This window comes from Bacillus rossius (assembly GCF_032445375.1).
Source record: "Bacillus rossius redtenbacheri isolate Brsri chromosome 4 unlocalized genomic scaffold, Brsri_v3 Brsri_v3_scf4_2, whole genome shotgun sequence".
Classification (NCBI taxonomy): Eukaryota; Metazoa; Arthropoda; class Insecta; order Phasmatodea; family Bacillidae; genus Bacillus; species Bacillus rossius.
In genome coordinates, this window is record NW_026962011.1 from 8,195,976 (window position 1) to 8,259,479 (window position 63,504).

The 63,504-nt window shown below is 36.0% G+C and overlaps 2 protein-coding genes across 2 annotated transcripts; both read right to left on the reverse strand.

Annotated features, from left to right (window-relative positions):
- Positions 1-6,625: 6,625 nt before the first annotated feature.
- Positions 6,626-42,683, reverse strand: LOC134542293 (prostatic acid phosphatase-like). The gene is made up of 9 exons (XM_063386442.1): positions 42,440-42,683; positions 41,012-41,058; positions 24,990-25,091; positions 21,602-21,841; positions 12,825-12,998; positions 11,460-11,586; positions 9,950-10,158; positions 6,901-7,084; positions 6,626-6,723 (listed from the first exon to the last, which is right to left on the reverse strand). The coding sequence occupies exons 1-9, from the start codon at positions 42,681-42,683 to the stop codon at positions 6,632-6,634; spliced, it is 1,419 nt and encodes a 472-aa protein (XP_063242512.1). The 3' UTR covers positions 6,626-6,631.
- Positions 42,684-43,208: 525 nt separating this feature from the next.
- On the reverse strand, positions 43,209-51,442 carry LOC134542305 (prostatic acid phosphatase-like). Its single transcript, XM_063386451.1, has 8 exons — positions 51,289-51,442; positions 49,200-49,301; positions 48,837-49,076; positions 45,384-45,557; positions 44,765-44,891; positions 43,837-44,045; positions 43,535-43,718; positions 43,209-43,376 (listed from the first exon to the last, which is right to left on the reverse strand). Exons 1-8 carry the CDS (start codon positions 51,376-51,378, stop codon positions 43,285-43,287), a joined length of 1,218 nt encoding a protein of 405 aa, XP_063242521.1. The 5' UTR covers positions 51,379-51,442; the 3' UTR covers positions 43,209-43,284.
- Between the last annotated feature and the right edge of the window lie 12,062 nt (positions 51,443-63,504).

A 63,504-nucleotide genomic window follows, 5' to 3' on the forward strand; every position in this document is an offset into this window, starting at 1 on the left:
AAAAGCGATTTTAAACTTCTAATGAAGCGTTCAACGACCGAGGCCTTCAGCTCGCTGTTGGTTGAATAATGGTTAATTCCGTTATCTTTCATCAATGTCTGAAATCTACTGTTATAAAATTCGGTACCGCAGTCTGAGTGCACGTGAGTGAAACCTCCAGAGTCATTTAGAATATGTTTCATAGCTAAAGCCACAAGTTCCGCAGCTTTTTTCAGTACCGGAACCGCATAAGCCCGCTTGGAGTAAACATCAATCGCAACCGATATATATCTGAATCCTTTATTCGCACAGTGATAAGGTTGCATTTCCACAAAATCAATTTGTAAAAGATCGCCGAGACCATGAGTGATTACACGTCTTCGAGGAAAGACTTTGCGTGCGCTTTTGTGAAGTTCAAGCGCAATACCTCGTCGGGCAGTCATTTTTTTAAAAAATTTTTACTAACGCAGGACAAAGAACCTTAATGAGCCTTGACTTTTCATGATAGGTGTTTTTATAATGTTTGGATGACACATCATTTCTTTTAAAACACGCGCAAGTAGACCGCAGCAAGCATGTATTTTGACGAAATGCAGCTTCTGAATACACCTTAGGTTCTTTCAAAAACAATAGCTCATATAATCCAGGCGAAGGTTGTATTAGTTCATCATCTATGCGCTGTAAATTATTAGGTAGGAAAATAACTTCCTTATTTCCCAAGAACCAGCGATTGTTATATTTGTAAATTCCGTAGGTCGTAACATTTATCTTAGAATCGAATCCGGTTAGGTAGGACCGGGCCTCCTCACCCAATGACTCACGTGACACAGTCGAGCGTTTAACGGAATGAGCAATCAGTGGTACATCATCTTCGTCTTCACCTTCACTAGAGAAAGCCTTAATCTAAGGTTTAGCGATAGGCGTAGCGGATTCTTTTTTTCACCTCAACCGATGAATTATCTGTGGCAGCAGAAGAACTCTCGAGACGCGATGTGATCGGTTTGAATACCTGTTCATTAACTGCATCCCGCGCCAAGCGCGCGCATTTGGCTAGGAAATATTTTTCACGAATGTTTTGTATGACATGATGGAGCTTTCTAGCTTCTGAAGCCATGACTGACTCATGCGAGCGTAAATAGAGGCTTTTATACATTAAGACTACCTTTTAAACGCAGTAGTGGTAGTGGGTATAACGGGAAGCTGCACCGGTACGGTAATGCTCGGAAGCAGAGTTGAAGATGGCCTTACACCAGACAAATTCACAGACGGACCTCTTAAAACTGGAAGCGATACAGATGGTGACCATGCTGGCGAGTTCTCAGGTCTGGCCGCTAGCTTCATTCCCAATAGGTTATACAATAGGTCTAGACGATTTCTCATTGCATTCAAGCTTTGATTAACGATATGTGGAAACTGAGAACATGAAGTAGCTCCACTAATGAGACTATCAACTTTATCCTGAATACTCTATAGAGACTCCTTAGTAAATTTAGCATTATCTTCATGTAGAGAACTCATCAAAGTATTAAATTGAAATTCCATACCGGACACTATTTCCTTACTTACAAGCTTCGGTTGCTCGCCCTCGAGTGTTAAAAGCTCTGTAAATGTCGCGCGATCTGTGGCATCAACCTGCTTTAGGTATGCAGTCGTATCAGAATGTTTTTCGTTTGTGGAGACCAAAGCATTTTTGATTGCTTCAAAGTGTTGTTTGTGTATATATAAAGCCTCATTGTGTTTAGTCAGAAAAATATTCTTTAGCTCGCTAAAGTTCCTATTGCAACCGCCAGTTGATAGAGCCTTCAATAGCTCTAGAATCTTGGCAAATGACTCGCGTGTATCACTATCCATCTGACGCAAGTAAGTTCCCAATCCCCGTTTCAAGTCACGTGACGAGCTAACGAGATCCTTCACATCCGTATAAATCACTTTCAGCTCATCACTACTGACAGATACCAGAATTTTCAACTCATGTAAAACTTCCTTCTCGGGTAAATTTTCCCGAATTTTATCGAAAACATCTGTACTCTTCTTTTCAAACTGATGTAGATATGTTACCACATTGTTATTAAGATCATGTGCGTAGGAGAAACTGTTTTTTAGTAGACCCAAGTCTTTTTCTAAATTATTCGCCATTGTACTAATTGCATGTGCGGTGGCACCGGAAGCTACATCTACGCAATTCTTTGTGGCAGCAACATTACGTAAACGAGACTATCGCAAAAGAATATTATAAGTTACTTTTACCTGGTAACAATAATCAAATGGCATGTACAGGTAACTAACACACCAGGTACACGTAATATTTTTAAGTGTGGGGAAATATAAATTTTAACTTTGGAAGAAATTACATTTGTATACTCTGCGAGTGCTTTACACCACACCGCGTCCCTACGCCGCGTGAGGCCGTGTCTGGGTTATTATTAAATAACAAGGGTTGGGGGAACGCGCAGTCGCTGATACCGTCTGCGAGGCTTTCGCTACTCCAGCACTTGGCCATATTGAAATTTTTTTTTTATAATATAATGACTATAAGAGAGAAAACTATCTTTATATGCACAATTTATTCTTTTAAATGACAAGTGTATGTGAAGTAATAAGAATACTTCTAATAAAATGGTGTTTGAAATCGCCGAATAGTACTAAATATATGTAAAGCATATTTTTATTAACACATAAATATTCATATAAGCATAGCTAATGCCTATAGCTTTTTTTCATTATAGTGGTATCCAATATGACAGACATGCTACACAACAAATTAAGCATAGTATGACTATACTGGTCTAGTACTATAATAAAAAATAAACATGGTTACCCTTCAGTGTGTGTGTTGAATTTGTTCCTAGTACTACTACTATAGTCATAAAGTAGTGGCTGCCGAAATAATAATTTTATTTAAAAATTCAAACTTGAGAAAAAAACAATGGGAAAAAAGATGGCTGCCTAGTATACTGTGTTACAAGATGGTGCTCTGGTATGCTGTGCTACAAGATGGCGGCATGGTATGCTGTGCTACAAGATGGCGGCATGGTATGCTGTGCTACAAGATGGCGGCTTACAGCAATCGATTGTCATATATAATATAATTTTATTTTTAAAGTTGGCTGTTCTGGATACTTCCTAGCAGCCGAAATTATTTTTATTTTCCAATGTTAACATAAAAATAAACATGGCGGCCGCAAAGCAGCCGATGCGGCTCGTTTAAATTTACCGCCTACCACTATAAAAATATAAACATGGCGGCCGCATAGCAGCTTGTTTAAATTTCCCCCCTAGAACTATAAAAAAATTAACTTGGTGGCCGACTAGCAGCTAACAATATAATTTAAATTTCCCGCCTACCACTATAAAGAATATAAACATGGCGTACAACATCCCTTTTCTTAAAAATTACACAACACAAAATTTTATAAGCATATATACAACATCTGAAATTATTTTTCCAAGATGGTCTCGTGGTCATGTGTTTAGCGTCGCGGACTACCGTTCTAGAAATGACGGTTCGAATCCCTGCCATCTGCGATCCCATTTTTGTACTTGTAAAAATATTTCCATCGCGTGCAACACCAACGATCCCTAGCTTCCTCAATTAGAATCATCCACACAGCCTCCACGTGATGTCAACAACCACCTGCGGATTCCCTCCACATGGCTCCCGGCAACGCCCACCCGGCCACATGTTGTCACGCCCACCTCCTGCCACGCCTACCCAAGGACACGCGCACAGACAACTACCTGTTTGATTGTTTACAGTGTCCTGGAACCGCCCCACTCTTACTACTTGAGCAGTTCTGTCCCAGACGTTCTCATTGCAAATCGTTTTATTGTAAAAGTCCAGCATGTATCAATAAAATTTTGACGTTTTGTTCATAAAATGGTGTATAATATATATATATAAACTCTTAAGTAGGTTTTTTATACGAATGTGATCTGATTTACTTTATTTATGGAATGGATACAATGATTTATTTTATGTTAATTATTAGTTTATTTAATTATATTCTATAGCGAGGTTTAATATTAAGTGTTAACCTGATATTTTACTTATTGTAATATGTAAAAAAAATTGTAAACCATCCTAGTGCCGAATTTTGTACGTATATAAAAAATATAAACATTGATTTATTAATTTTCTAACTTGTTAAAAAGTACACAATCTTCATAACTGAAAAGAATATTTAGATATAAAAACAACTCCGAAAAATCCTTTTTTTTAAAAACGAAATTGACCTAAAAACACAGAACTCAGTCAGGCTGGATAGAACTCAGTCTGTCTGGGTATAAATCGGTCTGCTTGGGAGGATGAGTACAGTTGTAACGAGTTTGTGCCAGTCGCCATCAGTCGTCATGAAGTCGTAAGTCACTCGTCCCTCTCAGGTGTGTTTCTCCTGTGAGGAAGTTTCTGTCTAGGAACACATCTTAATTGTAAGTTACTAAAATAATTTACTAAAATATTCTTGCAAAAACATGATACCTAACACTCCCTCGATTGGCTTCAGTAAGTTAGTTTTAATTTATGAGATTTGAGTTACGATCTATAATTGCTTTCATCTTAGAAACGGAAAGACTGCATTCTTTAGATTCAACTATTATATTATTTTAGCGATAAATTTTTTTATGTCTGTAGGTTTTAGCGTTAATTAATTTTTAGTCATTTACTTCATTTGGTTAATTAGTCTCTCATCAGAAACATCCTGGAAAGGATAATAATTAGTCAATCCCCAAGATGATAATTTGTTTATTGAATAATAATTTTTAATCCTCTCGCTAGTGTGTAGAGTGCTCGAACGATAAACTTGTGTCGAATTTTTTGTGAAGTAACTCGTATTTTTCATACATAAGTTAAAAGTTGAGTTGTTAACTGGTAAATTCCAAAGACAAACGTTTACACATTCAAAGTTTTAGTTTTTTATTTTTCTTTCACGAAATTTATGAATTTAAGTTGGACAATGATAATTTTTGTAACCAGCATTGTCAACAACTGTCAATTAATTGTTCTTTTTTCGTAAGCAGTGATGCCAGAATTACATGTGACGGTCTGATTGTTACGGTACGAAAAATTTCATGGGTAATAGATGTTCTACCTATGCAGCATTCTATGCCAACAAAATATATTTTTCATTAGATCCTTATTAAAGTGGTAGGATGTTGAGATGATCGTTCAATCAATACTTATGAGCACTTGCCGATATAGGATAGGTTAAATAGCATTCAATTATCTTAAATAAGTCCTAGTATTTGGAAATGATGCATAAATAAATGCTATAACTCTCACTAATACAAATTAACATAAATACAATAGATTAATTATAAATATTATATTTTTCAAAAGTAAATTATCATCTAAATTATATAAAAATTGTTTATTTTACTCTCCTGAAGACATTTGAGTTAGATGCTAGGTAAACGCAGTAAAGTCTATCTTTATTAAAATGTAACTACATACAGATATGATTTAGTTAGACTATGATTTAGTTCCTTACCTATAGTTTAATGTTACTAGGTTTTAAAAGTATTTTTATTCCTAAGGATTCGCGATAATCGAAATCACTAAATTCCTTATCAATTAATTTTTTTATTGATCCATCTGAACGTTAATGTACTTATTTTAAATTTAATTTTAATAGAGGTCTTATTTTAGATTTAATTATAATAGATGTCTTATTTTAGAATTAATTATAATTGATTTATTATTTTAGAATTAATTATAATGTATGTCTTCAGCAGAGGAAAATAAAATATTTTTATATAACTATAATTGATATATATAATTTTCAGATAAAGATATACTACGGTGGACTGTTTATTTAAAATTATTCCTGATAAATGTTGATGCTATATTCAATATAAATTACGTCATATTAAACGAAATCAGATATGTTGTTTGGGAGGGAATAAAGCAAATACTTTTATAGCCACCATAACAGATGCCCTTCATGCTGCCCACTTCCTTCCACCTTAACACCGCAGATCTGTATGAATGACTTTGATCGCTCAGGTAATTAAAGATGCAGAGGTCTTGGGCCGCATTCCAGCTAATCCGTAAAAAATTGTGAGTTTAATGTTAACATTAGGTAATGAGAGTACTTTAACCACACATGAAAGTCTTTCTAAATTAATCGGTGGCAATAAATAAAACCTTAATTACTTTTACATATGAAACAATTTATATTGTTCAATAAATATTAAAAGACAAGGTATGCTAATTTTTTTATGATGTGAAGAAGGGGTCAGTATTTTAAGTGTATTTTCATTAAAAACAAACGATTATAAAAACAAAGTCTATTATTTTATAATGAAAATGGATATTTTTAGTTTTTAATTTAAATTCTACTATTAAATCATTTTTAAAATAATGTTGGTCAGGAATTCATTACGCAATCTACTGGGATAATATGTAAGTTCTAAACTTATGTTATTACAGTCGACATTAATTGGACTCACAACGAATTTTATTCGATACGATTAAACACATTTCTTTTCGCCATTCAATTTTCAAGAAGTATTCCGGTTTATATGATCATGGTTACTAATATAAAAAAAATTGAATTATATTGCAAAAAGAAATACCACTTATAACTTTTATAATACTTTATTCAGAGAGCAGACATTCTCAACTATATTAGTTTTGTGATTGGCTGGTCGTCGTCTACTTGCTGGAAGTTTTGACCGACAGGAAGTGGAACAGGCCGTCGTCGGACTTGGGCTTCTGGAAGCAGTGCTCCCACTCCGGCAGGATAGCTGCAACAGAATCAACATGGCTCAATGGAGGTTTTTGAAGTGTAATCCAGGAAAAGCTGACATAGTGTAACAATTATAACATTAATGCTTGGCATGACCTTGATAGCAACTTGATAAAGCAGTCCTAGAGAGGTCGCGGCACACGCCCAGTGTATCTGGACACGCGGACATTCTTACCGGCGGCGGGGACCTGGAAGAGGTACTCCGTTCCTGCCGTCACTTCCTCGGCGCACTCGGTGTCCAGGTCGTCGGGGATGACCTCCTTGGTCAGCTCCACGAACTGGTCCAGAGGGCACAGGGAGTCGCATCCCGGCAGCTGCAGGAGGTACGGCTCCGTCTCCGTGCTGTTCTTGTACGACACCTGCCGAAAGAAACACCAAGCTAAGTTTTAATTAATGCAGGAGGTACTTTGGCAATTCCAATTTGTTTATGATTAGTTACAACTGTGCCGCCAATTAGCATATTTTTGGCACAATTCAAAATTTGAATTTTTAAATATAATTTTGCCAGTCTTTTTTTTTTTTTGCTGCTAATACCTAAAATTTTCCCGCCTCCTGTATACTCCCATTTAATCTTTGTCAGGCCAGTATCCCCAATGATGTTCCCAGAGGTAGATCTGATTTTTATGGAGCTAGTGCGATTCAGACTATGCGCTCATTTTATCCCCACCTTGACGCACGGCCATCGCTTGTAATTCTCCTCCGAGCCATGACACGAAGTACTATGTCGTGCAAGCTATTAGAGCAGCTAGGTTCTGAGAGCCAGCCTTAAGCGAGCGATTTCAGACACGATCAAGAGTCGTTTTTCTCAAGCCCTCGGCACATCGCAGGCCTCTGCCGAGAGATTTTCCCACTGCCCTAGCTCAATTTCCACCACCCCTCTCTACTGCCTTTCCAGGAAACCATTTCTAGTTCACTGACCGGCCAAAACCCCAGTCCGCCTCAAGGTCTCAACACTAGTCTGCGAATGTACCGCCTCTGCCCTCTAGCGGCGGATTTGTGAGTTATTTCCCTTGGGTGTATGAACGCCTGCTTAACGCCTGCCCCCTGGCGCCTCACGCAATAAGCAGTGCCCCGTAGTTCATTTTCAAGCCACCAGAGCGCTGCACTAATCCCCTCCATAAGCTCCATACTTTAGCAGCCGCCTCATGCGAGTGATGCACGAGTCGATCATTTCCTGTTTCGGACACCCCTCAGTAGGTCGCGCTGACATCGGCCAGTACCACCAACTTCGAGGTATTGAAGTCAGTATTTCTCGAACAACCCCCTCGGAAATCTTCGGTACTTTTCGGTCCGGAAGACGAAGTCTCTCCCCTTTCTTTCGAAAGCCATCGGCTTTTTTTATTATGAGTCGCTACTGCCACAAAAGACTTCGCGCCGCGAGAGCAGACTGACAACATCGTATCCTCGGCGAGACGCTCAACAAGGCTTCAGTCCGGCTGTCGTTAAAATATGTAGTCAGCTAGGCAAGGGACGTTATCCCTATATCTCATTTCTTAATTTGTAATTAGTCGGTCTGCGTGCCTAGTAGAAATAGTAATTATTCGATAATAATACTTCATAATATTTTACTAATCATTTTAAATTATGGAAACTTCCGCGACAGCCAAGTGTTCGCGAGGTTCGTATCATGGCAGGCTACTTTGCTGACCCTAGAAGCCACCTCCTTGTCCGACAGGGTCCAAGGGCCGGATGTGGACTTAACTACACTACCCTTGACTCCTTCCTCCAGCAAACAGGACAACTAAGGCGCCCTGACACCATGTTAACAGCTCACCTTCGGCCAGCGAAAGTCAAATCTCCAGCCCTCCAGATTTTTTTTATTATTTCTTCAGCGTAACCATTAGATCACTACGTTGAAAAAAATTGAAATATCTGAAATTTTTCTTCATGGGACTTTAATCACTCTAAGCGCTAACTCTGGGGTTGGTTATGTTAACCTTTTTATTGTTTTTGATTTTGTTTATCTATGCCAAATGAAACTTAAGAGTTATAGTCTAATTAGGGCCGGCCTATACTTTAAATTATGTAATTTTAATATATTTTAAAAAAATTTAATAATTTTAATATTGTTTTAATATTGTTATTTCCAGCCCTTCCAGTAATAATATGGGATAAAAAATTTACTATAGACAAAAGTTTTAAACAACATTTTAAAGGTAAACAAAAATTAACATTAATTCGATAGAGTACATGGTAGGGGAGTTTTTATTACTTTCTTATTTCAAACCCAGGTTTTATCAACCCCTTGCGACAATGGTTTGTATTATCAAAAATTGTTTCAGACAAAAGTTTTGGATAAAAAATATAAGATTAACACACAATGTGTACGTATTCGATTTTGTACCTACCAAAAAGTAATAATTTTCTTTTTGTAATCCAGCCCTTTTTTTATCAACCCCTTGTAGTTATGGTTAGTTGTAACAACAACTTATCCAGACAAACGATTTTGGTATTACTTCTACGAGTTATAATACTTTAAAACGGATGGGATATTTTCATATTATGGGAGTTACAGCTATTTTTCTGTTTTTCGTAAAACCTACCCCATTTCTACCCCTTTGGTCGGATTGCCCATTAATGAACTCAACCGAGATTTTCCACAACTTGATATTATGTATCAGTTTCGAAGTGATTTGTAATAAAATTGCGGTAGTTAATTTGTCCACAATATTGTTATATATATAAACTTTTGATATGACCTAACATGAAGTAAAACGATCTACTGGGTTGAAGGATGGACTACTGGCAAGTGGTAGGATTGAAAGCGCACTCTGTGGAAATGGTTGTAATTACTGTCCATCCAACGATTGTTTAAAACACTGTGGCATGGTATAATAACTTCCATTATATATGTTTAATATTTTTAAAAATAATAGGTTTAAGACTGTTTTTAAAAATTAATTAAAATCTCTATCGTTTATTTTAAATATTTAACTATTTCTAATGAAATTTGGAATTTAAAATCTTCTAATTGACCAGTTCTAAATTAAGTTAGAGTTACTTAATTTTTTGAATAGTTGACATTATAAATAAATTTTTGAGGAAGGTTCTTAAAAATCACTACCATAAGATATAGAGTAATCAAATCACAGAAGGTAACAAAGTTCCAGAATTGAAATTTATTTTTTTCCTTCTCCAGGAATCCTTGCAGGATTAATTATATTTTCTTGTTTGATTCATTATCATTCTCTGATCAAGGATGCGTATCTAAAAACCCTACTTACAGTGACGTAATAGCTGTTGTTCAGCGCTCTGAGTTCAGTGAGCACCGCAGATGCGAACGGAACCAATATGCCGTTGAATACTTTCAGGGCCATCAGAGTGTTGACCACGTTGTCGTCGTGGGTCGAGTACACGTACAGACTTCGGTCAGGGTTGAGCGTGCCGTTGATCTTGCGCTGCATGTTCTCGATGATCTCTTTCAGCATGGGACCTAGTTGAGAACACAGTGTCTGCCACGCCGTGATAACTACACCCCTGGCCACGCTGCAGTAACTATCCCGTAGAGATGACTGCGCCGGTACACCCCTGGCCATGATCGTTGTCATTTGAAGGTGAGAATTAACAAAACTTAAGTAACGCTAACAAATCCAAACATATTTAGTAAAAATATGTATATTTATTTATATTTAAACACACTTATACATTTAAACATGTTTTAAGTTTGTCTTGCCTTATTTTAAAATATTGGTCCCCAGAATGGCTTAACTCACCCCTCTTCACCTCATATAGTTATTTTTATTTTATTTTCGCATAAAACAGTGTTCATTCGACAACTTCTATAATATGCTGAACATAGAATATTTTCATTCAATTGTCTTTACTTTTCTTTCTATTTCTAATTTATTAAACTTGAAAAAAATAAACTAATAATTCTATGATTTTTTTTTCAACCAACAGCGCCATAAATTATATTTTCTCATGTTCCAGTACATACCTTATTAACCAATTAAATTTTCATCATTCACCTGTAAATATATTTTAAAAGCATGAATACTTTTTTTTTTTCTGAAATACCAGCGGTCACAGTGTCACTTTCGTAAAGAGAGACACTCCTCAATACTTCTTATCTTAAGCTACGATCGAATTCACTTTAAGTGACTTTAGCTTAGTTGCTTTGAAAAAGTACGTAATGGTTGTGACGTTACATATTTTTTTCTTGTAAGGAACGATGCTCCATACAATTTCTCTCTCGGCTAAAAATTGTGAGCTATTTCTGATCATTTCCTATGTCACTTTTTGATGTTCGTTTTTTCTATGGTTACTAAAGAGTTTTTATTATAAAATTAAACATGGCTAAAACGAGTGGAGATGGATACAAATGTCAGTATGTAAGAGTATATAAAACATAATTTCAATATTTATGGGTTTTTTTTTGTTAAATATGTTTGTTAGCCTTAACATTGATTTATAAATAATAGAACAAACGAAGGCCATTTTGCATTTCAAAATACCATTTCTATTCCATAGGGCAAAATGGGTAATAAGTAATATATCACGAGCGAGATAAAGTGAACAAGGGAACGGAAAATTTACGCCTTCTAACCCAATATGCCGGCCTATTTTAGTTTAGGATATGTCATCGTGAAAGTAAAGTACAGCTCTTGTTAGTCCGCTAAAGAACCAGACTAAAGTTAATCGTCATACTTTTCAGTTAGCCATACGAATTTCACATATTTTTCAAAGCCATTTTAGTATAAAGTGCCTAACCAACATTGCCTGATTAGGCCTCACCTGCAGACAGTCTCTGTAGTTCGGTTGTTGATCCCCAAGTGATGAATCCGTCGAACAAGTACAGGCTCTTCAAAGGGTTTGGGTAGTATGACCACACCCAGCTAGGCAGAGTCAAGTTGTACAGCTCCTGTGAACCGCCGAAAGTTTAATATGTGGTTTGTGTTTTATTTGTAGAGACCGGAAAAATTCGCGTATTCATTTCGCGGTAGGCTCGAATCCAAACTCGTTCACATTGCCGCTGCATGAGTGATTACACCACAATTTCCCCGAAGTTCTCTGAGCCAATGGAAAACCCTTAACAAAAAAATGTTCAAATAACAAGCATCCTGGTTATCAAGTGTAATGAGTAAGTAGCCAATGAACAGTTGGAATGTTCAGAAGTACTTATAGGATTGTGCAGTCTATCCTAGAGATCATTGAAAACGAGAATTTTTCCGTTCTCTATTTATTTGCGACGGTATTAGACAGCTTTGCCGTCCACGCGGAATTCGTGCATAATCACAGTACTGCAATTTTTTCCCACAACATTTTTAAAGACTGAAATTCTTGCAGTTTCGGTGTCAAATTTTCGATAAACTTAAACAATTGTAACTATGAATACCGTTATCTATATTGGTGTTCCTAATCTTCTTTGGAGCCAAATTCATCACCTAATCACAGAATTTAAAGAGTGGATAGGTCAAGAGTTTTCCCAAAAGTACAGAAAATGTAAAATGTTGGGATGAGTTACACAGAAAAAAATTTTATGTACTTTTACACAAGATTCATTTGGAGACAAATTGCAAAGAAATGGTATGTAAAACTACAAGAAAGATATTGTAACTTTGAGCAACACATGGCTGTGATTATTTTTGCATAAATGAAATACGTTTTTAGAAATATTACTGAGTAGGCATTTCTTACGACATTGGTGCATAATTTTATATTTCAGTTAAGGTCTTATTTAAGCATTATTTTTTTTCATAATTTTTTTCATTGAAAAAATAAACGAATGTTCAACAATTATACTTTTTTGTATCATGCTTATTATGTGCGCAGTTAATACTGGAAATATATTCAAGGGACGGTTTACAAATGTAACTTTAAATATTAAAGGTACTGGAACAACACAAAGAACCCAGTATTACTGCTAACACTATTTTGTATTAATACAGTTTTAATATAAATCTACAAATTACAAAAATTTACATTAATATTTCTGTTCTATCTACAAAAAAAACTTTACAGTGAATCAAATTTAACAGAATGGCAAAGTTTTACAGGAAAACTTTGCTCGTTGATTTTACTGTTGTAGGAACATGTAATATGAACACTCAGTGCAGGTTAATGATCCCACTGGTTGCACGTGCATAGATTTAAGCTCACCTCGATAAAAAGGATGTCGTAGATATCTGAAGTATATGTCGAATACCCAGCAAAAGCTGCCACCTCCTTCTGAAGCTGTGCCGTCAGGTTCATGACGCACTGGTACTCTTTGGAACTCTCCACGTATGACAGGACTTTGAGGTACTTGGGACAATAGTCCGCCGGTTTCAGAAGCTGAAAAAATAATGCAATAAAATGAGTTAGTTCGCTGTTCCTCAGTGGATACTTTTCTCCCCATTCTTACATAATTATCGTAGTGAGCTGTGTTGGACACTGTTTTCATCACTGATACACCGTTCTTCTAGATTAAAGATTATCTGATTTTATTTATAAAGGGACTTAAAAAGAAATTGATTAATTTTATTTTTAAAGGGGGAAACAAAACGAAAAATAAATCAAGTATTAATAAGAACTAACGTATATTTAATAGAACAGTATTTCTATATATACCAGGAGTAGTACTCGCGCTTTGAGAGTTCTACGTCAGAACTCTTAATTTATACGCTATTTTATATCAAAATATAATTTTATTTCAATAAAAACATTTACTTCATATGACATTAGTTTAATAAATTTCTATTTAATCATAGTTTTTCAAACAGCAAACATCGTACGCGGTCTTAAAACGTTCATTATTATTGATATTCTATGTAGTTATAGTTTATTATTTGCAGTAGACGGTTCCGCACTGGTAAATAGAAATATTAACCAGGCTAAATATTCTTTTAAGAGTCAAAATTTAAAAACTGATATCTAAGTTATTGTCATGTTCCAACTGATCTTTTTGTACTTGATCTTCAAATTCAAATTTATTTAACCCATATGTTTATATGGTTGCAGTTAGAAATATTCTCATATCTTAGGGAAGCATATTTATATATTAACTAGGAGATTGTAAAGCGCCTAAGGTTACCGTTGAAAAATTATGAATATAACAAAACATTTTAATTGGCATACACAAAATTTATATCAAAAATTCAATATTTCTTTTAATATTGTGCAAATGAATATTATGTGTGTGAAATAATAAAAAAACATTTTACAAAAAATTATATATATATATATATATATATAAAGTTCATATGTGCTCTTTACCAATTATTTTAGCAACAAGAAATTAATAAAACACGAAATTATATAAAAATTTAAATGGCGTAAATATAAAACAGCAAAACTGCTAAACAAACTTTCGTTTATGCATATATCAAGTGTGTGTGTGTGTATATATATATATATATATATATATATATATATATATATATATATATACAAGCTGCAGTACCCGGCGTTGCCCGGGCTGAAAACAGGGTGAAGGGGACCTTTTTCGAAATCAGATGTAGTTAGTAATTGTATTCTTCATTTGAATGTCAAGTGTGCCAAACAATTTATATCACTTTCAGAACCCAACAGGCGTTATTCTGCCAGTGTATAGTTATTTACCTATATATATCGAAAAATTGTTGGTCTGTATGAATCTAGACTTTATAAAGCACTATAGTAAAAAGCTAAAAAATAAGAGATTACTAATATTGAAATGATTCCATTATCTAGCTAATGCTCAGCATGCATTGCAATGCCTCATTCAGTTTTGTTTTGTAATATGTTTAAAGTAGTTACACATATACAAATCATCCATCCAAATCTCTAAATATATATTTATCTCTATTTACATCTATATATATATGTATCTTTCTATCTCTATTTATCTCTTTATATCTACATATATACATATATACCTCCCACTATCTCTATCTCTTCTTTATATAAATCTCTATATAGCGCTATACATCTATATATCTCTTAATCTAACCCATTTCATTCTCTATACCTCGCCCTATATCAGCTTATCTCTCTGTCTCTCTCAAGCTCACTCTGTATATATATATATATATATATATATATATATATCACTCTATCTCTGTCTCTCTTTTATATTTAAATAAATTGTCTCATGCGTGCGCACTTAGACAACAAAAACAGACGAAGTGCCGCTATATAATATGAAATAAACACTTTTTTTTGAAACGATTCGTGCTCAAACTATTGCAAAATAATTATAACGTCTCAGAAACCTTCACGGGCATCCGCATAACAACTCACCAAAATTTAATCGCAATCGGATGAATGGTATAGGAACGCATAGGTACGGCACAAACAAGCGAAAATTAAAGACATGACAAACGCATCGAACGAAGGTGCGTTTAAAATTCAAGGCAACTCTATCTATTGACGAAGTTAAGAACCAAACTGTTATTAGCACCTTTATTTTGCTAGCCGCTTCGAGTACCACTAAGCGGGCTGGCCTCACCAAGAAGAAAAATATGAATTTGCAAGACCTTACTGTATGTATGATCGTGTGGCAGACATAGAGAAATGACACTCACTCATTATTTGTATTTCGATGACCTATGTTTTTTTCTGTTATAAAATTAAATTTTCACTTTTTCACTCCCTTAAGGATGGAATTTCATATTAATATGTAGCCTATATGTTATTCTGATGTAGGCCTAAAAGGTATATTATTGTAAAGTTTCAATAAAATCCATTCAGTTGTTTTTACGTGAAATAGTAACAAACATCCATACTTACAAACTTTCGAATTTAAAATATTAGTAGGATATATCATATATACACTTGTATATATTATATACAAGTGTACATATGAGATTTCCACCTATGTACTGACTAATTACGATATCTCTGGAACCATAAGGCCTAGAGACTTAAAATTTGATAGGAATAGGGTAAATCCAGGAGAGATGCCGCGGCAGGAAATTGCCACACCCGTCGTAGTTACTACACTTCCACACAGATCGCAGCATGGGTCGAGCAGAACGTGAGTTTTGTATCCACGAAGCGAAGCCATGTTAGTACTCCGGGATAGCTGCTACATTACGCATGTAACAGTCGATTTTTTTTATGTAAAGCAAGGGGTTTTGACTCGAAAAACTTTAATGAAGGTATGTGAAAAGCTATGTTACTACTTGTGTTTATAAGTTTATTTCTTAATATAGTTTTATTAACTTCTCTATTGTGTTTTGAATTTTGTGATGTACAAGCATGGTAAAAAACCCGTTTCCTTAATGCAGTTCGTGAGTGTGACATCTTTCCTTGAACATTTGAAAAGATGCCACGCATAAATAAAGGAGAGATGCCGCAGTGTAAAAAGTATATTTCTTAAGTCTATTTACTCACCAATAGCTACAGAATGATTTATTTAATGTGTTTTTATATATATTTGCCGTGGTTTAATAAATTTGAAAACTGTATAATTTTTTGGATTTATAATTACAAAAACTTCACACAAGATACTAATTTTATTTCATAATAAGTAGATCAAAATAAACGAATTTTATATGCTATAAAATTAAATAGACCAAATTACATTATCACTTATGTATTTAATTTTATTTCAGATAAGGATATAACTTATACTATCCTAATAAATATTTTGTATTTGTTTCAGGAAAATGCCTAATTGCTACCGAAGGAAGTCAGAACGAACAAGTTGGTTAGAAGAAACTTTGAAAGAAGCCGTTTCCAGAGTTAAGGCAGGAGACATAGGCAAGAGAGAGGCAGAGCGTTATTATGGCATTCCAGCCCGGACCATATCTCGGAGGATTGAGAGGAACGACTGCACAAAGAAAGGTCTTGGACCAGAAGGTACATTGGGTACAGAAAATGAGAAAAGACTTGTTAGTCACATCCTAAATCTTTGCAAAGTTGGATTTGCTCCTGACAGACAAACCGTCCGTGTTTTAGCCTACATGTTCGCCGAAAAATTGAACATTAAACATAAATTTTCTAGGGAATCTCAAATGGCAGGGTATGCTTGGTTGAACTCCTTTCTCAAGAGAAATCCGAAACCAACAATAAGACAAGCCGAAGGTCTTTCTATTGCAAGAGGTGTAGGGATGAATCGTGACGAGACATGCCATTTTTTCAGAATGCTACAGTCAGTGTTAGAGGAGTATAATCTGATGGACAAACCAGGGCACATTTTTAACGTTGACGAATTGGGATTCCCTCTCATTAACAAACCAGGGAAAGTGTTAGCAAGTAAAGGTTCCAGAAATGTCCACACATTGACACATAAAGAAAGGGGAGAAAACATCACTTTGATAGGATGTTTTAATGTAGAAGGAAGGTACTTACCACCTGTCCTTATAATGAAAGGTATAAACAAAAAACAGGAGTTCTGTGATGGGCTACCTGCTGGTTCAGATGTGTACATGAATCCAAAATCCTCCTACATAAGTGATGAATTATTTCTTCGGTGGTTTGTAGAACATTTTGTACCAAGAAAACCAACAGGAAAAACAGTGCTTATTCTCGATGAACATGCTTCCCACGTACGTGCCCTAGATCTTTTGAAAATCGCTGAAAAGGAAGACGTTGTTATCATTTGTTTGCCCAGCCATACAACTCAAGCACTCCAACCACTAGATAGCTCGTTTTTTGGGCCTTTGAAAGGAATGTACAGCAAAGAGGCTAGCATGTGGATGCGAGAGCACCCAAGACGGAATATAACCAGATACCAAGCTGGGAAGCTCGTTGGTAATGCATGGAGAAAAGCGGCCAGTGTTGGTAATGCTCTTTCAGGATTTGAGGCGACTGGGATCTTTCCTTTTAATCCTGATGCGATTCCTGAACATTTCTTCTCAATTTCTGATGCATCTTCGGCTTATGTGAAAACGGGATATAGTCATGCTTCTCCTGAGAATTTCGAGTACTTGTGGGAGATAGGCCTACTAATGCTCATATGTACCAAAATAAGGGTATTCAGTCACAGGAGTCATCTACAGTTCCGATTGAAATCTCATTCCAGAGTACAAATCAAAGTAAAACAGATCCTACACCATCCACATCTAAAGAAAATCCAACAAAGCATCTCCATGATATAAGTCCACTCCCACAACTACCTCCTCTTCAGAAAAGAAGATTCAAACAATGTGCACAAATTCTTACCACAAGAGAAAATTTAGAAAGATTGAAAGAGAAAAAGAAAAACAAACCCATGCCAGCATCACTCGAGATAACCCAAACTGTGACTTCAGCTAAAGGAGTGAAGAGAAAGAAAACATCTCGTAAAGAATTTAACAAGAAAAATGAAAGTGTTTCTGTTACTCAAACTGGTAATGTCATTGATAATATTTGTTGTGAATGTTGGGAGAACTATTACAAAACAACTTCCAAGGTGGACTGGATTCAGTGCAGCATGTGTGCAAAGTGGCTTCATGAGACGTGTACTTTGTACAACACATTATGTAATGAATGCGGAAGAGAAGAAAAGAGAAAGCTAACTTAAAACAAAAAAATATACAGTGCGGCATCTATCCTCATCGGTGCAGCATCTCTCCTGTAGGAAATGTTATGCTGAGAAAAAACAAGCCCCAGAAAACATTCACTTATTTCAAGACATGTTGTAATTACTATAACTATATGTTTTTTTTCTTCTGATAAAGCACAAAATGTAGTCTATGTAACATTGTGTATGTAACATTTTATTCAATATATTTTTTTCTATATATTTTTTCAAAATGTGCGGCATCTCTCCTGGAATTACCCTATTCCTTTCGCCGAGTAGTCAGCTAAGAACGGATTTTACGAAATTCCACCCGCATGGGGGGTTGTGGGGGCGTTAATTAAAAAAAATCAAATTTTAAACTATAGCTCTTATAGGTATAAAACTTGGCCAGATTTTTCTTTTTGGCATGTTAAAATTTACCAAGAACGAATTTTGTGAAATTCCACTCACAAAGGGTAGTGCGGGGGCGTTCAAAAAAATAACTTTTAATCCTTAGCTCCTACAGATTTTAAATTTGGCGAATTATTATTTTTGTCATATTCAGTTAAACGGAGAACGAATTTTACGAAATTCTACCCACGAAGGGGATTGCTGGAGCGTTATAATAAAAGTAAAAAAAAAACATATTAATTACAGTTGGGGCGATAATGAATAATAAAATTAATATGTAGGATTCTATACGGGTTCAAAATTAAGATTGCTTATGTTGACAGAAATATTATTTTGTTATAGAAATTGAATAGTTCTTGTAAAAAACATAACCATAATTATTTGTTTGTCAATAAACTCATCAGCATTTGATTTCAATCAGTGTCTTAAGTATTTGAAAAAAATTAAGGTGATTTTAGCTAACAAGTATTAATTTTTTTAAATTTCACTACATTATAAATGAAAAGTTATATCTTATCTAATATTGTTTTCCTTATTTATAGGTTTTCATTGCTCAGAATACAATAATTGAACTTGGAGTTCAGTTTTCGGACATAGATGACGATGCTATTTATTTTCTCTCTTTTTAAATCATCGATTTTCGATTTATTACGTTCTATGACTATTATTTAACCTCTGAGTTTGCAAATCGCCAGTTTGAAAGATTACAATCAAAAGAAGAAGAAGAATACATTTTCCCAATTCAAAGGAATTAATTTAATAAATTTTATTTCATTTAATTTATGACAGTCATAATGTATTGTCTTCATTTATTACTAATTGTTCTAAATTCAAATTATTTAAATCAATTTTTTTTATAAAATATTGGCCATTTTTTTAATTACTTAGTTTATAATTGGTTATTTAATTTAACTTCAAATTTTATTTTTATTTAAATTAGTTAATTTTGTAATTTGTAATTATATTAATTTTTATTTTAGTTATTAATATGAAATAGGTTATTTATTTGTAAATAATTTAAATAAGATTTTATTGTAAACTGTAAATATAAGAGTAGTTATTGTATAACTGGATTATGTTTATAGAATTGAAGTTATCTTAAAAACAAATGACACTTATTTTGATACTTTTTTGTTGTGTCAAAATAAAAATATAACCAGACAGCTGTCAAGATAAAATTTTCAAAAAACTGATCACATTGATTTAATTAAATCAAGTAGACCGAATTTAAGTGAGCTTAATTAAGTGAGATTAATTATTAATCTATAATTATTGTTCTTATTATTTTCTTCGTTTTTTGTGATTTTTTTATTTGAGTAGAATGTTAGTTAATGTGTAGTTGATGATGATAATTTAGTTAATTGTTACTCAATTAAGAAGTGATTTTATTGATATTTAAAGTGAGTGAAATCAAACTTAGTGAACTCAATCAATAAGAAGTTTTTCTTTATATTCTTGAAGTTTTAGTGAGTTTTTATTTAATTGGTTTTTCCGTTTAAACGTTTATAATTCTAATATACTCCACTATTATCTCCATGTAATTTATCACCATAGTTTTAAATAATTCAACTTATGAAGTAATAATTGAAATATTAATTACATCTCCATTTAATAGTAATTACTAGATTCTTAGATGAATTTAAAAACATCCGTTCATTATTTTCTAAAGTTTATTAAACATATTATTTTAAATTTTGATTTGTTAAGTTATTGATAATCAATACATTTAATGAAATATATTATGGTTATAATGATAATTTAATTTTGAAACAATTTTTTTTTCAATTAAATTTTATTACAATACTTACTCAAGCTCAAATTTTTTTTCATATACGTTTTTGTACCTATATCAAGATGGCTGTCTCAGGGCTACGTTTGGCGAAGCATTAGATGGAATTAAAAGATTCATGTTTACTGGAAACTACAACAATGGTCATTATTATGCTTTAGTTCCATTAATAAAACCCATAAATAGTGATATTACTAAAAAATCAAACAATCTTGATAACAATCTTGAATCGGAGACCGATGGTGTAATAAATTTGCCTCCCCCTCAGATTGTATTATATGCCTCGCGAAGCAGGCGGGGGACATCTAATATATATATATATATATATATATATAATACTTATATTAAAAAAACTACCAAAGTTTTTAAATAAATTATAAATTTAAAAATATAAGCATATTTAAAAAATAAAAACCCAGATTTTTGAAAGGGCGTAAATAAATAAATTCATAATATCATCAAAGGATTTCCAATGACGCAAACTTAGATTTACAAAAGGGAAACATGTTCGCAGTTTTATGTTTAGAGTTAAACTTTCTGAGATATGACTTTTTTGAGATTATAAGCATAGTTATACATAAGGTGCCTAAGGCACCCATTTAAAAATGATGGATATAACTAACACTTTAATTATAATCTAAGGCGGGTTTCACTCATGTAGCTGTATTTCAAATGTTACTTTAATATTATACTTTTAAACACATCTCTATGGAGTAGGCTAATATTTTTGCATTTTGATACGCTTGTCTCCAAGGTATACATATCTCTTTGGCGTTACAGAGTCAGTGAGTAAGTGATGAGCGCAACCATACGTAGGATAAAACTTAGCGCATGTCCATCTGAAATACTTTAGCTTCACAACAGTGAAAACGTTATGAAATCGGTGAGGTTGTTTTCGAGTTTTCTTCTAATGAAACGAACTCACACTCTTCTTTATAATATTAGCATAAATAAAAAAAAGATGAAGTCAAATTCTAACTATAAAAAGCTGTACTCCACATGTACCTAACAGCAAAAATTCGTAACAGATTTTACTTACAAGCAGTTATCCTAAGGAAAAAAAATGTATTTTTATGGTGCAGGTGGCTGTTAAACATTGACATTAAAATGTGTGACAAAACCTTTAAACCTGATCTCAAAACATTTTGTACAGTAAACATAACCCTGCACGAGATAATTGAAACATCGTGGTGGCAATTAATGTGAAGGAAGCCATTTCACCTGGCTGTACCCTGCTATTCTACTGCCAAACCCGGGTTCTCCCTGTCCCCGCCAATGCGGGAGACTCACGTGGTCGTGGTCCTGGGTCTCGGTGTGCACCGGGATGGCCTGGAAGGCGACGTGGGGCCAGACGCGCGACGTGTTGGACGCCGGGTACAGCCCCGCCAGGTTGCAGAGGGCGCTCGCCAGCGTGCGGTCCACGTCCGTGCTCCTGATGTGGGTGTCGTTGTAGTTGTACATCAGAGGCAGCAGGTCAAAGTATCTCTGTCTGAGGTACGAGCCCAGCCTGTAGTGCTGCTCCTCACCGATCTGTACAGTCATTCGGAGTTCAACCTCTACAATACTAGTGCCTTACAACAATAGACAGTAACAAAAGAACATCACAAATTAAAAAAATTAACAACAATTTGTGAGATTTAGGTAGAAATATTCTAACTACGGCTCCAGTTCCTCTGGTAGTAACTTTCTTTCAGAAAGTTGAAATATCAACAACCAACCGTTTTTTTTTAAATATTTTTTTTTTTTGATTATACAGAATGTCCGCATAGACCCTCTGTAATTTTAAACTTTTCGCGTGGTAAGTTGTTGATGTTAACTTAGCTGTGGGAATTTGAAATAACGCGTGAATAGGAAGGTGTGAGTATTTTTTTTTTGTGGCAGATATTGAAACTTCTAATCATGTTGTGAAAGTGCGAACAGTGTGGTACGCAGAATTGTGACTTAATAATAGCTGTTCAAATACGTTTTCGTACGGTGTATCAGACACGTTGTATCAGGTTTTGCGAGGACTATTAAGGCAGGGAAAGCTGTGGTTTTTTTTTTACAGACGGGCGAGATCAGTTTCCAAGAGGCACTTTGGTGGCTGATCACGAACATCGGAAGAAAATTCAACGTCGACACTTTCGCCTGCACTTCCAGCAGGACGAAACATCTTCCACACTTGAGTTTGGAAGTCCCAAAACTGATTGAATGTAGAACTCCCAGAAAGATGGATTGAATAGGCGGCACTGTTCCCTGGCCTCCCCTATATTTCTTCCCTCTTCCCGTCGTGTGGAAAATTGTGTTTCGGCTTCGTGGAAGGACCAGGTGCTCTTGCGACGGTAACCCCACGCGCTGCTGAAAGCAACCCTGTGGGGAGCGGACAATCGGCTCCAGAACCTCAGAGCGACTCGTGGCGCTCACATTGAAGTGGTCTGAACGCGCAACCAGAAAGGTTCGTGACACTGTGTGTTCGATGTTGTGATGATTTTGTGCATTTATTACATACTAGCTGCAGTACCCGGCGTTTCCCGTGCTGAAAACAGGGTGAAGGAGACCTTTTTCGAAATCAGATCTAGTTAGCAATTGTATTATTAATTGGAATGTCAAGTGTGGAAAATAATTTATATCACTTTCAGATCCCGACAGACTTTGTTCTGCCAGTGTATAGTTATTTACCTATATATAAGGAAAAATTGGTGGTCGTCGGCCTATGTAATCTAGACTTTATAAAGCACTATAGAAAAAAGCTAAAAAATAAGAGATTACTAATATTGAAATGATTCCATTATCTAGCTAATGCTCAGCATGCATTGCAATGCCTCATTCAGTTTTGTTTTGTAATATGTTTAAAGTAGTTACACATATACAAATCATCCATCCATATCTCAAAATATATATTTATCTCTATTTACATCTATATATATGTGTATCTCTCTATCTCTATTAATCTCTTTATATCTACATGTATACATATAAACCTCCCACTATCTCTATCTCTTCTATATATAAATTTCTATATAGCGCTATACATCTATATATCACTTAATCTAACCCATTTCATTCTCTATACCTCGCTCTATCTCAGCTTATCTCTCTCTCTCTCTCTCTCTCTCTCTCTCAATCTCACTCTGTATATATATCACACTATCTCAGTCTCTCTTTTATATTTAAATAAATTGTCTCATGCTTGCGCACTTAAACAACAAAAACAGACGAAGTGCCGATATATTATATGAAATAAACACATTTTTTTTTTTTAAAACGATTCGTGCTCCAACTATTGCAAAATAGTTATACCGTTTCAGAAACCTTCACGGGCATCCGCATAACAACTCACCAAAATTTAATCGCAATCGGATAGATGGTATAGGAACGCATACTGCACAAAAAAAAAAAAAATTTAAGACATAACAAACGCATCGAACGAAGGTGCGTTTAAAATTCAAGGCAACTCTATCTATTGACGAAGTTAAGAACCAAACTGTTATTAGCACTTTTATTTTGCTAGCCGCTGCTAGCTCCACTAAGCGGGCTGGTCTCACCAAGGAGAAAAATATGAATTTGCAAGACCTTACTGTGTGTATGATCGTGTGGCAGACATAGAGAAATGACACTCACTTATTATTTGTATGTCTATGACCTATGATTTTTTGTGTTATAAAATGAAATTTTCACTTTTTCACTCCCTCAAGGATGGAATTTCATATTAATATGTAGCCTATATGTTATTCTGATGTATAAGCTATATTATTGTAAAGTTTCATTAAAATACATTCAGTAGTTTTTATGTGAAAGAGTAACAAACATATATACTTACAAACTTTCGCGTTTATAATATTAGTACGATTTGCGGTATGGCAGTTTACAGACAGAACTTCTCTCGGGTCCACCCTGCCACAACTCGAATTGTTCGTTCGGGGGGGGGGGGGGGAGGGGTATAAAACAATGCAACAAGCGTTGTCATGTATACGAAAAAAAGCATAAGAAATGGAATAACGAAATTTCATCAAGAAGTATCGAAATTCTACTTCAACACGTGGTTTTTATCGAAATCACATGTAGTCGTTGACCTTTCTCGTGTTTCGAAGGTCAAGTGTGTAAAATTTCACCGAGATCGGAGTAAAAACGTAGATTTGTATAAGAAAAAAAAACTAACGGAGACTATAAATATAATTTATATACATAAAAAAAGATATGGAAGATGTATGTAGGCCTATATATATTTTTTGATTATGGAAAGGGGGGAAGCTGCTCCCTTCCCAACTTCCCCCATCTCAGGAATGCGCTTTTCTTGGTTGTGCATTCTGCACACACTGTGGGAAGGTTTCTCAAAGGACATGAGTCGAAGGCTGGAAAGCATTTACTGCACTATACATGGGTAAGCACACGATAACTGTCCTATTAAGTTCTTCCCGACTGATTCTTGAAATACAAAGATGGAAAGGTCCCAGTGGATTTGGCCAAAATTGGATAAAATGTGTAGAAATGATGATTTTTTTTTAAACTAAAGAAATCTTTATATCTCCCATAATATAAAAAAACATCCGTTTGAAAATGTTATACATCCTAATAGTAGTGGCAAAATATAATGTTCCAAAGGTTTTATTGATTACTGCAAGAACTAAAAAAAAACGCAACTCCCTTAGTGAGCACAGTATCAAATCCGTTCGAAATCATTGCACGAACTTCGCCTCACCTCTGACAGCTGACCGTATCCTCTGGGCCAGTAGCGCGCCACATCGTTGTACGGGTCGTTGGGGTAGGAGCTTAATGGAGCACGGTCGCCGTGGCGGTACAGCTGGAACAAGAGATATGACACACTGCTTCATAGCCCGTCACGACATTCCGTTACATACATTACAGTTGTGCCTATTTTTTTATGTTCATTGTCAGTTCACGGTGTTACCAGTATTTAGCTGTGAGTTTATTACACAGTCTTTTACTTTGCCTATAAAAGAGATCTCCTAATAATTGTAGCTACAAATTATGTATTTATATATATATATAACTTGTACTTCAAATCATAAACATAAATATTATTTTTCGATGCTGTTAGATTACCTACTTTTCAAAAATATATCAATATTTTTAAACATGTAACTTATTTTAATTAAATATATTTAAAAGCTCCTAATGAAATAAAGTCTGTCATTTAATGATCTTAAACTTTAAAATCCTAACACTTTTATTCAGACACAATTACAATCAATACTTAAGTTGGTTTGTTATCAAAACCAAACAATTTGATTCGACGAAAAATGTTTATACTTGCTATGCCTTATAAGATTGAATCTAAATGGTCGTGAGAGAATTAAACTATTTTAAATCTTTCCAAGCAAACACCTTTTTGATTGACTTCAATAAATACTTTAAAATAAAATATTAATAATGCGACTGTTAAAATAGTCACCAAAATTTCGCGAATATTGGTTAAAAACACACAAACACATTATTTATGATATAAAACTAAATCATATGCAACAACTCAAAATATTTTGGTCTTTGAAAAATTATTACTTATAACTTAGTAAAATGTATATGAGATTTAAAACATATTATCGGTTTTGACAAAATATATATCGTAACTATGTTATATTTGATAAAGTCAGTAAAAGCCATTTTGTCACAAAGTTAACCATCTCTAGCATTCCTTTTGGACCATAAAATACGTAACATCCAATAACTATACAAAACTGTAAAAAAAAAAAAAAACACACACACAAATTTATACAAAATGTTTCTATATTCTTACCGACAAGAATAATGCAAAACTTTGATCAAGTATTAGACTATTAACCATGTTTTGAAGTAATATTTCATAACAGCCCTGTGTAGTAAAGTAAATTATAAGGTATTATAAGGTATTTAACCATTGAATATTACTTTCGCCCTGTATGGAAAAGTCCGTACTGGTAACACTTATTCACTTATAAGTCAATCAATCGTACAGCAAAATAATGTTTCTGTGTTATTGAAGATTAAACCATGTTTCATATTTGGATTTACAAAAAAAAAAAAAAAAAAATCGACTTTACCGATACGAATTAAAATTTGGTATTTTGACAAATTAAATTTCTTACTCGTAAAAAATTTCATTGAATATCAAATACGGTAATGAGTGGTTTAATTATTTGTAGGGCTGAACCCGTATTTTTAATGAATGGGGAACATGAGGAGTTGCCATGATTTTGTGGGCTTTATCGGGGTTTTGTTTCTTACGCGTGAGATTTACAACAGATAATCTCTAGGGGAAGAGTGTTTTATTCTCGGTTGATTATAATCAAAGACACTAGGATCAATACAGAAAACAGGTTCAAGATACGTATTTGACGTTGTCACACCAGTCCATTAAAGACAACATGCATATAAGTGTAGTATTAACATTGTCTCTATTTAACATCTATGATATAAATTATTTAAGTATAAAGAGCTTATTTTTCTTAGCAAGAATTTTTTATCTTCATACAATAAACAATATAAATTGTAATAATAAACATTCAATGCTTCAAATTTCTTAATATAAGTAATAAATATTAATCGTCAGAACACAAAATCTATTATTTAAATTTTAACTGATCCAAACATTATTGGAGTGTTACTCCAAATACACTAGGGACACATATCGGATAGCTGCATGATTTCTGTGTGAAAACCTGGCGTTGTAATCACGTTTGTCCGATAGAAAACAGACGGTATGCTCAGTACGAACTATGTATCTGTTGAATACATATGGTACTAATATTACGAGGAAAATTAATCTATGTTTTCTTAGAATTTTTTTTATCGTTTTACATATTTATGGAGTTAATAAGCCGCCAATGCTTCAATTTTCTTAAAAAGACATTAATCATGTTCGATACGAGATTATATAATATGCAATATAATAATTTATCTATAAATTATTTTGGTAGTCACACCTCTTGACATTAGATTATTTTTCAAGCTCTCGGAGGTTTAAGTCCCTAGTGTAATTAGTTACTCTATCTCACTAGGTTATCCCATGATTTCCTGTGTTGATAATTTATAACTGTCCAGCATTGGTTTCTAGTGTTGTGTTATAATTCTGACTCGAAGCTTCCCATGTAATTCCGCAGGAGACAAAACAATTCTGCTTACCACACTGGAGAATATGATGGTTCCTAAGTTTTCTTCTGAAGCCAGGACTTGGTTCAGAATCAAAACGATTAATAAACTCGTCAAGTATGTCATTTTCATACAACCGTCGTCTTGAGAAATTGACCCGTGTGGTTCTCCAAGGACGCTACAGTGGGCGCGAAAGTCATTTATATACCGGTACGATAGGATTATCATAAAGTTAGTTTGAACGTACCTCGATAGCATGAACAATCTGCGTGACAACAATAATGCAAATCTTCAAGATTGCGAACAATATCAAGCCGACACACGTTGACGTGGAAGATATCCGATTAGACTGCTTCAAAAATCACATTTGATATCTAGATAATTATTTTCGTTTTAATGATAAAAGCGGAATCAAAGTTTCAAAGTTTATATTATTTTGGGTGTTTGCTGTTTTACTGCGATGAATATATCGTCAAGCAGAAACTTGACTGATATGCCAGTGCAGTAGCATTACAAGTCAAGATATATGATCTTGTAGCCATTACCGTGGTGCGACTTCCAAAAAAATTTAACATAGTCTTTTTGTTTCATGGTCCCTAGACTCCAAAACAATCGTCAATTCAAAATTTTGTACAGGATTTACTATATGCAATACCCGGCGTTTACCTAGCTTAACACAGAGTGAAGGGAACTATTTTCGAAGTTGATGTAGACAGTAATTGTCGTCTTAATTTGAATGTGAAGTGTGCAAAATAATTTCTATCACTGGCAGAACCTGGCAGAAGTTGTTTTAATAGTGTACATTTATTCACCTTCATATATCCAGAAAAGGACGGTCTGTATGTAATATAAACTCTATAAAGCACTATAGAAATAAGTGGAAAAATAAAACGTTACTGACATTTAAAAGATTCTATTATATAGCTAATGCTCGGCATGCGTTGCAATGACTCAATCAATTTTGGATTTGTAATTTATTAAAAGTAGGTACAAACATACAAAGCATCTCTCTATTTCTCTATCTCTCTCTATATATATATATATGTATATATATATACATATATCTAAATCTATATATCTCTTTCTGTCTATCATATAAATCTATGAATCTCTTTATCTCTATTTACACATATATATATCTAAATTTATTTATCTCTATCTACATATAAATAATTCTACTAGATAATGCCCGGCATGCGTTGCAATGCCTCAATCAATTTTTTTTTTGTAATTTTTTAAACGTATACTAAGCATCTCTCTTTATCTCTCTAATTCTCTATCTCTCTATGTATATCTCTATAACTCTCTCTATCTTTCTATTTATATCTATATCTCTCCATATATATTTCTACATATATCACTGCACGTGTTTTTAAACAAAAATTAAAATCTTTGATGAATTTGATTACACATCACTCGGTATTTGGTGAAACACATTGTTGGCTTTACTCTGTTGAATGGCAAAAACGAGGTTTACTTCATGCGCATATTTTGATTTGGTTGGTGGATAAAGTACGCCGAGAAGAAATCGACAAAATTATTTCAGCCGAAATTCCAGATCCGAATGTTGATCAAGAATTGTTTGACATTGTAACTACTAATATGATCCATGGTCCATGTGGTACTCTAAACATGATGTCACCATGTATGGACAATGGAAAATGTACGAAACGTTTTCCAAAACCATGCCAGTCTGATACTATCACCAATATTGACGGTTATCCATCTTACCGGCGTAGAGACGTAGACAATGGCGGTCAATCATATGAATTGCGTCTATCAAACGGTGTGATAGTAGATATTGATAATCGCTGGGTAGTTCCATATTCACCATTGCTGTGCAAAACCTATAAAGCGCACATAAACGTTGAACTATGCAGTTAAGTGAAATCTATAAAATACATTTGTAAGTATGTTCACAAGGGCAGTGATAAAGCTGTATTCGCTGTTCAAAATGTAAATGACAATGACGAAATTACACGTTATCAAATGGGTCGATACATAAGCAGTAACGAAGCTATTTGGCGCATTTTTACGTTTCCTATACATGAAAGGGATCCTGCTGTTATACATTTGGCTGTGCATCTTGAAAACGGACAGCGTGTTTACTTTACAGAACAGACTGCACTACAACAAGCTTTAACGGCTCCAAAAACAACTCTTACTGAATTTTTCAACCTTTGTTGCCGACAAGATGTTGTTGGTCAATTCGCAAGGACATTAATGTATACTGATGTTCCTAAATTTTTTGCGTGGAATAAACAATCAAAAAATTGGGAACCACGGAAACGAGGCATTCCAGTCCCAGGATTCACCGACATATTTATGACAAATACTTTAGGTCGAATATATACAGTTCATCCTAAGCAACGCGAATGTTTTTTTTTTTTTTGCGTTTGTTATTGGTTAACGTTCCTGGACCAACATCTTTCCGATATTTGCGAAAAGTCAATGGTACTTTATACGACACTTTCTTTGATGCGTGTCGTGAGTTACATTTATTGGAGGATGATAACCATTGGGATCTCACACTTGCAGATGCAGCACTGAGCTCATCTCCACAACAAATTCGTCAATTATTTTCAATAAGATTGACAATGTGTTTTCCGTCTGAAGCATCTGCTTTGTGGGACAAATATAAAGACTCAATGAGTGAGGATATTTTACATCGGATTAGAATTACTAATCAAAATCAAAATATCGAATTCTCCGCAGAAATATATAATGAGTCATTAATAATTATTGAGCATATTTGTATTCTTATTTCGAATATGCCGCTCATCCATTTCAGCATGCCAGCGCCGAACCGCCCAGCAGTAGATACCATCAACAGCGATGTTCAACGGGAACACCACTTCGAAAGAACTTCTTTGCCTACTTTTGTTGCCAATAATGAACAATTGCTCACTGCTGAGCAACGAAATGTATATGATCAAATTAATGTATCAATTGCAGCGCAACAAGGTGGATTCTTTTTTTTGGATGCATCAGGTGGTACTGGTAAAACATTCCTCATTTCATTGATACTTGCACGCATCCGATCACACAATAATATTGCATTAGCTATTGCTTCATCAGGAATCGCAGCAACGTTACTTGATGGTGGATGGACGGCGCATTCAGCGCTTAAATTACCTTTGAATGTTCACACAAATCCCGAAGCAATGTGTAACATAAAGAAGCATTCAGGCATGGCTCAAGTTTTGAGAAAATGCAAAATTATTATCTGGGATAAATGTACCATGGCCCACAAGCATTCGCATGAAGCTCTCGACAGGTCCCTGAAAGATATCAAGGATAATACTAGGCTTTTCGGTGGTGCTCTATTGTTGCTGTCTGGTGATTTCAGACAAACATTACCAGTCATTCCACGCGCGACATATGCAGACGAAATAAACGCATGTTTAAAAGAATCTTATCTATGGCGAAGTGTCAGGAAATTATGCCTTACTATTAATATGCGCGTTCAACTTCAAAATGATCCATTAGCGTCAAGATTCTCTGAACAATTGTTGGATATTGGCAATGGTAAAATGGAATTGTATGAAGATACACAATATATTCGACTTCCAGAGAAATTTTGCAACATGGTGGCTACCAAAGATTAGTTAATAAACAGTATCTTTCCAGATTTGAGAAATAATTGTACTAATCATGGATGGCTACGAGAGCGAGCAATTTTAGCTGCGAAAAATTTAGATGTTGATGCCATCAATTTCAAAATACAGCAATTACTGCCTGGTAATGAAACTACATTTAAATCGATCGACACTGTTGTTGATCCTGATGAAGTTGTTAACTATCCTGTAGAATTTTTAAATTCATTAGATTTACTTAGAATGCCACCACATAATTTGCGACTGAAGGTTGGTTTACCTATAATTTTGCTTCGAAATTTGAATGCTCCGAAATTATTTAATGGGACGCGATTAGTTATAAAAAAAATCATGGGCAACATTCTTGAAGCTACTATTTTGAGTGGAAAATTTCAAGGTGAGTTTGTACTTCTACCACGGATCCCAATGATTCCTTCAGATTCGCTTATACCATTCAAACGTTTACAATTTCCAATCCGCTTGGCATATGATATGACTATAAATAAGTCACAAGGCCAAACCATGACAATTTGTGGCTTAGATTTAGAAAAACCGTGTTTTTCTCACGGTCAATTATATGTTGCGTGTTCCAGAGTTGGAAAACCATCGAATTTGTTTGTTTATACACCTCAAGGATTAACTAAAAATATTGTACATCCAATAGCATTAAGATAAATTAAGTTTTTGTAAATTAATAAATAAATGTTATAAAAGTTTCATTATAAGATTGTTTATCTTTACTTAAAACAAGTTAAAGTTTGTATTTACGATGCTGTTATTGCCACACTCCACGGATAATATCCCAACCTGTAATCAGTCATTTCATTCACTTAAAATTTTCGGTGACGCCTAGAAATATCCGTGTCAATAATCATAGACAGTGGCTGCTATTATCCAGTCTACAAATTTCATCCGTTGAGTGTGGTAATAGATGCATCTTTTTAGTTAACACAGCTTCTACATTTCACTTCACTCATACTGTATATGCATACTTACACACACAGTATATACTCACATGCTACCGATCGGTCGAATTTGAATAAGTGTACATGTAATGAAGTTAGATATTAAAATAACTCTTGAATAATAATTTTCATCAAAACAGTCCAGATTGTTACAGCTTATTGAAGAATGTTTGAAATTTTCGAATTAACAACGTGTGTACAGGACAACGTCTGTCGGGTTTGCTAGTATCTCTATATATCTTTCTAGCGGACCCGACAGACATTGTCCTGCCCAAATGTACTTTTTGTGAGATATGGATATGGCGGTAAGTATTTCTACGCTGGACATTTTGTATCTTCTCATTATACATACCCCTCCTCTTGGGCACGCCACTGCCGTTACCAAAAACCTTTCCCATGGTTACGCAGAAGGCAACAACAATGCAAAGCCCGTTGCCATGGAGGCTAATTATCAACAATGCTTAGTTTTTTGCTTTTAAAGTGTGTTTTTTTAGTTTTTTCTTAACTCAGAATCGAGATAAAATATCAAATTGTGAATCTAAACCATCCTCGAATCCCCGTGAACTCACACAAAAAATTTCATCAAAATAGGTCCAGCCGTCTAGGAGGAGTTCAGTGACATACACACGCACACAAGAAATATATATATATATAAAGATTTATCTATAACTCTATGTATATACACATCTATATCACCAACTATATCTATCTCTCTCTTCTATATACTAATCTCTATACCTCTCTATATATGCCCATATATAGCTCTATATATTTATATATATCTTTATCTAACTCCATTTCATTATCTTTACCTCGCTCTATCTCACTCTATACCTATCTATCACTCTGTCTCTCTCTGACTCTAATATTTAATTCAATTTTATTGTGTCATGCGTGCGAACTCTTACAACGAAAACAGACGAACTTCTGCTATGCAATTTGGAATAAGCACATTTTTTGAAACTAGTCTCGGAAACTGCCTCTAAACTATATTATATACACACATTTGTTAAAACGATTGTGTGCCACCTATTGTAAAATAGTTGTACTAACTCGGATACTTTCGCGGGAACGCGTACAAAAACTCACCAAAATGTCATCGCAATCGGATGAATGATATACGAACGCATACAGAACAATCGAACGAAAATTAAAGGCGTGACGGACGCCCCAAACGATAGCGCGTTTAAAATTCAAGGCCACTCCATCTATTTAGGAAGTTCATAACTGAACTGTTAATAGCGTCATTATTTCGCTAGCTGCTGCGAGCTCTAAGCGGACGGGTCTCACCGAGGAGAAGGATAGGAAGTTGCTAGACTATATTATGTGTATGACCGTGTGGCGGACATAGAGAAATGACACACACTTACATAAGTAGTATATATTGGTTCCTCCTGGCACAGGCGCAGGCGCGAGGAGCGAGGAGACAGTCCACCATCTTGGATTCTGACTTCACGGCGGCCTTCTTGGATGATCTTGACCTTTAACTTTGACTTTGACCATCAAAATATGCCCAAAATTCCTCAAAATTCGCCATAATTTCCATTTCTTTTGGAAAAAAATCCCGCCAAAAATTCTCAAAAAATTCTACAATTAAAAAATTAGGTTTTTAAAAAACCTCTAAAGTCATTTTGCCTTAGAAATAACACAAAGTCCATATATAGGCTTAGGCATCCTTGTCTACAGCCTCCGATAAGCCTCTGACGTCATCATGGATTATGATGTCGCCGTTGCTAATTCCGTTACGACCGCCATCTTGAAAATCTATATTTATTATCGGATTTTAATGAAAATAATTTCAAAAATCGTAAAAAAAATTAATCAAACGAATTGAATAAAAAGATTAATAAAAAACAATAAATTAAATGTACACTCACGCCATGGAGCTCGGAGTCCTCGGTTAGAACCTGGCGAGGTCAAAAATAAAAAAATGGCGACAGGTTCTTCCTCCACGGAAGCTATCGCCAGACTGACCTCCCACCACTTATGTCAAGGTATGCATATCACCAGCGAGTATGACATTAAATCCGCCATCTTGGAAATGTTTATTTATAATCCGATTTTAATGAAAAAACTTGTTTTTATAAAAAATAATTATTTTTAGTAAAAAAACTTTAAAAAAACACTGTTGCACATAAAGTTACGACCACCATTATGATTTCTAGAAATTTGGCATTTTTCGTAATGCCCACCATCTTGAATGACTATAACATCATCGCTATACTTTACGTTACATCCGACATATTGGATTCTAAAATGTTGCACTTTTTGTTACGGCCACCATCTTGAAAAACTGAAATTTTTATGCTAGAAATTAGTAAAAATTTCAAAAATTATAATCAATACTTTTAATCAAATTTTAATATAATAATTTTTAAAAATGCACTAATGCCTTGCAGCCTTTGGTTCGGACATGATAAGACCAAAAATAAAAAGAAAATTGTCGACAGATACTTCCTCCATGGTAGACGTAGGCAGACTTAATCTCCCACCACCAATACCAATGTATATATCGTCAGCTGGTATGATGTCATATCCGCCATCTTGTCTATGTCTGCTGGAAGCCAACATCTTGTTTTCATCTGCTAGAGTGTGCTGACGCCATGTTAGTTTAATTCTTACCCGCTAGAGTGCAGTAATCATTAATTATTACTGTGACACCCACCATTTTGTCATTTAGGCGCTATCTTGGTAATTCGTAATTATTTAGCTAGAAATTCGGGAAAAATTCCAAAACTCATTAAATCGATTAACAATCAATATAATGATTGATCCAATCATTTCCTGTCCTTGGTTCGATACTTGATCGAAGCAATATATTTTTATTTTATGTAAAAATATAATTTCAATAAATCATGTTAAAAAAAATTAAAGAGGCTTAAAATCCTCTACTACCATCATCATATAAGCCATCAAGACAACCATCTCGGAAATTCGTAATAATTAACCTAGAAATTCAGAATTTTTTTTTTAAATATTCACTAAATAAATTTGCAATCAATATACTGAATAATTAGATCGGTTTTGGTCCTTGGTACGATTCTGGATAATGCCAAAAAAATAAATATAACATCAACTTAACATAATAGTGACAGGTTCGAGAAATAAAACACTACAAGTTCGTTTACAAAATAAATTTTATTACTTAATTTCTATTATACTACAGGATCACCTGCGAAGGTTAGAAATTTTACAAGCATTTAGGTACACATAGGCGTGAAATGACTAATTCTTAGCTTCAATCTGTATATATTATACAGAGACCAGCCAGAACCTTTACTGACATAGTCCTCCTCTTCTTGATAGAGTTTCTGGACACTGTGTTTAACAGTTTGCTTCACATCATCAGAACTGTAAATTACTGCAGCCGATGACTTGAATGCACACTTCTTCACTTTGTCATGTAATGGATATATGGCTTTCCATATACACAGTCCAACCACAAGTTATATTTTAATGGACCGTTTGTTGCTACATCATCAGTAAGCTGATTGATTATTTCCTGTCTGATATCAAGAAAAGTACAAATGTCCTTCGACTCACTTTACGTATTTAGATAATAGTAGTCTTTCAATGTTCAACGAGATGCAGACTGTGCCAAGTAGAAGCCATTATTATTCACCTGTAATGCACCGAACACAGACTTGGGTTTAGTTTCATGTCCAGACATCATAGCAATCGGTTGCTGCACATCTGTTTTTTTGCTTGTACGCTCACTAGTCTCCAATATAAACCGAGGAGTTGAACTTTCTACAGATAGTTCAACAGTAGGCACACGGTCTTCACCTTCACAGTTTTTCGCATTTCGACGCAAATTATCAATTCGAGTAAACCATTTATGGCACTCATCACAGCGAAACTTCATGCGAGAAGGATTCTTCGTACATTTACTCCTCTCATGTCTCCGTACATCATGTGCAAATGCAAACGTCATATTGCAGTAGCCACAAGAATGCCTCGTTGAAGACGATGTAACTGCGGCATACTCTTATGCACATCAATCATTCGCTTTTGCACCGAAACCTTTACTTTCTGCCGCACTGCAGGACCTTTGCAAGTCTCTAAGTGATGTTTCAAATTAGAATTTCTTGTAAATTGCTTGCGACACTTTTTAGAGCCAAACATTTTACGATAATGTTCTTAGAACATTCTCTCTTCTCATGTCGTCGAGCATTGCTGATGTTTGAGAAAATCTTGTCGCAGTAACGACCACGATGTTCGTTAGTTTTTGACGATTCGCCAACCATTGAATTCGCCATCGAGGGCGAAACAGCGTTCGTCGAGGTTCTCTGTACAGCCAGCACTACCGGCATTAAAGTCTCTTCTGCTGGTGGTACCACGATTGTTGAAGTCTCCTCCAGTGTTGACGTTGTCGTTGCCAACGGGATCTGCTCCATCATCGTCGTCGCTGATGTCAGGGTTTCCGTAGTCGATGGTATACAACCTCCATCGAGTTCAACGTTAAAGACGGTAAATATGCCATCGAGTTCTCAAGAACAGGTAATTACGTGACTTATGCACCAGATGAAACAAACTAGGTGATCCTTACACCGTCGACAGCAGTAACAAACTGAGCGACCTGCTGTCTATGACTCGTTTATATACATGCACCCAATGGAATAATATTATAGTTAAATCAAGATCCTTTAACTATAATACATGAGTCAAAACAACATTAAAAATAGAAGCCCATATGATCGAAAAAATTCGATGCGGTGTGATAATTTCTCGTCTCAGTAATTCGATCTCACCAATGTACGCTAGGCTCCAAAAGCTCCAATTCGCGCCATCTGGTCCATCTACATTTGGCTCCAATGCTCCATTTGCCCATCAGCTTGAAGTGCTCCAAAAGCTTCCAAACTCCATTCTCTCCAATACGACAATGTTCTCGCAATTGACACGCAATGTACGCGCAATACACGCAATGTACGCGCAATACACGCAATGTACACACAGGAAACGGAATTAACACACACAACACACAGGAAACGGTGGACCGTTTTTTCAGCATTTAGCTGGGCGTACACACGTTTTTGCTTAACTTTGTGTGTGTATGTATATTATTTTTTTGTTTCGGCAAACTGAACGCTGGTTTATTTTTTATATTTTCTTTTATAGAGGTCATTTATTTATAATTTTTGTCTTTAAGTGAAGGTATGTTTTGTTTAAAACAATTTGTATTGTAATTTATTATCACATAATTATTATCTTATTTAAGTGCATCAAGAATCAAAGAAAAGAGCTCAAAACAACTTTTATTATTTTAAAGTTTAATTAATTATTATATTTTGGTCAAGGCAGTGTGCTATTCTGTTTTCGGAACTATTCTTTAAATTGCGCATTTGTAGCAATGTTTTGTTAACTGTGTAATGCCATCTGTGGTGACTTCCTTCGTTTTGGCGACCATCATGTTGTCACGGCCTCGTCTCTGGTGAAGATGTGGAGACCGGGTGGACGTCGCTCGGTCGTCGTGTTGTTTGCCCGGCGCCAGCTCTTGGGTAGAGCAGCCTCACACTCGGAGGCGGGAGTGGACCGTTCGGCCCAGTGCAGCTGACCGAGGACGTGCTGACAAGGAAGGTGCCCGCGGTCTCGCAAGGAGTCGCTAGCGGGAAGTCTGGGAGTAGGAGAGAGGAATGCCCGCGGTCTCACGAAGAGTCGCTAGCAGATGGGTAAATGAGAGAGGGACAGGGCCGGCGCGTCCATATAGGCGAACTAGGCAACCGCCTAGGGCGCCAAGTAGCTGGGGGCGGCGCAGCACGACACATAACAGCTGATATAATATGTTTAACGATTATTGAAACTAGATGAAGATGGATTTTTGTAACAGTTTGGAATGTTTATATTGATATAAGTAATTCTTTAAAGTCCACTGTGACCTGTTTATGATTTGTAATAAGTAAAACAGTAAAAAAAAACAAAAGCCTGCTTACATTTGATTGTTGACAAAATCTTAGGCTTACGTGATGTATTTTGAGGCAAGGAAAACTTTTTTTGGGGTGGAAGGCCCGGGAGGGGGGGGGGGAGCAATTATGGATTTTTTGCCTAGGGCGCCAATTTACCTTGCACCGGCCCTGGAGAGGGAGAATGAGAGAGAGACAGGTAAGCCAATAATACCACTGTTTGCTGTGTTGGTATTTATTCTCCCAGATTGGCTGGGAGAGAAGAGAGCTGCCTAGTCTTGTTAGCCCGCACGATATATACATTTTCCTTCTACAATCGTTCGTGGTAAATTTTACATATTGCTATCACTTTAGCTGATTTGCATTTACAATGTTATTCACAAAAATACGAAACATACACTACACACTTAATAATATTCATAAATATTTACAATCATAACATGTCTTAACATAACATAACTTGTCTTAATATAACCTTGTCTTTTCATATGTACAACTGCCATCTGGTGACGAGTGGTGGCACTACGATGGCCATTGCCGAAATGTTGTGCCACGGACAGGACTGTGACCCGGGTTTTAGTTAAATAAAGAGGAGGTACGACGTCAATGTGAATAACAGTGTTATTATTTTCTCTAATTTATCTACCGCATCCATGCGGTAATTTAAAGTTTGGTTAGCCGCCAATTGGGTGAGTTTTCGCAGATTTCTCTGGAAATCATGCTGAACTTTTATTCTTAAATCTTTCATCATGTAATTAGTCTTTGAACTGTTTTTATAGCGGCCCACGAGTCATGGAACAGGAGTGATTTTCCTATTCTGGCCATGCTATGAACAGCTTTTAAACCCTTGTTCGGAGTGGAGGATGTTCTCCTCTACATTTTCTGGGGGCTACAGGATGCACTCACTCATGAGTTCAGAAAAGTGATTCTTCGTTTTCCATACTTCGCATGAAGTATGTTGTTTTCGGCTGAACATGTGGACAACCTATCAAAATTAATTTTATAAAATTTTCATCATTTGTTTTTATTATTTTTTTGCTAACATATAAATTTATGAATTAAAGTACCGTTTATTAATTTTAATGTTTTAGGGCCCCACCTTTTCAAATTTAAGGTAACAAATGTAACAAGTAACTCAAGATACTCTATTTATTTAATAAATATGGAGATTTATAAATAATTATGTAATACTGTAATACTCACAAATTTTGTTTTTCATATCAAATATAGTCCCAAATGGTGGTCAAGAAATGCGTTAGTTTCTATTTTTCCTATACTTAAATATTACCCCCTAGTTAACCTTAAAATTTATTTATTTTGTTTAATTTTGTGAGCTGGGTGTTCAGTCGGCCTGCCTATGTACCTAACTACTTTTCCACCTAAAGGTAGGACACCATTGAGCCTAAGGTTCAGGGCAACTTCCACTGCAGGCCTTTCTCGGAATGGTTGATCCGAACCAGGCTGGGAAAGGTTGGTAGAAAGGAACGTACACTGTTATCGCTGAACTTGAATGATATTGATTGAAGTTTCCTCTGAATTAATTAAATATGTTATTAGGCTTAATTAATTGATCTTATCCGGTCGTTGGGGTTTATTAAATTATTTACAGTACGGGAAAATAAAACAATATACTTTGTTTGATAAGTTTTGAAGTAATATCTACGGTAAACCACAGGTACACCTATGAAGGTAATTACGTGTTCATTACCTAAGTCTCTCAAGCTCGCTTCGTAAACATCTTTGCGGACATGAGTGCATGCTTCTACGCTGTAGTGGAATAGCTTGGTGGAACCGAAATTCCACAGAACATAACATAGTCAAGTAAGACTGGAGGTCACGTAGCAAGACTCCATTCATGCGCAGCATGTCGGGCTGCTTGCAGTTAGAGTTAAAACAATCTTATTTGGTTGCATTTGTACCGTAACGAGCACCACCTGAAGATTACCAATATATTTTATTTTCTTACGGAGCATGATTGCGCAAGCTAACAGGAAAGGTAGCACAGTCTATGATATCACTCGCGAAATAAAATATAAAACTATATGCATTATCCTCCCCATTTTTCCTTTTCAGTTGAAAATAATTGGGTAATACTGATATGTATAACACGTTGACATAGCCTAATCGAGAATGCTCAATTTTGCTGCAAAATACTTTCCTCTACCTAAATTCGTTATCGATTCTATTGTTACTGCGGTACACCACGAGGTCACGATGTTTGAATTATCCCTCATTAGCGAGCTTATCAAAAAAATTTCCCAATTATTATGGAATGCCAACTTATGTATGCTATATTAGGTAGGTTTCGAAATATTATAAATCGAGGAAAGGACCTATACACTTAAGCATTAGCACATATACCCTCGGCATAATCACAAGGAGCTATACCAGCAATCATCACATATACTCTCGACACAATCACCATGTGGGGAAACAATAGAGTAAACTCTGAAGAAGCTGCTCGTCGGGACGCCGAGGAAAGAAGTCGCAAGGAGCAGGAGCGCGCGAAAGATGAAGAGCAGCGGCGACTGGACGAGCGCGTGAGGCAGTATGTAGAAGCTTTGCGCGAGCAGGTATCGTGGCGCGGAACATTCAACCGGCCAAAGTAATGCATCCTACTCGTATATATGATAACGTGTGAAAGTATTCGTTCTCAGAAATAAAATAAAAACTTGTTCCTCATACATATTTATTTCATTTCAATTGTTCATGTTAGCTTAGAAACGAATGCCAAGCTTGCGTGTACCTCCTCACAAATGTCACGACACACGGGTTTCCTTTATGATACTAGATATTCAGGTAGTTAGATTAATAATGTTAATAATATATTGAACTAGTTCTATCCACTAAGAGGTTGTACAATCTGCATCCTATGCATAGATAACCGTAGTCACTACACTTTCTAATAAGATTGTAGGAGCACCGTGACATGCTATGCAGCGATAAGTAGGTACGGTGCACGTTACATAGAGTTTCTAGGTAAGGTATCTGTCATACTATAGCCCTAACATTACAGGATAAATAAAAAGTACACAATTTAAAATAATGTTTTATTACATTATTATAGTCTAACTAAACCTATAAGCTATACAATTACAAATCTTAAATATAAGCCCACTATAGCCAATATTCTGCAGTCGCCATCTGGCCGATTAAATAATAAAAGCTTGTTACTGGCCCGTGCACTTTGCTCACGCGGTGCTCGTAGTGGTTCGGAGATTCTTTCAACAGAATCACACGTTCCAGTAGGCCGGTCAAAATAGACATTCACACTTGCATAAATTTCCAAGAAGCTGAAAATTTGCATGAACGTTAGGGATACCATTATAATGAAATTGTGAAAAGTTCCCATCGATCCCTTTTGGGCAAAACATTTTATGCAAGGTCAAGGTTCGCAAAACTGTTTTTTTTTTGTTTTTTTTTAGCGAAACGGTTAGTTTTATGATAAAAATAGCTCAGACAAAAATTGTATATCATTTAATTCTCTAAAAAAATGGCCCTTACACATCTAGGAGGCTCTGGTACATATCATAAAATAAATATAGCATCGGTTTTCCTTAAACATTTGAAGATAGTGCCAACTGACCGCGGGTTATCGTAAATTCGCTGAGCGCCACTTACATTCGTACAGCAGCCAATATTACAATTTTGATAACGATCCCGTAGTCATCACATATTACCTATTTTCTGAGTAATGACACATGGTTTGTTTTATATTCAAACGATAGCTCGCACGTGGTGCTACGTATTATCGGGCAATCAATGGTCATATGGAGTAACACATATAACGCTAATTGCCGCCGGTCTTTGCCGTAATACTGTTTGCGGCTTAACCGCAAATGTTACCCATGGATCAAGTTAAGAAAAACGTTATTTAGACGTCTTATATTACTGTATGGTCTGCTCCGTACTTAAACGTCGCAGGTACATGTACTCAGTAAGCGAATGCACACTAAGGCCTTGCCCAAGCCTAATTCTAAGCATAGTTTGTGAAAGCGGAGCTTTGCATCCCATGTGCACATAACTCTAATCATCACGCCTTGCAACTCAACTGTAAGTGATAGTAGTGTTGCGTGCTATGCTGCCCCTAGTAGCACATTGCCTAGCCGTTACCTCTAGTGCCGTCCAATATTAACTTGATTTAATCTAACACAGAGTATTCATAAGCGTAACTAAATTTAAACTTGAAGCAAAGTAAGAGGGAATGGTCTCAGCACCTTACATGCACAACTCTCCGTCATCCTAAACTAATAGGGATAAAAGAAATAAGAGTAAACATATTAAACACAACTATTTATTTCAATCTACGGAACTTTACGTGCGGCACTATTTAACACTATTAATACTATTTTGATTCAGCTGCACCACAGCCGGAACCACTAATGCTGCGAGCCGAGTCAAGCAGCACTTGTGTGTCCGTACGCTCACCCGTGGAATAATATTCCAAGATGTCTGGATCGTCTCGATGCACTTTTGCGATGATCGCACTGAACACCTCTATAGATTCTTTAAGAAGAATCGCCAGTGCCAAATAATTGGTCAACCACGCAGAGACATGCGCCGTACAGAAATGATGCCAGTGGAGTTCCTTCTTGCACTCACGTCCAGGAGATACCACTTCATTTGGCTTCTTGCCACAGGAGCAGGTGTCGCCGGCGACAGCCTTGCACTTCTGAAAACGAAGATTTTTCTCGACGAACTCTTCTATAGTAGACAGTCTCACAAAATCTCTTTCACCTGGCGGCGGCCCCCAAAATAGGGGCATGAGCCAGTCCCAAATTATCACCAAGCGATCTTCTTCCGGCCTCTTTGCATCGAAGCATCGAAGCTGTAGCTGACGGGGCATGCTTTCCCGTTAAGAAAAGTCAAGTCCAGGTTCTTTAACCACCCAAGAGAGACTTTCTAAATTAATCGGTGACAATAAATAAAACCTAACTTAATTTTACAAATGACACTATTTATATTGTTCATTAAATATGTTAGACAAGCTATGCCAATATTTTTATGATGTTAAAATGTGGTCAGAATTTTAAAAGCATTTTCATTATAAACAGACGAATATACATACAAAGTCTATTATTTTATAGTGAAAATGGATTTTTTAAGTTTTTTTTAAAATGTACGATTAAATCTATATTAAAAATAATGTTGTTCAGGAATTCATTACGTAATCTACTAGGATAGATACTATGTAAGTTCTAAACTTATGTCATCACAATCGACATTAATTGGTCTCACAAAAAATTTAATTCGATGCGATTAAACACCTTTCTTTTCACCATTCCATTTTCAAGAAGTATTCTGGTTTATATGATCATAGTTACTACTTTAAACAAAACAAATTGAATTATAATGCAAAAAGAAATACCACTTTTAACTTTCACAATGCTTTATTCAGAGAGCAGACATTCTCAACAATATTAGTTTTGTGATTGGCTGGTCGTCGTCTACTTGCTGGAAGTTTTGACAGACAGGAAGTGGAACAGGCCGTCGTCGGACTTGGGCTTCTGGAAGCAGTGCTCCCACTCCGGCAGGATGGCTGCAACAGAATCAACACGGCTCAGTGGAGGGTTCCAAAGAGACAACCAGAAAAAGCTGACATTAATGCTTAGCATGACCTTGATGGAAACTTGATAAAGCAGTCCTAGAGAGGTCGCGGCACACGCCCAGTGTATCTGGACTCGCGGACATTCTTACCGGCGGCGGGGACCTGGAAGAGGTACTCCGTCCCTGCCGTCACTTCCTCGGCGCACTCGGTGTCCAGGTCGTCGGGGATGACCTCCTTGGTCAGCTCCACGAACTGGTCCAGAGGGCACAGGGAGTCGCATCCCGGCAGCTGCAGGAGGTACGGCTCCGTCTCCGTGCTGTTCTTGAAAGACACCTGCCGAAAGAAATACCAAGATGCTCTATCATCTACAATATTTTTTTAATTCCCATTATTCTTTACCAGTAAGTATTACGGAGAGATTCATAGAACCGTCGTCTAAATTACTACTTACCGTCACGTAGTAACTGCTGTTCAACTCCCTGAGTTCTATGAGCACTGAACTTGCGTAAGGGACCAGGATGCCATTGAAGACTTTCAAGGCTTGCAGAGTGTTGACAACGTTTGAGTCGTGGGCCGAGTAGACGTAGAGGCTGCGGTCTGGACTGAGCGTGGCATTCACCTTTGCCTGCATGTTCTCGATGATCTCCTTAAGCATCGGACCTACGGAACAAAGAAGGTTTCCAGAACGATTTAAAAATTTCAAAAACAATTTTTGTATAAGACTCTTTTAATTTGTGGTAACAGTGACATTCACCATTTTATAACAAATACATTTTCTAATATGGTTTTTATGAGCTCTCTGCAACATTTTTGGTACAAAGCTCAATATTGTTATACGTAAATTTCGATATTATACTGTCTTATATTTGGCTAATGCAAATATTCAGATAATTTAAACTTTACAGATGGGTTTAAATTGAAGACAGAACAAAGTGTGCCAATATTCTCAAGCAAAAGATCTAAATTTTATAACGATTATAAATCCTTTATTAAATTCAGGCGGTGATTTAAATTTACTTGTAGTTTTGTTTTTAAACATCTTCGTCTCTTTTATATCATGACATTGTTATCTTCTCAGAAATAATACATCACACTTTACAAAATAAAATGTCAGAACACTTGTAAAGTTGTTTTCCTACATTTTGAGACTGGTTGAATGATACTACTTTTCGATAGCCATAACTTAAGCAATTTTCTGTGTAATAGAAGTGGATGTTGCTGAAGTTGAAGTTTATTTGTAAATACTCAAATAAACCTATTTTTCCTGTTTAGTAGTTTCTTCTGTAGTAACTAGAGTTATTCTTGACATTTCGGGTCGAAATGTGCTGTTATTTGAAAGTAAAGCAATCACACAACAAGACACGCCAAGGCAAGCTCACCTGCAGACAACCTCTGAAGATCGGTGGTTCCTGCTTCGGCGATGAAGATTTCCAGCAAGTACAGGTTCTTCAAAGGGTTTGGGTAGTAGGGCCACACCCAGTCAGGCAGAGTCAAGTTGTACAACTCCTGTGAACCACAAGGATTCTCTCAGTCTCGTTCACCCGCATTTAGCACTACGTTACTGGCGTTAAATTGTCCCATTGCATGCAAGTGTTGAAACGATTAGGTAGCATGTTTCATACAGTTTTCTTGTTTTATTTCCAATGAAGTGATATTTTTTTTGCGTTAGTTTATACAATCCTATCGCAAGCCGATGTTCAGCAAACTTCTGAAAACATCTCTTCCTTAATTATTACATACTAATTTTAAATAGAATATTATCCACATTTAGTTTTTTTGCCAAATATATCTAACACTTCTAATGAGGGGAAAATGCGATTACTGTTTATTTTTATGGTTACGATTACTTTAAAAGTTACTTTTGTACATTTAAACGATTTTTACAATCTTAGTTTCCAGCTTCTAGACAGTTGTAGGAACAACTTCAGTTTACAACAAAGGTGTTGCAGTGCTGTTGCTAAGACTACAATTTCTTTGTATAATTTTATTAGAACTTGCCTCTATGAAAAGTATGTCGTAGATTCCAGAACTGAAGGAGGAATACCCAGCAAAGGCTGCAACTTCCTCTTGAACCTGAGCTGTCTCGTTCATGACGCACTGGTATTCGTAGGATTCTTCCAAGTATGAGAGGATGGTCGTGTACTTGGCACAGGAGTACATCGGCAGCAGAAGCTGTAAACAAATTGTGGTATATGGAATGTGTCAAAAGTCGGCCGTCAATAATCGAAGGCAGGTGCATCACGTAAAAATAAAATGGCAACGTCTTTAAAGTTGCCGGCGAACAACATATTTTTTGCCAATAATAAAAAATGTATTTCCAATTGATCAATTTGATTGAAAACACTTCTACATCGACCACGAAACTTATAGTTGATATAACATTATTTTATTATTTTCCATGCATTTTTATGGCCAATACCTTACTTAGATAGAGGTACCACCAAAAACGTATATTCAATAAAGGATTGGAACTGTTGTTTCAAAAAATACTTTTTAATAGTATATTTATACATTTTTTTTTTTTCATTTTTGTATGCAATATACATATTGTAAAGACGAAATGTCACTGGATTTCTCGTAAATTTTCCAAGTAAACGTTAGGTAGGAACACACCACTGACAGCTTATCAACACAGAGATATAACTAAGTAATTAAATTAAAATTTTAGCATTACTTTCTATTCTGAAAAAAATAAATCATTGAATGCAGATCTCTTTAATTATTTCTAATCATTTTTTCTTCATCCCTTCCCCTCCATCTAAAACTCTCTCTCACATTCTGCGTCATTTCATCATCCCTCCTCCCGTGGATATCTCGGGTACCCGCCAGTAGGCCTAAAATAATTTGGCCAAAAATTAGGCTAAATATTTTTAGGCAATGTGACTTTATGCCAAACAATATTAGGTCATTGACTTTAGGTCAAATATCTTTATGCCAAACGACTTTAGGCGAAATAATTTTAGGTCAAATGACTTTAGGCCAAACAAATTTATGTCAAATGGCTTTAGGCCAAATCTGTTAAGGCCAAACGTCTTTAGGCCAAATAATTTTAGGTCAAATAAGTTTCCGAAAATTATTTTAGGTCAAATGATTTTAGACCAAACAATTTTTGGTCATTTGGTAGAAAGTAACTTTATTTCTGGCAATAGGAAGTGCTTGCACATTTAGCTCTCTCTATCTCTATCTATCTACCACACTCTTCGAACATTCAACATGGCTAGAAAACTTAAAATAAGTTTAGCGGATTAAACACTGATGAACTTTTCTGTTCGCAAGTTTTTTGTTTGCTTGTTATTTACATATTGCTTCTCTGGCGGTTATTTTAATAAGCGAAATTAGTGAATGATTATTTTATTTTTTGGTTAATTCGTTTAATAAATACCCCGTCCCTGGTAAAGTCCAATAATGTGCACTACATGTTTTATGTGAGTGTCTTGTCATACTGTCCTTATCACAATTGTGTGGTTCGAATTGAGTGAACCAGAATAAATTAATAAATAACATGAGTAAGACTTGTTTAACTATAGTTTACTTAGGTGATAGGTAAATTTTCCTAATAAAGAACTAACAGTATCAGTATCAGTATCCAGTATCTGACTGAATACATAAAACCAACTGTAAACATAACATCAATAAACAACACGGAAACTATCTTTGGTCTTCCATCTGGCAATCTCGGGTTCGGTCCAGCGGGTGATCATGTCAAGTTTAGTAGCGTATCAACTAGATGGCGCTGCAGCGCATCAACTTCAATCTTACACTGGCAGAACCATATATACCGGGTTCTGCTAATTAGCTATAAAATGCTCCAATCAGGCTTTAAAGCAGAAAAATATGATTGCCACAAAAAAAATTAAGATATCAAAAACATTTTCCAATACAAGGTCAGTAATTTTAGCCAACTTTTTTCCAAGTGAGATGCGCCAAATTTAAAAAAAACTTTCACTATCCAGTATTTTTTTGTGTATTTAAATTTTTCGTCATACTGAGTGCATGCACTATTTGCTTAACTCGACAAATTATTTAACACATAAATGGGAACCAGCTGTGACATGGAGAACAAACTGGCACTACTTTCTAAGCGACACATAGGTTTCATCAGTAGCGATTGTTAAAATGCATGTTGCCATTATCAACTATAGGGCACAGAAAATATATCTTGTTACTTTATGTCGGTAATCCAAATGTTCTGTTGTGCACACACTGTAACAGCGATAATTGGAAGAATAAAAGACAACAGATAAGCGTAATAACAGTCTCATCTAAATGACAGTACAATAATTAACTGCAAACATTACCAGCTATAATTTAACCCAAAGCATATCGAAAATAATTTCTTTTAGATTTATTGGAAATGTATTTTATGCACGCACTAGTAATATCACATTAATTTGTGTTTTCTTGTAACCAAAACAATAATAATCTATATAAACACAGTTTAAGATAGTACTTAAAAATAACAAAGAATCTGTGCAAAAAAATGGCCTTCCAAAAACTGACTCAACAGTTTGCTAAATAAATTGCTTTTTGTTTAGTTTATTGTTTAGTATAATTATAGCAGTTTACATATATTCTTTAATTCAAAACATAATGCTATGAGTTTGATTTATAAATGCTATTTTCCATTATCTTTACCAATATGCTATCACTTACATTGTTTTTTTTTACAAACGCAAAACAAAATTTATATTAGTGAGCAAATTTGCAATTTACAGCTATAATAATCTTGTAAACTGCAAATCTGTGTGCATTTTAGAAATTTTTGTATTTCTAAATAGAGGGTTGTAAATTTTTGCTCTATAAGCGCTACATCTCAGCATATAGCATAGCTGGAAGTAACTAAAACATTCTACTATTTGCTAGAAGTAACTGTTAAAAGATCAGAGTTAATTATTCTAAAAACAGTTTTAGGCCAAATACCTTCAAGCTAAATCATTTATGCCAAACGACTTTAGAGGAAATAATTTAAGGTCAAATGGCTTTAGGCCAAATACGTTAAGGTCAAATGATGTTAGGCCAAATACGTTTAGGCCAAACGTATTTAGGCCAAATAATTTTAGCTCAATTAAGTGTCACAAAATTATTTTAGGCCAAGTGACTTTATGTCAAACAATTTTAGGTCAAATGACTTTAGGCCAAATAACTTTATGCCAAACGAATTTAGGTAAAACTATTTTAGGTCAAATGACTTTAGGTCAAACAAATTTATGTCAAATGGTTTTAGGCTAAATATGTTTAGGCCAAACATCTTTAGGCCGAATAATTTTAGACCTAATGACTTTAGGTAAAAAAGTTTAGGCCAAGTGAATGTTCTGAAACAGTTTTAGGCCAAATATTTTCGGCCAAACGACGCGCTCCCGATATCTCTACTCAGGCGAAAATTGAACTGACCCGTTTTGTTTCAGAATTGTACAAATCTTTGAGGTGAGGTGGTGATATCTGCGCACTCACGTCGTCATTGCTCTGAGTCTCGGTGTGGATGGGGATGGCCTGGAACTTGATGCTCGGCTGGCTCAAGGTCCTCTCTGTCGGCGGGTACAGTCCCGCCAGGTTACAGCGGGCGCTCACAAGAGTACGGTCCACATCCGTGCTCCTGATGTAGGTGTCATTGGTGTTGTACGTCAGAGGCAGCAGGTCAGAGTATCTCTGTCTGAGGTACGAGCCCAGCCTGTAGTGCTGCTCCTCACCGATCTGCAACATAAAACAAAACCGATCACTCAAGAGCTGCAGTGGTGGAATCAAAGAGAAAATTAAGACATTTGACTAATAAATAACAAATATATATTGTATTATTGACTAGATATTAAATCTCACCTCTGACAGCTGACCGTATCCTCTGGGCCAGTAGCGCGCAACGTCGTTGTATGGGTCATTCGGGTATGAGCTGGTTGGAGCACGGTCCCCGTGGCGGTAGAGCTGAAAAACGAGTCATAATCAGCTTCTTTGACTGCACATAGAGAGACATTGCTACAGAAGACACCACTTTCGGTAACAGTGCCAAGCACCCTGTATCGAACAGCGATGCCATCCTAGCAGTTCAGATTTTCATTTGGCATCACTGCCAGCCCGACTAGCATGAGGAGCTGCGCCGCTTTGTTCTTGTAAGGATTCTTTGCACGTGGGAAGAATAAACTGTACAACATAAACGAAAACGTTAAGCCTACAATGGCTAGGAAATACTACATTTAAGTATACCCTCACTTAACCTCGGGCTTATATTATAAACAGTTAGTAAAGAAAATACTTCATTTTTGCTTCGTTTATGTTAACTTTTGGTGTAACTGTAGATAAAACCATTTGAATTAATACCTATATGGTATGAACATTTTCCATTTATGAGACATTGGGATTCACCCAATGAGCGAGGTGAAAATCCTTCTAACGCTGCAGATGATCAGAATATTGCGATTAAGTCCCACATCAAAGCGAGACTTTCAATTTTCGGAATGCACTAGTAGTCTCCAGCCTCACTCTAAGAGTCTCTCCAGGAACGCTCGAAATTTTCGCCACTCACATCAACCCACCATAGAGAAGAACCTGCTACAGCACCACCGAGTTAAGACTTATCAGGAGATGGCATAAAGTGCAACACCATCGTCATATTGTAACAACCAAAACAAATTATAAATAGTGTTAGACTACGCCTGATAATAAGGTAATAAGTATGAATTAGAATTCGTGCCGTCAAACAAGGTCACTTCCAAAAAATACAGACTTTTGAAAACTGTTTCCATGATACAAACCCTGCACTTCAACTAATTTTGTGAATGTCCTGCAAATATGTACCGTTTGGGTAAAAAGAAGCTTCATGCAGTACCCGTGTAGTAACGCGAGCATGGTCACTCCCTGTTCAGCACTCGAGGCAATTGCATCCTCCACAAGTCTTTTCTCCGTCACCATCCTGAACTTACGAAGGGAACCTCAGACCTCACGCCTCGGATAAACCCATGCCACTACTACTATATCTCGGCTCATGTGGGCTCCCCCAGCCTAATTCCACTGGAACTGCCAGCTACGCGTCGAGCCTAAACTCGGGTGGTATATCCTCGAAAGTAAATAGGATGTCTTTAAGGATTAAAGTTCCCTAGTGCCAAACATTTTTGCTATAACTGTTAAAAATCTGTTCCCAATAACGCTTTGGAGCTGCAAGCCACCAGCTAGGTCTTGTCATTCCGTAGTTCGTAGGGCAGAAAAGTATATGTAAACACACTTTTTGGCAGAATGATGTTAAACTATGGGGTGTTCTCTCAAGATGTGATGCTAAGCAATGGGATATTCTCTCAAGGTTTAATGTTAAGCTATGGGATGTTCTCTCTAGGTGTGTTCAGCTATGGAGTGTTCTCCCAAGGTGTGGTGTTAAGCTATAGAGTTTTCTCTCAAGGTGTGATGTTAAGCCATGGAGCGTTCTCTCAAGGTGTGATGTTAAGCTATTGGCTGTTCTCTCAAGGTGTGGTGTTAAGCTATGGAGTGTTCTCTCGAGGTATAGTGTTAGCCATATGGTGTTCTCTCAAGGTGTGGTGTTAAGCTATGGAGTGTTCTCTCAAGGTATGGTGTTAAGCCATATGGTGTTCTCTCAAGGTGTGGTGTTAAGGTACAGGATGTTCTCTCAAGTGTGGTGTTAAGGTATGGAATGTTCTCTCAAGGTGTGATGTTAAGCTATGAAGTGTTCTTTCGAGGTGTGGTGTTAAGGTATGGAGTGTTCTCTCAAGGTGTGATGTTAAGCTATGAAGTGTTTTTTTTAGGTGTGGTGTTAAGGTATAGAGTGTTCTCTTGTGTGGTGTTAAGCTATGGGGTGTTCTCTCAAGGTTTGGTGTTAAGCTATTGAATGTTCTCTCGAGGTGTGGTGTTAAGCTATGGGGTGTTCTCTCGAGGTGTGCGAGTCAAGGATTCGCCTCTCGCTTACCACGCTGGCGAAAACGATGTTTCCCAGGTCCTCGCCTGCCACGGCTCCCAGGCTCGCAGCCAGAGCGAACAGCAGAGCCACGAAGCGCATTGTGGTATCTTCGAGAGCAGATGCCGTCGGGCGGGTCAGGTGAAGGATCTCGCGATTCCCCAAAGACGCCGACGACCGGCGAGAAGGCTCCTTATATACAGCCGAAACTCAAACCATGCCCCCGCACACTTTTTTTTTTGCAGCATAACGCTTAATCCCACCCAAAACGGGGGAAGGTTGATCTCGTCAAGGCCTTGACACACGATAGTGGCAGCACCCGTCGGGGGGCTTCGTGGCGTTCAAAGTCCGCCTCAAGGAAGTACGTGCAAACAGGTAGAACACATCTGTGAGTTTGTACTCATCGTCTGCTAAGTATCGACATTTTTGGAATTAAGTGGCGCGACTGTTCATGACGTGTGCCGTGTTCAGACAAGCTCAAAATTTTCTTTGCCGAGTATTTTCAAAGCGGTTTTTTTTAAAGAAATTTAAAGTACTTTCCTTAAGAGATTGTTATATATTCTTAAGTTAAACACCGTATTATTTTAGTAATTTAGTAGTAAATTAGATATATCTGTGGGTACTGCAGTTTATATCGACTCTCCTGTACTGAAAAAATATACAAGTATACTTTACGTATATAACTAAGCTTATTATTGGCCGATTTTCCACGCACCACTTCAGAGCATCGTATTACGCTTAAAAAAAAAATTACTTGTGCTCATCGTAACAATCACCGGATCATTAAAGTATAGCCAACTGGAACCGATAAATAAAACCGGTAATCCAGCATTCATAACGCAGGTGAGAATAACAAAAAAAAAAACACGTTTATTTGAGCCAACAAAACACTACTCACGTATCACGAAAATGTGTGTACATACATTCATATTAGTCTATAGAGGCACACTGAGTAAGGATATATGTGTGTGTGTGTGTGTGTGTGTATATATATATATATATATATATATATAGAGAGAGAGAGAGAGAGAGAGAGAGAGAGAGAGAGAGAGAGTGTGTGTGTGTGTGTGTTTTTGTGTGTTCTTTTGATGCTGAAAATGTCTTAAAGCGAAAGAAAACAGTCATCTCTGATTTTCCTTTTTTGTTTGTGTATACTGACAATTGAAATCTATTATAGAATTACGGTTTGATATTATGATAACAAAAAGGCAATATTCCTAACGACAATATGGCCTCAGGCTCAATTATTATTACTAGAGGTCATCCAGTGGTTTAAATTAGACCAGAAATTTATTTTGACAACAAATGTATACAGAACAGAGTGGTCAATATTTCACTGACATAAAAAGCAAAAAAAAAAAAAAGGAAGTAAACAACAGTGCGACTGTCATGCAATGTAAACAATGAAATTCCAAATATAAATATATAAACGAGACGAACTCTAATATGTGAAAAATAAAAAAAAAGTCCGTTTTCATGAATACGAATGTAGCAGCCACAATGCAAATATATGCGAGTTGCACAACTGTGACCATTGTTCTCATATGGGTGCATAAAAAACGTCAAAAATAAAGCGTATAGTCTGATTCCGGGGAATGAGGATTCGTCTGACAATAATAACGTTAACCAGCAAGTGGCGAATGCCGTCATTAGAGCGCCCAGTGGCAACGCTACGAGGCAGCCTTCCTCTGCAGACAAAGTACCCGTTCAGCACATTTCGTCGCAGTCAGCTGCTGACGCTGATGGCTTGGCTGAAGTGAGCGGTCGCGTGAAGGAACCACCCAAGTAATCTGGGTCAGAGACTTCCAAGCAGGGTGCCACCAAGAAGCCAGTTAAACTTTGCGTCCGAAACGATGTTGTATGTAATCCAGACTTTTCACGAAAAATCTACGGCGTGGATCCGAACTGCGCCTTTCCTAACTTTTTTTCTTGTATTTTCTACTTCAAGTTTCCAAACTTTTTTTTTGGAACTGTATTCATCAAATCACTCCCAGTTCTAGTCCAGTCTCTACTCCCCTAATGTACGCCTCTTTCAATATGTTATCTTGCTTACATTTCCAGTTCACGTCAAATTAAGTTTTTTTTCACATATGCAATAACTACGTTCATTTGAGAATAATGAGAATAAACAAATCTCAGAGACTGCTTATAAAAGAAACTGCAGTAAATTGAAGGAAATTTTTTTGAACTGAAAATTCTTTGCTGGGGGTGCTACAATTTTCGAGCGTTAAGAAAATTCCGATCGCATGAGGGGAATAGTTAGGTACGTGGTGGGGGAACCGGTAGAGGAGGAAAGTGCGTCAGCGGCGACGCCACTCCAACGCATGCGTTAGCGGTCGAATGGTTAGACAAGGGGGAGGGGGTTGGTACGTAGCGTAGCATGCTATATGCTAGTTGTAACGGCCGGAAGGGTATACGACAGGGTAGCGGTAGAAATGACGCCACAGTGATGCTACGAAATTCTCGTAACGCTGCTAGTGTTTGTCTACTCACTTTTCGTAACGGCTAAAGGTTTGACGCTACCATATTTCATTTTATTTAAAGTATCTACAATTTTTATTTATTTGTGTGGAAAAATATTATTGATTAATGCAATTAACTTTATAAGTATCGTTCATTTTTATATAAATTGTTTAATTGAAAATGTAAAAAAAAATACGTATAGACTTAAGAGGCCAGGTTTATGAAAGAAATTTATTTTTTGTGTGTGAACACTGTGATTTGAAATGTCGGAAAGGCTTGTAGACTTGTGTAATTTATGTTCGATTGGAGAGTTTATTTATTTAATTTTATTCAGATGGAGATCGTGATTTAACATCAAGACTAAAAATAATAAAAAGGCGAAGCTGATAAGAGGTATTGTCAAAGGCAGCGTTGGAATAAGCCGCCAGAGAACGGATGCGAGAGTACAGGGCGCGGAAAAAGATCATACTCGCAACCTTTCTATTCTATATTATTATATCTTGTTCAATTATAAAAAAATACTAGTTATTGATCTCATTTCTATATCTAATAACTAATAAGTTTCCTTTCTGTCGCGCATGGACTGCGCGCATAATTATATATATAATTATATAAATATAGTATATAATAACCAGTTTTGCGTAGCCTGTTCAACCTTTTGATTTTGTAGCTAGAGGGTTAAACAAAGAATTCAGTTTACAAGGAAATTTCATAAATAAACTTTACTTTAAGTGGGAAAGATATGAACAAAAACTCCATATTGTTTTCAAAAGTGTTCCTATTATGACAATATTTTGACGTTCAATATAGAAATTTGGTTTTCGTAAAGGCAGAGCCCATACATTAAGAGATTTTCAAATACCATGACGTTGTGTCTGTTTACAGTTTTATTACATTTTAAATAATTTCCGGATATTTATTTCATTATAAACATCAATATTTCGCAATAAAGACTGTTTGTAGCAGCTATTCGCTATTTACTTAAGGTATTCCACTAAAATATTTTTACGAAGGTGGGAGGCAGTGGTGCGACGGGCACCAGGTGCCTGGCGACCCCACACGGCCACTGACGTCACGTGTGCATTCATTCAGGGATTACAGCGGCCCGGCCTCGCCACCCCCCTGCCCTGTGCCTACCTTCTTCAGCGCTGTTATCTATTCCCCGTGGAGTAGCGTGAACAAGCGTCTTTATTCTGGATGCTTCGAGCGTCGGGTCGGCCCGGGATGACGCGACACGTCACAACCACTCCAGTCGGTTCCAGAAAGACTGCCAAGGTTAATAAAAGCTGTAACGCCGGCCTCAGCGGGAGTACCGAGAGTTCCACCAGGCGAGTTGAGTGAAGTGCGGGATCGGCGAGCAACGCTGGCGCGGAGCGACGGGACCGTGCGAGTGCGACCGAGTGGCGCGAGACTGTGTGTGTGTGGACAGGCGCGTGGTAAGGGGCGAACCACTGTTGAGCATAGCTCCAGTGAGAAGTGCGAACTGTGGACTTGAAAAACATTTAGTGACTTGTGAACAGAAATTAAGTGTAGTGATTTAATTAGTAATGTAAATATTAGTAATAAAAAAACTGTATGAATATAAAATTAAATTTGGCTATCTTTAGGTGCCGGTTTTCCCTAATCGTAACAAGGTGAGCTATAGATATAATTAACATTTTGTGAAATCATCGTGTTATTTTTCGGTGGTAAAATCTTACATGTACAGACATTTTTACTTAGAATTCCGTATACAATATAACAATCCTGTACCATGTACTGTATACAATATAAATGCAATGCAATATAAATACATAACAAAATACTCTATACAGTTTATGTAAAATCCATATGAAATATTACACGTGGTAACTAATTCATCTAAAATTAACTATACAATAAAATTCTATGGGAGAAGCACGGGTAAGTCAGTTAGTACACACACGCGCGCAATATGGACTTTTTTTGGATTGCAATGTAACTCCTTCCAAAGTATCGGCCATTTGTTTTGTTTAAAATATCATCACTATGGGTGATTGGTCAGATCAGTTGGTTTCCGGCCGGGAACTAGACGTTCGTTTCCGTCGATGCTCGGCTCTCGTTTCATGGTCCGTCACCATCCTCGTGGTCCCGGTGTCGTCGAGACTATGCCCCAAGCCCAAACCATGCGTGCGTTCGTCCGGTTTCCTTGCCGAAGGTCGAACACCTTTTAGAAGTGAGATCTCGGTGAGCATTGCAATCTACTATCAATCACTATCGTGAATGTCAGGGTTTTTAAACTCGTAAAAGTACATAGCCTCTCTGTTATGATCTTAACATTTAAGTTTTAACTGATTAGTTTTTCCATCAGGTCAAAAACATTTATAATTGAGGATAAATTGCCCATTTTCAACCTTTTCTATGAAATAATGTAAGGTGTTTACCTGTGAAGAACATATATATATATATATATATATATATATATAAATATATATATATATATATATCTTATATATAAAATTCTCGTGTCACAGTTTTCGTTGCCATACTCCTCCGAAACGGCTTGACCGATTTTGATGAAATTTTTTGTGCTTATCCGGTATCTATGAGAATCGGCCAACATCTATTTTTCATCCCCCTAAATGTTAGGGGTAGTCCACCCCTAAATTTTTTTTTTTATTTCCAGTTTTTGGTAGGAAATCACCATGGCAACGGCTGTTGCTTTGTTGATGCTTCATTCGTCTCTATGGCAACGGCTATTTCATTGTTAGTGCAGTCCTCATCACCGTTGAAATTTTTCAAGTGGCAGTGGGAGGGGGAGGTGTGGTGGTAGTGGGAGGGGGAGGTGTGGTGGTAGTGGGAGGGGGAGGTGTGGTGATAGTGGGGGGTGGAGGGGGAGGTGTGGTAGTAGGGGAAGGGGTGGTGTGGCGGGAGTGGGAGGGGGAGGTGTTGTGGGAATTGGGGGGTGGAGGGGGAGGTGTGGTGGTAGTGGGAAGGGGAGGTGTGGCGGGAGTGGGAGGGGGAGGTGTGGCGGTAGTGGGCAGGGGTAGGGGGAGGGTGGGAGAGGGACCGCCGACGCCGAGCAGATTTTTTCGCGAAATATGCCTGCCCCTAATGTTCCTTATGTTACGCAGGATGACATTTTCCGAAAATTAGATCTAATGGGTGGTTAAAACCAGGCAACAGTGGGTAGGGTAAGGTTGCCTATTTCCGTGATATCCCTTATTCCGTGATATTTTTTTGTTTTGTCTCTCACGATCAAGCGAGTAGCAGTAGATAGTTGGGCGAGAACTCAAAATATAGCTCGCGATGTTCTCTTTCGTAGGGAAGAGGCGGCTCTTCGTTCGCGTGTTTTTTTTTTTTTCATATGGTGCACAGTTGTTTGAAGAGTGGGTACTATGAAGCAATTATACTCATCATTTATACAACAGTAGAGTGAATTTTGTAATGAAAACTTAAATATACATATAACTGCCTTACGCTTTTAAGGATTTAATTTTCAATGTTTAAGTGTAAACTGTATGTGTAGATTATTGTAGAGGGCTCGTTTTAAAAATATGTATTTGCTTTCCCGTTTCTCTTTTTTATTTCGTTTTTGGGCAAATAATTTGGAAGCAGAAACTAAAGCATGGGAGTAACATAATTATTTAATTGTTGAAGTATGTTTAATCAGAGCCTGTTTTTTCCTGAAACATGTAAATATATATATTTTTTTAAATGTAGAACATAATATTTCATTTATCATTCTCAAACTACAGACTGTTCATCAATTAAAGACACTTGATATCAGTTGTGTCCAAAATATATCCTTCAGTTTAGCTGTTTTTAGTTTTATTATAATAATAATTTTTTTATTTGCTTTACAGTAAGTTTCTTATTTTACAGCCCGATAATGTATGTTTATTTAAGTAGGTAGTCCTTCTCGTTCAACAATGGGCAAAGAAAATGGTAAAACCTGTTGTTCGTCTGGAAGTAGGAGGTCGAAGTGCTAAAACAAGCCCTGCAACTAGCTGTCAGAAAAGTTCTTCAGGAAGAGTGGACAGACTAGAAGGCGTCCAAACACTATAAAGTGCCGTGGTCGACATTAAAAGAAAACGTTGTGAGGGCCAATGAACATCTTGATGGGAGGAGTGATTTTAATCTCGATGTGGTGTAAGTTGGTGTACCATTCGTGCTTGAATTATTTGATGTAGAATGTAAACTTACTAAGTATGTTGAACGTATGCAGGACATTGGTTTCGGATTGACTGTTTTTGAAATCAGGAAACTCGCGTATGAAATAGCCAAAAAACACTGGTCAGCTGAAAGGTTTAATGCAGTTAAAGAATCTGCGGGGAAAAAAAAGCGGTATAGGGGGTTTCATGAAAGGTTCAACTTCACTCTCAGGTGACCTGAAAAGTTATCTAGTTATCGTGCATCATGTGTCAATCCTGTGTTAATACAGGAATATTACAATTCTCCAGAGAAAGTGCTGCTTGAACACGATCTTTTGGATTCGCCTCATAGAATTTGGAATTACGATGAAACCGGACTTATGTTTGTAACATCAGGCAGAAATGTAGTGACTAGTGTTGTAGAAATACAATCACTGTGTTAGACTTGTAACACTTTATTTGGAGCATGTATTTTGTACTACATATTAATTTTTGTGTGTAAATAGTACTTGGGACACAATTGTGACAGAATTGAATTTCTTGGATGAGTTTTATATATTTTTTCAATGTATCACGGAATTAGGATACCACTATCACGGAATAAAGGCACCTATCACAGAGTTAGGAATCCATGCTGTGTTAATTTTAGAAAATTATTATGTTGAACTGAGGTTATATAAATTATATATTACAGCATGTGTTAACTGGCTGTCAAATAAACTTTATATAAAAAAATTGTTACACCTATATAGTCTCCCAAGAAGTTCAGTAAATTCATTAGAAATAACTTATCACGGAATAAGGCAACCTTACCCTACTTTGTCTGCATGAGAACAGTATTTTGCATTGTTCATGCCTTCTGCGTCTCCATGGCAACGGGCATCGCGGGGCAGTGGCGTACCCACAACGAGGGGCATGTATTATGAGCGGCGCAAGAGTGATCTGCCTGTAGACTGCCGTAGCGAAGTACGGGTACATCAGTTGTACGTTGCGTGCACGAGTCGGGTAACCATCGGTGCTATTCATTTTCTCTCCGGTACATTATACAGCATTGTAATAAATTTTCACTGAATTTTTTTTTTATTTACCATTACTATAAATGGGAGATGTGGCTTAATTTTTTTCCATTAGTACCTATAGCCGTGCGAAGCCGGGTCGGGCAGCTAGTATATATATATATATATATATATATATATATATATACATACTTCATTGACTGTAGTAATTGTTTTTTTTTTTAACTGTAAATCTGAAACTGTACATGTTATTGCATATTTTCTTGTACCTCTCTGTAGTAAATTGTGAATGATTTAGGTAAATAAAATTTTTAAAATATTAGTCTAAAATTTAACGGCTTCCTATGGGTTAAACATCTTGCTGTAAATAGTTAAAAAATTTAAATAATAATAAAACCGCTTTTTTAGCCTCAAAAGTTCCAAAAATCCGGTGATATTTTACTATTGAGATCATTTCTTTGAATTCTCTGGCCATGAAATTTCAGACTTTTTTTTTCTGAGCACAACCTATATCCAGATTAGCGTGGCAGATAAAACTCACAATGTTAACTAAGAAAGAGCAACACAAATCTCATCGTGTGTGTAATGAAGGATTTATATAGCAACGAAAAGAATTGCAGATAACTGCCAGGCAAGTGTACCTACATTGACATGGCATAAAAAAACACGACTGTGAATTACAAGGTCTGTGTCACTAAATGTCGTCGCTCTCGGCTTCCCCCTTCCCCTTGGCCGTGAAACGCTCATGTGGCTTGCCTTGCACGAACGCGTTTTGTTTACGAAATGCGCACCACGTGTTCCGTTAATCTTCACTTGTGATCACAGCGGGACTGGCGGCTGAATCTCACGGCCTCCCACGCGGCAGTTTTGCTAAATCAAACAAGCTGTATGCTGAGGAATCCCTGGTTGTGTGGGGGGAAGGGAAAATATCATCAACTGTTGTCCCAGTAAAGACGGAGTTGTCATGAGAGCAACACGCGCCTGTCGTAAAACATCCGACGAGAAGGCATCATCTGTGCATGAGGAGGCCTGCGCGACTGATAACAGTGTCTGGGGTGAAGGTAGGCTTAGACGCAGATCCACTGCAGCTGTATTTGTCGAAGCTTGGGTGCCGTAAAACACATATCTCCAGCGCCCGAGACATTCAAAGTACCACGTACAGATAACGAATATCGTCGGTATTCAGCGATGACACGCAACATTAATTTCATTGCCAGTAAACAGTTACTTTATGGATATGGACCAAAAAAATTCGCGGGTTCAGTTTTCTACATACGTGTCCAATGACGATCTGTTCATTGGCTGACGACTTACGAGACTTCTGTGATTGGGTACTTCTTTGATTCAGGGTTTTTAATTTGGCTTAACAATCCTCTATAATAACCTACAGCCTAATCGTAGATGCAGTACTTAGGTGAAAATTTTTGAATTCTAGCCTATCACGAAATGAACACGTGTTTTTTTCCAGTCTCTATTTATGGATAATTTATTTTACTTAATTCTTACTTGTTATCAAATTGTTTAAAAAGAGATGTAATCGTTGCGTCCAGTATCATTTAAAATTAATTTAGTGGTAAGAAACACTTCTTTACATTTGTGTACATGCAAAAATATTATGATTTGGTCCTCAAGAGATTGTTATTGACCACAAACACGTTTTTTTTCTATACTTTTACAAACATCGATCACATTTTTTATTCAGCGTATATCTTTGTGTAAGCTAAGAATTTCATATAACTAACCTCTATACAATTTTAATTAAATAAATAAATACAGATATTGTACATCCGACGTCAGTGTACAGGATGTAAATTATTGTATCGGCTCGTGAACTTTAACACTCATTTTGGTAGCCATTATATTTAACGTTAAACTATGTAATCATTCTCTGATAGTTTTAAGCCTTGAAGTTTGTTATGGCGATTATAGTTACACAAAAAATAAAATATTTAAAAACTTTCATGTTTTAAAAAATAATTTGTGCGTGTACTTATGTACGTGCGTTATTACTTGGCGTAATAAAAAACTTACTTTAATTTTGCATGCATATAATTAATAGAAATAAAATTTAAAAAATGTATTGATATTATAAATACGTTTGTTAAAGTATAAATTCAACTAAATAAAATTTTTAAATAAAAACTCAGTATTCGATATTAATATAAACAGGCGTATAAAACTTATTATTTAATTTACTGAAATCGATATAAATTTCAATTAATAATGAAAATGAATATATATGCAGAATGTTTATTCCAATTTAATAATTAATTATATTATTACAAAATAATGAAATAATTTATCATTTATAATGGAATTAAATTATGTATACGGTAACAATACCGCATTTATGAATACACATTCTTGAAACTACACTTGAAAAAAGTTTTTAAACGTAATTTATATCAAAGATTTTCACCATAAAAATAAATTATATGGACTAGTACTCAATATTAATCTATCAATGCTTGTTGTTGAGAGAATGAATAATAAATTCAACGAGAGATAATGGTAAACACAGTTTAAAATTTATTTTAAGCTTTAGTTATACTCTTATCAATGTCTAGAACTGAGACAATAACTGTAATCGATCGACCCAATCGACAATTTTAACAGGCGATTTTTTGATGATATTTAGAATTTTTTCCGAATTTTCAGGTTAATTATTAAGAATTTCCAGGAAGACGGTCAATATGTCATCATCTATTGGAGGATGGTCGATAAGGAATTTAAGCCTCATTTAAAATTTTCCACCATGATTTATTAAATAATATATATTACCTGAAATTATATTTTTTTTTGCATCGATCAAGTATCGAACCAATGACAGGAATTGTTCGAGTCATTTTGTATATTAATGAATTTTTTTTAAATTAATTTATAGGTATATAATTACAGAGTTCCAAGATGCCGGCTAAGACGGCCATCAAGATGGGGTCATAATTCAAAATGGCAGAATCCAAGATGGTGGATCCAAGATAGCAGATGAAGTTAAGGTTAAGGTCATCGAAGATGACCGACGTGACGTCACAATACAATATGGTGGACACCGACACCAACACCTCACTCCGGATCCAGGCGCAGGAATTACGTTTATATACTACGAACTCAGGATCATTTAAATAACTGTATAACCCCCTCCCCCTAATGATGATCAATAATATTGTCAACTAGGAGGTTTTATTGCGCCTAAGGCAACCCTTGAAAAAAGATGTATAATAATTACACTTTATTTAATATAACCAAAATTTTTATTAAAAAATTCAATTTCTTTTAATATTGTGCAAATGAAAATATTTTCATATATATGTATGAAATTATAAAAAATATTTGATAAAATATATTCATATATAATGTGCATCTGCACTATATACATACAATTTTAGCAGCTAGAAATTAAGAAAACACAGAAGAAGTTTATAACTTAAAAATTCAAAAGTGCATAACTACAAACAAAGCAAATATTTAAAAATACTTAAAAGGGCATAAGTACAAAATTCAAAACATCATCAAAAGATTCCCAGTGACGCACACTTATATTTCCAAAGAGGAAAAAATGTCACCATTGTTCGTTAAGAGCAAAATTTTCTGAGATCTAAGCCCTTTTTTAGTAATCAAAAAAAAATTTGGTTGTAAGGTGTCTAAGGCGGTGTTGAAAAACTATAAATATAACAAATATTTTACTCTAATAACTAAGGCATGGTCCAATTAAGTAGCTGTATTTCAATGTTACTCTACTGTTATACTCCCATTTTATATTTCCAACACATCTCTATGGAGTAGGCTAATACTTGCGCTTCATGATATGCTTGTCTCCAACGTATACACATCTCTTTGGCGTTACGCGATCATTAAGTCAGCGATGAGCGTAACTGTATATAGGATAAAACTGACGCTCTGTATTAAACTCGCTTCGATGTGCTTCAATAAACACGTCAATATCGCTATCATTATTCATACGTCCAAAGGAAATTGGTATGATCACTTACTGTGGTGTTGTCGAAATGTTTTCCGATTTGGATTGGGGCTTTCTGGCCTTGAATTTGACAGTACTGAAGAGGAATAAAATAACACAGAGAAAGTTGCACTTCGGGTCCGTTCCGTAAATTTTAAGTGAAAACTTCCGAATAAAATAGTAACAGGAATTTTGTATTAATATTTTATTTAATTATAACTCTCATTATTAATTTAATTTTCGACGCTGCCGTAGCTCTAGCATTCACAAGGAAATTAACATTTTTATCCTTTTTTGACGTGACAACGTCTAATAAATCGATGAACGACGGCTGCACGCACGATAAAGTGTCCCGTTACGCACATTGGCCCGTTACACTGTGTCTCGTTACGCTCATTGTACGCTTGCACCGCTTTATCTCTCTTCCACTCGATTGGAATAACCATCGATTTGACTTTTTCGAGGCACATTAAACTTGAAACACTCCCATTCGTTTCCTACTTTTCCTATCATCATCCTATCCTTAACAAAATAACACAGATTGGAAAAAGTTAAATAGGAAACATTTATAAAAGTTATAGTTAAAATAATCTCTTCCTTAAAGTAATAAACGTATTTGAATTAATGAGTAACATATAAAAGTAAATTAATCAATTAAATTGTAGCTTTCATTTCACTTTTT

What these genes read in the sequence shown, in the direction of transcription:
- LOC134542293 (XM_063386442.1), bottom strand. Translation starts at nt 42,683, where the DNA reads ATGCCCCGTCAGCTACAGCTTCGATGCTTCGATGCAAAGAGGCCGGAA. An exon ending in ACGACATCCTTTTTATCGAG is followed by an intron (nt 11,587 to 12,824) that starts GTGAGCTTAAAT and finishes GGCGGTTCACAG; the next exon opens with GAGCTGTACAACTTGACTCT. An exon ending in ACTACAGAGACTGTCTGCAG is followed by an intron (nt 10,159 to 11,459) that starts GTGAGGCCTAAT and finishes GTTCTCAACTAG; the next exon opens with GTCCCATGCTGAAAGAGATC.
- LOC134542305 (XM_063386451.1), bottom strand. Translation starts at nt 51,378, where the DNA reads ATGCGCTTCGTGGCTCTGCTGTTCGCTCTGGCTGCGAGCCTGGGAGCC. An exon ending in ACGACATACTTTTCATAGAG is followed by an intron (nt 44,892 to 45,383) that starts GCAAGTTCTAAT and finishes TGTGGTTCACAG; the next exon opens with GAGTTGTACAACTTGACTCT. An exon ending in ACAGCAGTTACTACGTGACG is followed by an intron (nt 43,719 to 43,836) that starts GTAAGTAGTAAT and finishes TTCTTTCGGCAG; the next exon opens with GTGTCTTTCAAGAACAGCAC.